At 47.0% G+C, this 72,089-nt stretch overlaps 1 protein-coding gene and 1 long non-coding RNA gene across 2 annotated transcripts; both read left to right on the forward strand.

Annotated features, from left to right (window-relative positions):
• The first annotated feature begins 29,301 nt into the window (after positions 1-29,301).
• LOC123117250 (uncharacterized) lies at positions 29,302-30,282 on the forward strand. Its single transcript, XM_044538050.1, has 2 exons — positions 29,302-29,668; positions 29,800-30,282. Exons 1-2 carry the CDS (start codon positions 29,429-29,431, stop codon positions 29,893-29,895), a joined length of 336 nt encoding a protein of 111 aa, XP_044393985.1. The 5' UTR covers positions 29,302-29,428; the 3' UTR covers positions 29,896-30,282.
• A 923-nt stretch (positions 30,283-31,205) lies between these two features.
• Positions 31,206-33,675, forward strand: LOC123117263 (uncharacterized). The gene is made up of 4 exons (XR_006457332.1): positions 31,206-31,288; positions 31,392-31,499; positions 33,184-33,243; positions 33,369-33,675. It is a non-coding gene; the product is annotated as an uncharacterized lncRNA (long non-coding RNA).
• Positions 33,676-72,089: the final 38,414 nt, after the last annotated feature.

Below are 72,089 nucleotides of genomic sequence, written 5' to 3' on the forward strand. Positions count from 1 at the left end.
CGCAAAGAGTGCTACGGAGTACTAGTACTACGTGCGTGGGTGCGTGCACCTCTTCTCTTCGAGCATGGTTACTAAAATTATAGCCCATTACTCTACCATGCAGTTATTATATGGGCAAAGAGTATAGGCAGTAATAATGACTAATAAGCCGTCAAATCACGAGGCCCACCGTTCTCTATGTTTGACCAAGAAGCAGCCGTCATTTCACTCCTTGTTGAATATCCATCCGCTGCTACCTTCGCAAATAAACAAAAATCCGCTTCTACCTCTGCAGCATGGTTAATAATATAGCATGTCAATCACAACGTAGAAATATCATTCACTGATACAATAGGGCTGGCTCTAAGGCTGGTGATTTTTTTACTTTGTCTCTTTCTCTTTTTATCTCATTTACTCATTTTACATAGGAGCACGTGTAGAGGATGACTATTCCTTTCGATGGGACTTCTTCATGGGGTTTAAGACTAAGCAGGTCCGAATTATTCCCGCTGCCCACCACTCTGAATCGTGCCATCTATGATAGTACTCCCATTCCAACAATCAGGTCCACTAGGTCTAGCACGTCCTGTAAGAAGATACTGTCATGCAAAACATACATCTTGTTGCCTTCTTCCTCATATAGTATGTACCATCGGTATGTACTACTAGTACTACTACTATTCGTTCTCCTATAAACCTTGCGCTTGGCAACTAAAATATATTAACCTTATGCTTGGCTCTTCACCTCTTGGGGAAGTCGAGCAATAATGGTACTACATTATATTGTTCTGGCTATCAGAGACCAAATGAATTGTTGCACGTCCACCACGTAGGTGAGGGTCAAGGGGCGAGGGAGAGTGCGTACTAGTACGTTCGTTTCAATATGGACTACATACGGAGCAAAATGAGTGAATCTACACTCTGAAATACGTCTATATACATCAGTGTTTGGAGTAGTATATACTAGTAGTTCATATTGAAATCTACTACTCCCTCCGCCCCATAATACTAGTGTAAAAACGTTCTTATATCATGGGATAGAGGGAGTAAAACTAGATACATCCGTATCTAGACAAATTTAAGACAAGAATTTTGGGATGGAGGTAGTATATTTCAAACAATATGATAATCTCTCTAACCAAGGTAGGGACGAGGAGTAATGGAGGGAGTAGTAAAATATTCTCCTCGTCCTATGAGGCACCGCGCGCGTGCGCGAGGGAGCGGGCGTAGGCGTAGTAAAGCAAGCTTCTCCTCGTCCTGCGACTCTATGACCCAGCGCACCCGTGGGCGGGGGAGACGCCGTACTAAGCAAGCTTCTCCTCGTTCTGTGAGTTGACGGGACACATCAAAAGTAATATGTATAGAGCATCTCCACTGTATAGAGCCTTGCCTCTAAGGTAGGCCCCACATGGTTTGCCTCTTTTTTAACATAACGCGTCAAGTGGCAATTTGTTTGTTCACCCGTGGTACACGATCCTCCATCAAGTGGACAACCAGTTCACGTGTCAAATTACCACGTGGGCTGCCTTTTCGTACAGAAATGAGCTCCACCGTGTACCCGCATAGGTGTGGTTGGGAAAGAGATGGGAGTAGGTGCGCATGCAGTGCGTGCACCTCTTCTCTTCGTGCACGTCCCCACCTACATGGGTGTGTGTGAGAGAGATACAAACCTAGACAGATGGCGTGCCTTCTTGAGTGTTTTTTGTTGGGGGGGTGATTTCGTGAATGTATTTGTGGGAATATGTGGCGATGATATCTCAAACAAAAATTTGACACATGCAATGTATGTGAAATAGAGGCCTATCTATATCATATATAGAGGGGGCGTTCCACGAGAAGAGAGGGAGGGGTCATAGATATCGATAGAGTCGAAGATAGGATCAAGTGGGTGGGTGCGAGATCGATGAAGAGAGTCATCAAAATTGTGTGTGTGCAAGTCAAAGATATAGGGCGACTGACCTATGGGAACATCAGATTGCACAGGGCAAGTTTGTGTGTGGTAGGGAGACATGACTAGAGCGCTTGATGTATCGATGTGTGTGTGGGGGGAGGGGGAGGCAGAGACCTAACTAGAGAGGTAGATCGACTCATATATGTGTTGAGATGGAGAGACCCAGGTATGTCATGAGGGAGATCGGTCGACATCCATACATAAGTGAACGACGGGAAATAGGTTGGACAAAGAGAGAGAGAGAGAGAGAGAGAGAGAGAGAGAGGAAGAGGGGTAGAGTGCTGGATGGGTGGTGGAGTTACTTCTAAAAGATGCTGGGAGAAGCCTAATAGACAAACTGAGGGTAGAACTACAATATTATCAATAAGAGTGAGGATGTGTATCTGTGTGTGCGTGTGGATGGTAGATGTGTCGGGAGGCATGCATGGATGATGAAGGGGGGCCATGTGTTTGGTAACCAGACCTAACTAGATCGATAGATCAATTATTGTGTGTCGGATGAAGGGAGGTACATAACGAATGGGGTAGATCGATCGGCGCTTGGGGAAAACGAGTTATAACGACGTAGGTAGCTATATGTATAGCGGGAGATCGGTCGGTGTACATCCATTTGTTAGAGGCAAATAAGGCCCAGCAAGATGGATAGACAGAGATAATGGAGCTAGGAGGTGGCGCGAGAGGCCTACTAGCTAGACGGGGGAGGAGTGTGCGATTGTGAGATCGATGAAAAGAGGGGCGAGAGTTTACACGTGTCTGGGACCATATGAGAGACATGAGGCATGGACACATAAGGGAGGAGATGGAAGGTGCGTGTGTATGTGGTAGGCAGACATCGCTAGAGAGGTTTATCAGTCGTTGTGTGTCGAAAAGGAGTTGTGGAGACCGTGGGAGAACGAACTAAAGAAAAAAATGAATATGCGCGATGGATAGAATGCTGAGGGAGGGGGAGGGCGAGAAGGGCGTGTGCATGCACGAGAAAAAGTTAGTGCTAGCTACAATGGTTAGAGGATTGTGTGGGCGTAAGAGACTAACAAAGATCATAATTCAATATGAAAGTGGATTCATATATTTGAATAGGAGATCATAGTGTTATAAACATATGCAGGCATGAATATAGCGGTGATACGCATGGTGTGGTTTTGGACATGTTATACCATAATGTGATAATACATGGCGTTGGCAACTCATAGCTAAATATCGAACAATCTAAACCATACTATACATCGAACAATCCCACATTTTATTTGAATTTATGATAATGTGTGGCGTTTGCAGCTCACAATTAAATATTGAACAATCTAAACCATACTATATATCGAACAATCTCACATTTTATTTGAATTTGTGATAATGTGTGGCGTTTGCACCTCACAAGTAAATATCGAACAATCTAAACCATACTATATATTGAACAATCTCACATTTTATTTGAATTTGTGATAATGGGTGGCGTTTGCACCTCACATCTAAATACTTGTAGGCGTAGGGGGCGGGGCACCATACATTATGTGATAAACACATTATGCATACGAGACATGGTTTAGATTATGAAGATCTAGCTAGAGCTTGAAATGTACTGTGATTTGAAATCAACATAAAGTGGATTCAAAAAATCGAGTTCGAGTTCATATAGTACACATAGTTCATATCTAACTCGACAATAATCATGTGGTGTGCTGTGAAGATAATGACAATAATGATGATTATAGGTCTTATTAAAATAGAGAAATGAATTCAAATGGTTTAACCTGACATCAGTCATGATTGTAGATCTTATTCAAATAGAGAAACAAATTCAAATTTAGTTCATATTGAAGCGGTAGTATATACGTTTGGAATGCACTAAAACTTTCATTTGAGTAGCAGGTTGCATGCATTATACACGTAGTGTGAATTGATTTGGTTCAGTACACGGGACTAGTCTCCCTTGTGTGGTGCGAATTGATTTCTTTTTGTTTTTTCATCGAGGGAAGTGCGAATTGATTTGGTATAGTACACGTTAGGCTTGTCTGGAAATTTCAACCTGCGTCTTGTTACCCCGAAATATTTAAGATATAACTTTGTCTCGTTGTGCTTCGAAAACTCCCTCCATCTCAACCTGCGCCTTGCTATCCCAAAATTACAATGCGCGCGAAAACTCCCACCTCCTACGAAATCCCGACACGTGAAATGCCCGTGATACCCCTGAACCGAAAGAACCGCCTAGCTCAAATTGGTGGGGGTACTTTCGTAACTTACCCCATATTTCGGACAAGCACGTCCCTAAGCCATGGTTACCCCCTCCCATCCCATCCGCCGACCCATTCATACACGGAGGCCGCGAAAACCCATGAAGCCCAACACCCTCCTCCGTCCGCCACCCAGTCGGAGCCTCTTCCCCGACGACATCGTCCACAACAACATCTTGACGTCCCTCATCCACCCCACTGGATGAGGATCCATCGTCGATCTCGTCCTCCCACCGGTTTAGCCACCCCGTCCTCCACCTCCAAGGAGCTGCCCCGATGTTCCCCTCGTCTTGCATGCCACCTCCATTCCCACACTGCCATCTTCACCTCCACCATCGGAAGAGCAACATCATCACCGTTTCCTCGGATGAAGCTGAGGCCTAATCGGCGCCACCAAAGAGGTTCTACACTAATCGCCGCATTTTCTTCTTGATTCGATCTCACGATGCTGGCGGCGCCTGAGCCCCTGCAACTGCTACCCAAGATGCTGCTACATGACCAACTGCCCTGGCTCTCGCACGCACTGCTTCTCCTGGCGCTGCTGCTGCTACTGCTTTTCTGCTACTGGTGCGTTCAGTTTCGACAGCAAAATTCAGTTTCGACAGTTAAATTCAGTTTCGACAGTTAAATTTAGTTTCGGTAGTTAAGTTCAGAGATGAGCGGCTGATCTATTTTACATCTAGCATTTTGTGGTTATGTATTTTACGTCATCTATTGGAGATGCTATTAGAATTCCACTCAGGTTAACGTTGTCTCTCTTGTCCTGCTTCAGCCTCGCAGTCGTACAACTCACCAGAGCTGCTCCAATGACGAAACCCTCCATCACAGCGGAGCAGTACCTTGAGGTCCATCTCCAGACGCCTAAGATCTTTCCCCCCTCCTCCAACAGCCAAATCAGCCGGAGCATCCTCACAGACCAACCCAATCACGCTAAGATCGACATGGCTTCACCAAAGAGGTTGTACACTTGCTGCATCGCTTTTTTACTCTACATGTTATATACATTGTCCACTGAGCACAAGTAGTAATGTGAAATACGATTAGCTTCTCCTACTACATGAAAAGCAGTGAGGTACTAGGCAACTTAGCTATCCGTGATGGACTCTCTTGAATGCCATCATTATTTATCTCTACGCGTTTGAGCTATGCATTTGTAGATGGGCCTGGGAGTTGAGCTAGTAGGACAGTGGCCTGGGTCCAAAGTAGTAGAAGTAGCACAAAAACATTTTTTGAGTGTAGGCTTTTCCTTGCTCAAGCCTGCCTACTAGAATCGCCATTGCTTGAAAGGAAAAGTGAAGTAGAAACATAGGAATTGGAAAGTTTCATATGGTACTACTATTCATGCGTTTGGTTCAAAGGAATGGAGCAAAGGAAAACTACAGGATTTGTTCCTTTAGTGTCTCCTTGAAAGAAAAACCAGAGGAATTTTAATATCCACTTGTCCTCCTTTTCAAATTCCTATTCATGAAGCACAAGACTAAGAGATAGTAGCATAATATCATTATAACAATACATTTTCTTGTGGTTTGACTTAATCTCACCATGCTTCTTTGCATCCTGTGATCTTCCAATTCATGTGAACCAAACACCCAGATTGGCAGGAATCCTGTGTTTTTAAATTCTCTGTTTTGCACGTGCATTCCTATCCTATTCCTATGTATTTCCAATCCCTGCATTGTTAGAATCCTCAAATTTAAACAAGCCCTTACCCAATTACTTCTGTTACAGATATGTGTCAAAGAAAACCTTGTGTGGTTTGTCCCGCTCCTGCTGCGCTGTGTTCCACCCTAGCTCAGCTGCTCCAATGACGGAAGGGTTCACCACAGCAGAGTTCCGCCCTCCAGACTGTCTTTAGCTACCTCAGATCTTCCTCCATGCCACCGACAGCCATGACAACTGCATTACCATCATTAATCGAGCAGACGACCTCGAGGACTACACGGGTTCGCAAGAGAGATCTCACTCTTTCGTGTCTGCTTACGTTATGCATCGCTTAATATTACATGTTACTTTATCGTCCTGTTCACCGATTAGACTCTGAGTCAGCTCCAAACTAATGCTCAAGCTTGAGTTTTTAAATGGTTGTGGGGTACATATCGGGGCTGCAATCAATAGTATCTATCTACTATCCTGGTTAATCTTTGGTGTCTATTATGAGTTTCATGTTGGGTGGAAAACAAACAGTAAAGAAGCCATTATCTGTATTTTTTAACTGAAGCCATCATCTGCCTACTATCATTGGTTTTGGGTCTATCCCCAAGTTGCTACCATCACTCTGGATTTCTGCATGCACTCCTTACATAATCTCACTATGTTTTATTCCTATGCATGTCAGTTATTGTACACAATGGAACATAACATGTAGATGAAAAGAGACGAGCCTTTCGTGGCAATAAAATTTCATGCAGATGTCGCTCCATGGTGGGCGCAAAGGCAGCCCTCCTCCATCCATTTCGGATTGTAATCAAGAGGAAAACAACTGTTCTAAGGGGGATTCAGAAGGATAAGACCACTCCTATTTACCCCCTGAGGTCTTTGCTCTAACTTGGCATGATGATGTTGGTAATATCTTGAACATGGTGCCTTGCATTGCTTACTTTATACATCAAATATGCCATCTGCTTAGTTTAGACATGCTTTGTGTGAATGCCATCTGTTTAGTTTCTTTATCGTATATGTGAATTATGCAACGCCATCTTGTTTAGCGAGGCATCATATATGTGAATTTTGCAATGTCATCCTGCTTTGCCAGTAATCTCATATGTGAATTATATCATGCCATCCTTTTTTAACTACGTATTACATTTGTCAACAATGTTAGTACATTCAACTACTCTTCGTGTGCATCAGCCATTTGACACGGTGATGGAAAATTCTTGAGTGAAAACAAGGTCTTCAGAGCAGACTATGCTATCTGACAAAGCACATATCTCGCTGGTTACGGATAGCTCCTCAGAGGAGGATTTAGAGACAGATGACCAATCCTATCCCCCCCGAGGTGTATGCTCTAACTTGGCAGAGTTATGTTGCTCATATCGTGCGTATGGTGTCTTGCATTGCTATGTCATTTGCTTAGTTTAGACATGCTTTGTGTGAATGCCACCTATTTAGTGTCTAATTACCATATATGTGAATTATGCAATGCCATCTTATTGCAAGACATTATATATGTGAATTATGCAATGCTATCTTGTTACAAGGCATTATGTATGTGAATTATGCAATGCCATGTTGTTTAGCCATTCATCATATATGTGAATTATATCACGCTATACTTTTTTTGTATTACGTGTTCCATTTGTTGACAACATTTGTATATTCAACTACTCTTCCTGTTCATCAGCAATTTGAAGCAGTGATGGAAGTATTTGGAGTGAAAACAAGGTATTCAGAGAAGACAATGCTACCTGCTGAAGGTAACATCTTGCTGGTTACAGATAGCTCCTCGGAGGAGGACTCATAGACAAATGACCAGTCCTATTTCCCCCCTGAGGTCTATGCTCAAACTTGGCAGGGTAATATTACTCATGTCATGCATGTTGTCTTGCATTGCTTAGGTTTTACATCATATATGCGATTGTCATCTTCTTACTTACTTATTATATAAATCATATATTTGAATTATATCATGCCATCATGTTTACATAGAGAGCATCTATCTGAATTTTGGCATGCGAACCCATTTGATAAAGACATCATATAGGCGGCATGTATGTGAATTATGCATGGCATGCCAACCTATTTAATAAATACATTCTATAGTTATATCATGTCATCCTGTGTACATAGTCATCATATTTTGAACTATGTCTTTCCATCCCTTTTAGTTAGCCATCATATATGTGAAATTGTGTCATGCTATCCTGTTTAGTTAGCCATCATAAATGTGAAATTGTCTCATGCTATCCTTTTTGGTTAGACAACATAAATGTGAATTATTTCATGCCCTCTTTTATTCCCCACTATCCATTGCACCTTTCTATCATACAATGTATGTACATTCAATTACTTTTCTTGTTTATCAGCCATTTGAATTGGAGAGGGTGATGGCAGTATCTAAGGGAGTAACAACACGTTCTTCACAAAATATAGTGCTACCAGTTTATGCAGATAGAACCATGTTTGTACTTTCCCAAGAACTAGCCCCACCACACATAACCCAGACTCTCGTAGATTGTTCCCCTACCCAGTTGGACAGAGAACCAGCTACACCCCTTCTAACCCCAACACCAGCAAATAGTAACCCAGTTCCACTTGACACAACACTGTCTCCACCACAGAGCACCCTAACACGAGCAGTTAGTATGGGAACTGCAGTGCCCAAAGCACGAGGACCACCACTCCGAATCCCAACTCTACGCTTTAAGCAGAAGAATAATTGTTCTCGGGTTAGGTTCTATAGCGATGGTTCATACTCCTTTGCTCTTGCATCACTGTATTTACTCATACCAACTATTTTCAAATTTCAAGGATGGAATTGAAACTCCAATGGTGCAACAGGTATGTTTTAAACCTGTTTCTTTACCTGGTTTGTTGTTGTAACTTTCTCTATGTTGATTTCAGTTTCAATTGAATAAACAATTATCTTCTCATGTCATGCACATTACAAGTGTTGTTATTGCTATGTAGTTTCCCACACTTATATTCTATCTATTCTGCTTTGTCTTAAACATATATTATTTGAATTGTGTCTCTATCTTGATTTGGCAACAAAAACTAGAATGATATAGACCATAAAGTGACCATGGTACATAGATATATGTTTGTTCCATGTTGTTATCCTGTCCACTTTACTACTGAACCGGTTGACAAAAATGAGTTTCATATACAACATGGTAAACCTGTGATGTGTCTGCTTGTTTCTTTTTAGAATGCGGACGAAATATTGGAGAAGAGTACCCCGCTATGCAATGGTAAAGAAAGTAATGCAGATAAGATTCAAGTTAGTGAGACATCCCTGTTGGTCTCCAAGAAAGCTGATAAAACTATCTTGACGACAGTGAGACAACCCAAAAGTCATGTCTTGATGTAGTATTCGAGTTACTGGCCACTACCGCTGGCACAAACTCTTCGAACTCGCAGCCTGAATCACTTCGGCTTCTTCAGTCTCAGCTACAAGCTGAAAAGCATCAGTCAGCTATGCTGCGGCAAGAAGCCAAAGGACTAAGGAAGTCCCTGCAGAATTCAGATGCATACTTTCTGGTGCAACAGCAAGCACTGGAGGATTTAAGCACCAAACAAGAGAAACTTAATAAGCTTGCTAAGAATCTTTCCATCATTATGGGTACCCAACATATTGTTTATTGATCTCTTCTGAAGTGGTTTCAGTTCTGGACTTGTTTTGCTGCGGAGTGTATTTGCACTGGTCGCCAACTTTGACAACCAGTGTATGTGATATGCTGCTTTGTTCCCTATATTTGCACTGGTGGCGGACTTTGATGTGATAGGCAACCAGTGTATGTAATATGTGATAGGCAACCAGTGTATGTAATATGTGTAATAGCCGTGATAGCATAGCATAAGTTGCTTGCTTATTTATTTCCTTGTTGTCTTCTTTATTTGTTTGCTTGTAGTCAGTGCAGTTCTTTTTCCGTGGTTTGCTAGTGGCCGCAATAACCTATTTTTTAAAACTAGGCCACAATAACCATGGGCTACATATTTACTGTAGTGACCATGGGCCTCCTACGGGCTATACAAACAATGGGCCTTCTATGGGCCGTAGAAATAATAGGCCCTCTACGGGCCATAGAAACAATGGGCCCTCTATGAGTCGTAGCATCAATGGGCCTTCTATGAGCCGTATGATCGATTGGCCAAACATGGGCCAATAATAGACAGCATCATGGGCCGTAAACGGGCTAGAGTTGGAATCGTCCGTTCGTGGGCCAACCATAATGGGTCGTCATTATTTGGCCGTATTTGATGACGCTATGAAAATGGCCCAATGGATTAACAAGCCACAAACGGGCTGACTGTAACCATGGGCTGAATTTGTCCCACAAAGCAGAAAAGGCCAGTAGCGGGCCGTAAGTAACCGAATGCTAGAAATGAGCCCAAGAATAAATGGGCCCTGTGAAGGCCGAAAGATAACACGGGCTCGAAACGGCCCAACAGAGTAATGGGCCATTAATGGGTATAAAGCGATACACTGTTCATTACGGGCCAGGTTCACCATGGGCTGTTAATGGACCAAGACTTACAAAGGGCGTCATATGGGCCGAAAGACGTCATGTGCCATACATGGGCCGAAAGTTACAACGGGCTGGAATCATATTGAACGGCCCAGATGATGCTACTGGGCCTAATCCAGATAGGCCATAATGGGCCATGACTTCGGCGAACAGACCGTTAATAGGCTTTCCATGGGCCTGCCCGCTACCTTTTGACCAAGTCAAATGGGCCAGCCTTTTCATAGAAATGGGCCTCTGTTGGGCCATGCCATGTGTCGACGTATCATAGGTGCCTTCTGTCCAATGAGTGGATGACATCTGTCCCGACGGTGAGAAGACACGTGGTTCCTCTTGCCAATGAGAAATTTACACATGGAAAATCCCCATTGGTCGTGGCTGTTAGCGGGTTATCGGATCCAAAACCGGCCCCGATAGCTTAACGGCGACCCGTTACGGTGGATGCCACATGTTGGTAACCCTTGACGAAAGCACTTCCATGACGCGTGATTTATCATCATGGAAGTGGACACTTCCGTGATGATAATTTTGGTAATGTCATGGAACACTTCTATGACAACACAGGTATGACTATCTTGACTCTGTCATAAAATCGTCATGGGTGTACATGCATGACAGAAAAAGTGACCTACTGTGACAAAGACGTATCATCATGGAAGTGTATTTTTGTAGTGATGCCTTAAGTAAGATGACATGATGTAGGGGGGTAAACTCAAGCAATATCATGAAAATCCCATCTTTTTACCCTTTATGGCAACAATACAATACGTGCCTCGCTACCCCTACTTTGTGACTAAGTGAGGATACCACAAGATTGAACCCAAAACTAAGCACCTCTCCCATTGCAAGAATAACCAATCTAGTTGGCCAAACCAAACCGATAGTTTGAAGAGAAATACAAAGATATCAAATCATGCATATAAGAATTCAAAGAAGACTCAAATAATATTCAAAGATAATCTGATCATAAATCCACAATTCATCGGATCTCGACAAACACACCGCAAAAGAATATTACATCAGTTAGATCTCCAAGAACATCGAGGAGAACATTGTATTGAAGATCAAAGAGAGAGAAGAAACATCTAGCTACTAGCGATGGACCTATAGGTCTGTGGTAAACTACTCACGCTTCATCGGAAGGGCAACAGAGTTGATGTAGAAGTCCTCCGTGATTGAATCCCCCTCCGGTAGGATGCCGGAAATGGCCTCAAGATGGGATCTCATGGGTACAGAAGGTTGCGGCGGCGGAAAAGTATTTTGGTGGACGCTTCTGGTCATTTGGGAGTATTTGTGAATTTGTAGGCCAAGGATTAGGGTTGGAGGAGCTCCGAGGGGCCCACAAGCCCTTAGGGTGCGCCCCCCTAGGGCGTGCCCCTGAGGCTTGTGGCCTCCTCGGGACTCCGGAGACTTCATCTCCAATTCCTACCTGTGTCTTCTGGTCCAAGAAAATCATCGTGAAAGTTTTATTCCGTTTGGACTCCGTTTGGTATCCTTTTTTGTAAAACACAAAAACAAGGGAAAAATAGAAACTGGTACTTGGCTCTAGGTTAATAAGTTGGTCCCAAAAATAATATAAAATAGCATATTAATGCATATAAAATATCCAAAATAGATAATATAATAGCATGGAACAATAAAAAATTATAGATACGTTGGAGACATATCAATCATCCCCAAGCTTAATTCCTGCTCGTCCTTGAGTAGGTAAATGATAAAAACAGAGTTTTTGATGTGGAATGCTACCTAACATATTTATCCATTCAATTTTCTTTATTGTGGCATGAATATTCATATTCAAAACAAAAGTTTCATATTGACATAAAAACAATAATACTTCAAGCATACTAATAAAGCAATCATGTCTTCTCAAAATAACATTGCCAAAGAAACTCATCCCTACAAAATCGTAGAGTCTGGCTATGCTTCATCTTCATCACACAAAGTATAAAATCATGCACAACCCCAATGACAAGCCAAGCAATTTTTTCATACTTTTGATGTTCTGAAATTTTTCAAACCTTCATGCAATACATGAGCATGAGCCATGGATATATCACTATAGGTGGAATAGAATATGGTGGTTGTGGAGAAGACAAAAAGAAGGAGAAAGTCTCACATCAACTAGGCGCATTAATGGGCTATGGATATGCCCATCAATAGATATCAATGTGAGTGTGTAGGGATTGCCATGCAACGGATGCACTAGAGCTATATGTGTATGAAAGCTCAAAAAAGAAACTAAGTGGGTGTGCATCCAACTCGCTTGCTCACGAAGACCTAGGGCAGTTTGAGGAAGCCCATTGTTGGAATATGCAAGCCAAGTTCTGTAATGAAAAATTCCCACTAGTATATGAAAATGACAACATAGGAGACTCTCTATAATGAAGATCATGGTGCTACTTTGAAGCACAAGTGTGGTAAAAGGATAGTAGCATTACCCCTTCTCTCTTTTCTCTCATTTTTTATTTGGGCTTCTTTTGGCCTCTTTTATATTATCAAAGTCCGGAGACTCATCCCAACTTGTGAGGAAATCATAGCTTCCATCATCCTTTCCTCACATGGGACAATGCTCTAATAATGATGATCATCACACTTTTATTTACTTACAACTCAAGAATTACAACTCGATTCTAGAACAAAATATGACTCTATGTGAATGCCTCCGGTGGTGTATCGTGATGTGCAATGATCAAGAGTGATATGTATAAAGAATATGAACGGTGGCCTTGCCACAAATACTATGTCAACTACATGATCATGCAAAGCAATATGACAATGATGGAGTGTCATAATAAACGGAACGGTGGAAGTTGCATGGCAATATATCTCGGAATGGCTATGGAAATGCCATAATAGGTGGTATGGTGGCTGTTTTGAGGAAGATATATGGTGGGTTTAATGCACCTGCGAAAGTTGCGTGGTACTAGAGAGGCTAGCAATGGTGGAAGGGTGAGAGTGCGTATAATCCATGGACTCAACATTAGTCATAAAGAACTCACGTACTTATTTCAAAAGTCTATTAGCTATCGAAAAAAGTACTACACGCATGCTCCTAGGGGGATAGATTGGTAGGAAAAGACCATCGCTCGTCCCCGACCGCCACTCATAAGGAAGACAATAAATAAATAAATCATGCTCCCACTTCATCACATAAGGGTTCACCATACGTGCGTGCTACAGGTATCACAACCTTTAACACAAGTATTTCTACCAATCCACAATTACTCACTAGCATGACTCTAATATCAACATTTTTATATCTCAAAACAAATGCAAGGAATCAAACTTCTCATAGTACTCAATGCTCTTTATATGAAAGTTTTTATGATATCCCTCTTGGAAGCCCATCATATTAGGACTAAATTCACAACCTAAGCAAATTGCCATGTTGTTTAGAGACTCTAAAGATAATATAAGTGAAGCATGAGAGTTCAACAATTTCTATAAAATAAAGCCACCTCCGTGCTCTGAAAAGATATAAGTGAAGCACTAGAGCAAATTGCCTAGCTCAAAAAAATAAGTGAAGCACATATGGTATTCTAATAAATTCACGATTCGTGCATGTCCCTCTCAAAAGGTCTGTACAGCAAGGATGATTGTGGCAAACTAAAAAGAAAAGACTCATATCTTACAAGACGCTCTGTCCATGTAAAAAACCCTGGGTCTTTTGCCCAGACTGTGGCACCAGGCCATGCCAGGGTATAGGAGACAAAGACTTTCGAAGGACGAACATGCATATCAAGAGAACCAAGGTCAAGCCAGAGAAGCAAGATACCACCAGGAGAAAAACCTCCCTTGCTGGGCAGACGAGCTCGGCGAGGGCGCGGTCGCCCCTCGAAGAGAACGTCCTAGACGTCTCTGCAGGGCCTGTCGGGACTCACAAAGGCAAAACCACGTCACGCAACCACTCCGCCATGACCCACGCCGTCGATCAGTGCGGTGTCAAGCCGCAAAGTGATTAAGTGGCAGCCATTCACCACATGGCAGCCTCTTTCTACAGGAAATACCTACAGACGACACCCGTCCTATGATGTGTCAAGCAAGCAGGCATGAAGCTGGCAAAATAGCACGTCAAGGCTTCCCGGGCAAACAATGATGTGACATTGAGCGGCACATTTAATGCGCCCTGACATCCTGCAGAGTTAGGTATGATAGCACTATTTTCTATCTTATAAGTGCATAATGAATGATTTGCCATTGTGGTGACCGCTTAACCTGTAAAAGGAGGCCTGTGGCAATCGTAAAGGAGGTTAGAAGGTTGGAGACCCACACATTCATACGCATGTAGCCACTGTCACCCATAGGCAACCCTGTCGGGCAAGTGTAGTGCACTCCACCACCATTCTTCCACCATCAATACACCAAGGCAGGAGTAGGGTTTTACGCCTCACAGTGGCCCGAACCTGGGTAAAATTGCCCGTGTGATCTCCGCCGTGCTGCCCCATGCTCTTCGGCTCTTTGTGCAACGTGACACCCCCTGCTGAACTAGCAAGGGACCCTTTGTCCCATAGGTGGCCGTGGTTTCCATCGACATATTTAGTGCGCCAGGTAAGGGGATCACTTGCACGAACCTGAAAGTGTGTGCAGCGCGTCATCTTCATCGCCATCTTTGTCTTTGACTGCGCCATCAACCATGGTGCCCAAGAAGAAATCCAGCGCTTCAGCTCACCCGTCCACCTCAAAGGCTCCTCCGCCCACAGCCACCAATGCTACGGGAGGTGCAAAGGCGTGCAAGGATGTGGTGTTGGAAATATGCCCTAGAGGCAATAAAAAATTAGTTATTATTATATTTCCTTGTTCATGATAATCGTTTATTATCCATGCTATAATTGTATTGATAGGAAACTCAGATACATGTGTGGATACATAGACAACACCATGTCCCTAGTAAGCCTCTGATTGACTAGCTCGTTGATCAATAGATGGTTACGGTTTCCTGACCATGGACATTGGATGTCATTGATAACGGGATCACATCATTAGGAGAATGATGTGATGGACAAGACCCAATCCTAAGCCTAGCACAAGGATCGTGTAGTTCGTATGCTAAAGCTTTTCTAATGTCAAGTATCATTTCCTTAGACCATGAGATTGTGCAACTCCCGGATACCGTAGGAATGCTTTGGGTGTACCAAACGTCACAACGTAACTGGGTGGCTATAAAGGTGCACTACAGGTATCTCCGAAAGTGTCTGTTGGGTTGGCACGAATCGAGACTGGGATTTGTCACTCCGTGTAAACGGAGAGGTATCTCTGGGCCCACTCGGTAGGACATCATCATAATGTGCACAATGTGACCAAGGGGTTGATCACGGGATGATGTGTTACGGAACGAGTAAAGAGACTTGCCGGTAACGAGATTGAACAAGGTATCGGGATACCGACGATCGAATCTCGGGCAAGTACAATACCGCTAGACAAAGGGAATTGTATACGGGATCGATTGAGTCCTTGACATCGTGGTTCATCCGATGAGATCATCGTGGAACATGTGGGAGCCAACATGGGTATCCAGATCCCGCTGTTGGTTATTGACCGGAGAACGTCTCGGTCATGTCTGCATGGTTCCCGAACCCGTAGGGTCTACACACTTAAGGTTCGATGACGCTAGGGTTATAAAGGAAGTTTGTATGTGGTTACCGAATGTTGTTCGGAGTCCCGGATGAGATCCCGGACGTCACGAGGAGTTCCGGAATGGTCCGGAGGTAAAGATTTATATATGGGAAGTCTTATTTTGGTCGCCGGAAAAGTTTCGCACTTTATCGGTATTGTACCGGGAGTGCCGAAAGGGGTCCGGGGGTCCACCGGGGGGTCCACCTGCCCCGGGGGGGCCACATGGGCTGTAGGGGGTGCGCCTTGGCCTATATGGGCCAAGGGCACCAGCCCCAAGAGGCCCATGCGCCAAGGAGACTTGGGGAGGGGAGAGTCCTAAAAGGGGAAGGCACCTCCGAGGTGCCTTGGGGAGGATGGACTCCTCCCCCCTTTGGCCGCACCCCTTCCTTGGAGGAAGGGGCAAGGCTGCGCCCTCCCCCTCTCCCTTGCCCCTATATATAGTGGAGGGGAGGGAGGGCAGCCGCACCTGAAGCCCTGGCGCCTCCCTCCCTCCCGTGACACCTCCTCCTCTCCCGCAGGTGCTTGGCGAAGCCCTGCAGGATTGCCACGCTCCTCCACCACCACCACGCCGTTGTGCTGCTGCTGGATGGAGTCTTCCTCAACCTCTCCCTCTCTCCTTGCTGGATCAAGGCATGGGAGACGTCACCGGGCTGTACGTGTGTTGAACGCGGAGGTGCCGTCCGTTCGGCACTAGGATCTCCGGTGATTTGGATCACGACGAGTACGACTCCTTCAACCCCGTTCTCTTGAACGCTTCCGCTTAGCGATCTACAAGGGTATGTAGATGCACTCCCCTCTCTCTCGTTGCTAGTTTCTCCATAGATAGATCTTGGTGATTCGTAGGAAAATTTTGAATTTCTGCTACGTTCCCCAACAGTGGCATCATGAGCTAGGTCTATTGCGTAGATTCTTTGCACGAGTAGAACACAAAGTAGTTGTGGGCGTTGATCTTGTTCAATATGCTTACCGTTACTAGTCCAATCTTGTTTCGACGGTATTGTGGGATGAAGCGGCCCGGACCGACCTTACACGTACACTTACGTGAGACAGGTTCCACCGACTGACATGCACTTGGTGCATAAGGTGGCTAGCGGGTGCCAGTCTCTCCCACTTTAGTCGGAACGGATTCGATGAAAAGGGTCCTTATGAAGGGTAAATAGCAATTGACATATCACGTTGTGGTTTTTGCGTAGGTAAGAAACGTTCTTGCTAGAAACCCATAGCAGCCACGTAAAACATGCAAACAACAATTAGAGGACGTCTAACTTGTTTTTGCAGGGTATGCTATGTGATGTGATATGGCCAAGAAGAATGTGATGAATATATGTGATGTATGAGATTGATCATGTTCTTGTAATAGGAATCACGACTTGCATGTCGATGAGTATGACAACCGGCAGGAGCCATAGGAGTTGTCTTTATTTATTGTATGACCTGCGTGTCATTGAACAACGCCATGTAATTACTTTACTTTATTGCTAACCGGTAGCCATAGTAGTAGAAGTAATAAGTTGGCGAGACAACTTCATGGAGACACGATGATGGAGATCATGATGATGGAGATCATGGTGTCATGCCGGTGACGATGATGATCATGGAGCCCCGAAGATGGAGATCAAAAGGAGCAAAATGATATTGGCCATATCATGTCACTTTTTGATTGCATGTGATGTTTATCATGTTTATACATCTTATTTGCTTAGAACGACGGTAGTAAATAAGATGATCCCTCATTAAAATTTCAAGAAAGTGTTCCCCCTAACTGTGCACCGTTGCGAAAGTTCGTCGTTTCTAAGCACCACGTGATGATCGGGTGTGATGGATTCTTACGTTCACATACAACGGGTGTAAGACAGATTTACACACGCGAAACACTTAGGTTGACTTGACGAGCCTAGCATGTACAGACATGGCCTCGGAACACAAGAGACCGAAAGGTCGAGCATGAGTCGTATAGTAGATACGATCAACATGAAGATGTTCACCGATGATGACTAGTCCGTCTCACGTGATGATCGGACACGGCCTAGTTGACTCGGATCATGTAATCACTTAGATGACTAGAGGGATGTCTATCTGAGTGGGAGTTCATTAGATGAACTTAATTATCCTGAACATAGTCAAAAGATCTTTGCAAATTATGTCGTAAGCTCGCGCTTTAGTTCCACTGTTTAGATATGTTCCTAGAGAAAATATAGTTGAAAGTTGACAGTAGCGATTATGCGGACAGTAGAAAGCTAATGTCCTTAATGCACCGCTTAGTGTGCTGAACCCCAAATGTCGTCTGTGGATGTTGCGAACATCGGACATACACGTTTTGATAACTACGTGATAGTTCAGTTAAATGGTTTAGAGTAGAGGCACCAAAGACGTTTTCGAAACGTCGCGGAACATATGAGATGTTTCGAGGTCTGAAATTGGGATTTCAGGCTCGTGCCCACGTCAAGAGGTATGAGACCTCCGACGATTTTCTTAGCCTGCAAACTAAGGGAGAAAGCTCAATCGATGAGCTTGTGCTCAGATTGTCTGAGTGCAACAATCACTTGAATCGAGTGGGAGTTGATCTTCCAGATGAGATAGTGATGTTTCTCCAAAGTCATTGCCACCAAGCTGCTAGAGCTTCGTGATGAACTATAACATATCAGGGATACATATGATGATCCTTGAGGTATTCGCGATGTTTGACACCGCGAAAGTAGAAATCAAGAAGGAGCATCAATTGTTGATGGTTGGTGAAACCACTAGTTTCAAGAAGGGCAAGGGCAAGAAGGGATACTTCATGAAACGGCAAATCAGCTGCTGCTCCAGTGAAGAAACCCAATGTTGAACCCAAAACCCGAGACTAAGTGCTTCTGTAATAAGGGGAACAGCCACTGGAGCAGAATTACCCTAGATACTTGGTAGATAAGATGGCTGGCAAGGTCGATAGAAGTATATTGGATATACATTATGTTAATGTGTACTTTACTAGTACTCCTAGTAGCACCAGGGTATTAGATACCGGTTCGGTTGCTAAGTGTTAGTAACTCGAAATAAAAGCTACGGAATAAACGGAGACTAGCTAAAGGTGAGCTGACGATACGTGTTGGAAGTGTTTCCAAGGTTGATGTGATCAAGCATCGCTCGCTCCCTCTACCATCGAGATTGGTGTTAAACCTAAATAATTGTTATTTGGTGTTTGCGTTGAGCATAGACATGATTGGATTATGTCTGTCGCAATACGGTTATTCATTTAAGGAGAATAATGGTTACTCTGTTTATTTGAATAATACCTTCAATGGTCTAGCACCTAAAAGGAATGGTTTATTGAATCTCGATCGTAGTGATACACATTTTCATGCCAAAAAGGATATAAGATAGTAATGATAGTACCACTTACTTGTGGCACTGCCATGTAAGTCATATTGGTGTAAAACGCATGATGAAGCTCCATGTTGATGGATCTTTGGACTCACTCGTTTTTGAAAAGTTTGAGACATGCGAACCATGTCTATTGGTGTATACGCATGAAGAAACTCCATGCAAATGGATCGTTTAGACTCACTTGATTTTGAATCACTTGAGATATGCAAATCATACCACATGGGCAAGATGACTGAAAAGCCTCGTTTCAGTGAGATGGAACAAGATAGCAACTTGTTGGAAGTAACACATTGTGATGTGTGCAGTCCAATGAGTGCTGAGGCATGCAGTGAATATCGTTATGTTCTTACTTCACAGATGATTCGAGTAGATGTTGAGTATATTTACTTGATGAAACACAAGTCTGAATTACTGAATGGTTCAAGTAATTTCAGAGTGAAGTTGAAGATCATTGTGACAAGAGGATAAAATGTCTATGATATGATCATAGAGATGAGTATCTGAGTTACGAGCTTTGGCACGCAATTAAGACATTGTGGAAATTGTTTCACAATTAATACCGCCTGGAACACCATAGTGTGATGGTGTGTCCGAACATCATAGTTGCACCCTATTGGATATGGTGCGTAGCATGATGTCTCTTATCGAATTACCACTATCGTTCATGGGTTAGGCATTAGAGACAACCGCACTCACTTTAAATAGGGCACCACGTAATTCCATTGAGATGACACCGTATGAACTATGGTTCAGAGAAACCTAAGCTGTCATTTCTTAAAGGTTTGGGGCTGCAACGCTTATGTGAAAAAGTTTCAGGTTGATAAGCTCAAACCCAAAGCGGATAAAATGTATCTTCATAGGACACCCAAAACAGTTGGGTATACCTCCTAATTCAGATCCGAAAGCAATAGGGATTGTTTCTTGAATCGGGTCCTTTCTCGAGGAAAAGTTTGTCTCGAAAAGTTGAGTGGGAGGATGGTGGAGACTTGATATGGTTATTGAACCGTCACTACAACTAGTGTGTAGCAGGGCACAGGAAGTTGTTCCTGTGGCACCTACACCAATTGAAGTGGAAGCTTATGATAGTGATCATGAAACTTCGGATCAAGTCACTACCGTACCTCGTAGGGTGACAAGGATGCGTACTGCTTCAGAGTGGTACAGTAATCCTGTCTTGAAGGTCATGTTGCTAGACAACAATGAACCTACGAGCTATGGAGAAGCGATGGTGGGCCCAAATTCCGACAAATGGTTAGAAGCCATGAAATCCGAGATAGGATCCATGTATCAAAACAAAGCATGGACTTTGGTGGACTTGCCCGATGATCGGCAAGCCATTGAGATAAATGGATCTTTAAGAAGAAGACGGACGTGGACGGTAATGTCACCGTCTATGAAGCTCGACTTGTGGCGAAGAGTTTTTCACAAGTTCAAGGAGTTGACTACGATGAGATTTTCTCATCCGTAGCGATGCTTAAGTCCGTCGGAATCATGTTAGCATTAGCTGCATTTATGAAATCTGGCAGATGGATGTCAAAACGAGTTTCCTTACCAGTTTTCGTAAGGAAAGGTTGTATGTGATACAATCAGAAAGGTTTTGTCGATCCTAAGGATGCTAAAAGGTATGCTAGCTCCAGCGATCCTTCCATGGACTGGAGTACGCATCTCGGAGTTGGAATGTACACTTTGATAAGATGATCAAAGATTTTGGGTTTATACAAAGTTTATGAGAAACTTGTATTTCCAAAGAAGTGAGTGGGAGCACTATAGAATTTCTGATGAGTATATGTTATTGACATATTATTGATCAGAAATGATGTAGAATTTCTGGAATGCATATAGGGTTATTTGAAAAGTGTTTTTCAAGTGAAAACCTGGATTAAGCTACTTGAACATTGAGCATCAAGATCTATGAGGATGGATCAAAACGCTTAATGGTACTTTCAAATGAGCACATACCTTGACGTGATCTTGAAGGAGTTCAAGATGGATCAGTCAAAGAAGGAGTTCTTGCCTGAGTTGTAAGGTATGAAGTTAAGAGTTAAAGCTCGACCACGGCAGAAAAGAGAGAAAGGACGAAGGACGTCCCCTATGCTTCAGACATAGGCTCTATAGTATGCTATGCTATGTACCGCACCTGATGTGTGCCTTGCCACATGTCTGGCAAGAGGGTACAAAGGTGATCAAGGAGTGGATCACCAGATAGCGGTCAAAATTGTCCTTGGAGTAATAAGGATTTATTTCTCAATTATGGAGGTGATAAAGAGTTCGGCGTAAAGGGTTACGACGATGCAAGCTTTAACACCTATCCGAATGACTCTGAGTAGCAAACCGGATACGTATAGTGGAGCAACCATTTGGAATAGCTTCAAGTGGAGCGTGGAAGCAGCATTTACAATATGACATAGAGAATTGCGAAATACATACAGATCTGATTGTTGAAGACCCGTTGACTAAAACCTCTCTCACAAGCAAAACATGATCAAACCCCAGAACTCATTGAGTCTTAATCACATGATGATGTGAACTAGTTTAATGACACTAGTAAACTCTTTGGATGTTGGTCACATGGCGATGTGACCTGTGAGTGTTAATCACATGGCGATGTGAACTAGATTATTGACTCTAGTGCAAGTGGGAGACTGTTGGAAATATGCCCTAGAGGCAATAATAAATTAGTTATTATTATATTTCCTTGTTCATGATAATCGTTTATTATCCATGCTATAATTGTATTGATAGGAAACTCAGATACATGTGTGGATACATAGACAACACCATGTCCCTAGTAAGCCTCTGATTGACTAGCTCGTTGATCAATAGATGGTTACGGTTTCCTGACCATGGACATTGGATGTCATTGATAACGGGATCACATCATTAGGAGAATGATGTGATGGACAAGACCCAATCCTAAGCCTAGCACAAGGATCGTGTAGTTCGTATGCTAAAGCTTTTCTAATGTCAAGTATCATTTCCTTAGACCATGAGATTGTGCAACTCCCGGATACCGTAGGAATGCTTTGGGTGTACCAAACGTCACAACGTAACTGGGTGGCTATAAAGGTGCACTACAGGTATCTCTGAAAGTGTCTGTTGGGTTGGCACGAATCGAGACTGGGATTTGTCACTCCGTGTAAACGGAGAGGTATCTCTGGGCCCACTCGGTAGGACATCATCATAATGTGCACAATGTGACCAAGGGGTTGATCACGGGATGATGTGTTACGGAACGAGTAAAGAGACTTGCCGGTAACGAGATTGAACAAGGTATCGGGATACCGACGATCGAATCTCGGGCAAGTACAATACCGCTAGACAAAGGGAATTGTATACGGGATCGATTGAGTCCTTGACATCGTGGTTCATCCGATGAGATCATCGTGGAACATGTGGGAGCCAACATGGGTATCCAGATCCCGCTGTTGGTTATTGACCGGAGAACGTCTCGGTCATGTCTGCATGGTTCCCGAACCCGTAGGGTCTACACACTTAAGGTTCGATGACGCTAGGGTTATAAAGGAAGTTTGTATGTGGTTACCGAATGTTGTTCGGAGTCCCGGATGAGATCCCGGACGTCACGAGGAGTTCCGGAATGGTCCGGAGGTAAAGATTTATATATGGGAAGTCTTATTTTGGTCGCCGGAAAAGTTTCGCACTTTATCGGTATTGTACCGGGAGTGCCGAAAGGGGTCCGGGGGTCCACCGGGGGGGTCCACCTGCCCCGGGGGGCCACATGGGCTGTAGGGGGTGCGCCTTGGCCTATATGGGCCAAGGGCACCAGCCCCAAGAGGCCCATGCGCCAAGGAGACTTGGGGAGGGGAGAGTCCTAAAAGGGGAAGGCACCTCCGAGGTGCCTTGGGGAGGATGGACTCCTCCCCCCTTTGGCCGCACCCCTTCCTTGGAGGAAGGGGCAAGGCTGCGCCCTCCCCCTCTCCCTTGCCCCTATATATAGTGGAGGGGAGGGAGGGCAGCCGCACCTGAAGCCCTGGCGCCTCCCTCCCTCCCGTGACACCTCCTCCTCTCCCGCAGGTGCTTGGCGAAGCCCTGCAGGATTGCCACGCTCCTCCACCACCACCACGCCGTTGTGCTGCTGCTGGATAGAGTCTTCCTCAACCCCTCCCTCTCTCCTTGCTGGATCAAGGCATGGGAGACGTCACCGGGCTGTACGTGTGTTGAACGCGGAGGTGCCGTCCGTTCGGCACTAGGATCTCTGGTGATTTGGATCACAACGAGTACGACTCCTTCAACCCCATTCTCTTGAACGCTTCCGCTTAGCGATCTACAAGGGTATGTAGATGCACTCCCCTCTCTCTCGTTGCTAGTTTCTCCATAGATAGATCTTGGTGATTCGTAGGAAAATTTTGAATTTCTGCTACGTTCCCCAACATGTGGACGCTGCTGGGGATGTGGTTGGAGCAGGTGACATCGTCACCACTTCCCCTGCAGCCGAAGCAGGAGCGAGAGACACCGGAGGAGAGCAACATCAGCAACACCCCGATGGCCATGCTCAATGAGGTACGGGTGAAGGGGTTACTCCGTCCACACTCCTTCCTCTCGCCGATGGGCACAACCGCAGTGATGGCGCTCAGTCTGGGGCGAATCGCCGCCCTCCGGCCGCCCCCATCACGGGAGCGACCGCAGCGCGTGCACCTCCCCCGGGGTGAGTCGACCAAGTCGTTGCGCCCGACAGAGTTGCTGGCCCTCAAGCGCCTTCGCCATGCCACCATGCCATCCTGGTGGCCGCCACGTAACAACGGGGATGTGGTACTATCGCTGCTGACACCGTCAGGAGCCGAGTGATGGTACGATATGCATCGTCATCACCCATGCCGAGTACGACTATGGAGGTCATGGCGCAGGCTCAGCTGTTAGTAAGGTTCCCGCTAGTGGCCGAGTAGATGGACGAGTGGTGTGCCACCATCCAGAGTCTGCTCGGTTTTGCCGAGGCTGGGGGCTCGCAGCAAGCTGGCCCGCCACGGCCTCACCAAGCGACGATGACGGCTCATGCTGCTGGTCGTAGAGAAGGGGCCACCCCCACAGTATAGTCCCCGCCACGGCGGCCAGCGTGAGCGCAGCAGAACCAAGAACCGTACGATGTCTCGATGGCCTCTTTTGACCCTCGAGCGCATCTAGACCGGTGGCGAGCCCCGGAGGATAGGCGAAGGGGAGACACGCGTGTTGTCATTGAGCGACGTCGCGACAACCACCACCGGACCAATGGGTGTGATGGTCCTGACGTCGATGAGCCTGCGCTCGATATTGGCGGATGCCTACCTTTCGAGGTTGGGTGCCTTGCCTTTACTCGTGAGCTGCGGCAAGTCCGTTGGCTGTCTGTCCACACGTTCAAGCCAGATATACCCAAGAAGTATGATGGGAGGCTAAACTCGGCAGAGTTTCTGAGCATCTACACCATCGCTTGTTGGCGTTCAAGATATGGGGGTACCCAGACTTGCCTGCCTGCGGCCCACTGCGCGGCTCCATCGGCGGCCTGGTACGGCCCAACTTCAGCATCAACAGCTTAAGACCCTCGCGAGGGGCCAAGCCTCGCGACGTGGACAATGCCAAGACCCCCGAGGGATCGGCCTCCTCAGGCTGGCTTCCGAGGTGCAGAGAGTTCTATGCAAGGTGCACCTCACGAGGCTCAGCTGACGTGAGCCATGACGACCAAGGCCAGGTGGGCGCCAGCGGGCGCAGGGCGCCAGTTTATACCTTGGTGCAAAGGAGGCAAGCGGAAGGTGTGGAGACCCGAGGAATCAGCCAAAAGTTTCCATTCTGGTGCAACAAGACCAAGACCGCCAGGACGACATGACGGAGGTCATAACCGAGCCCACCGTAGCGTCACGACCAGAGGCTTTTCCCAGACAAAAACCACTTTAGTCAGGATAGGATTTACTACTTGTCCCCCTTCAAATCTGGCCGTTGTGGGATCCCTTCCCGCCAACATTTGGGAAGAGGACCAAGGCCACTATAAATAGGACTTAGCCATCACTAAGGAGGGGGAGCTTAGATCCCTTCTCATCCAGCCACCTCACTAGCTCTCTTGAGCTCAAGAACACCTCACCTCCTGAGGCCAGTTCATCCACTATAGTAGTTCATCCCCAGCCTTTCGAGGCAATCCACCAAAACGCTGGAGTAGGGTATTACTCCGCAAGGTGGCCTGAACCAGGATAAACTGTTGTGTCTCTTTGCCCCTTTGAGCTTGACGCGCTTGGCTTAGGAGGATCGCAAGTAGGCAGGCTGGGTAGGTTGAGATCTCCACTCGCACCCCAGAGTTCGAACCTATCAAGGGTTTGAGGAACCCAAAATCCGACATTTGGTGCGTCAGGTAGGGGTGCATCGGATCCTCACTTCCGTCGATCAATCCACTGCTGTTCCGACAATTCCATGGCTGATGCACGTCGGGCGCGCCTGAGCGCTGGGCCGTGCTTGCTGCTCGCGTCGCTTAGTGATACGTCTCCAACGTATCTACTTTTCCAAACACTTTTGCCCTTGTTTTGGACTCTAACTTGCATAATTTGAATGAAACTAACCCGGACTGACGCTGTTTTCAGCAGAACTGCCATGATGTTGTTTTATATGTAGAAAAGAAAAGTTCTCGGAATGCCCTGAAAATCCACGGAGGCACTTTTCAGAAAATATAAAAAATACTGGTGAAAGAATCAAGACCAGGGGCCCCACACCCTGTCCATGAGGGTGGGCGGCGCGCCCCCTATCTCGTGGACCCCCTGGACCTCCACCGACCTCAACTCCAATTCCATATATTCACGTTCGGGGAGAAAAAAATCAGGGAGAAAATTTCATCGCGTTTTATGACATGGAGCCGCCGCCAAGCCCTAATCTCTCTCGGGAGGGCTGATCTGGAGTTCGTTCGGGGCTCCGGAGAGGGGGATTCGTCGCTGTTGTCATCATCAACCATCCTCCATCATCAATTTCATGATGCTCATCGCCGTGCGTGAGTAATTCCATCGTAGGCTTGCTGGACAGTGATGGGTTGGATGAGATTTACCATGTAATCAAGTTAGTTTTGTTAGGGTTTGATGCCTAGTATCCACTATGTTCTGAGATTGATGTTGCTATGACTTTGCTATGCTTAATGCTTGTCACTAGGGCCCGAGTGTCATGATTTCAGATCTGAACCTATTATGTTTTCATGAATATATGTGTGTTCTTGATCCTATCTTGCAAGTCTATAGTCACCTATTATGTGTTATGATCCGACAACCCCGAAGTGACAACAATCGGGATACTTCTCGGTGATGACCATAGTTTGAGGAGTTCATGTATTCACTATGTGTTAATGCTTTGTTCCGGTTCTTTATTAAAAGGAGGCCTTAATATCCCTTAGTTTCCATTAGGACTCTGCTGCCACGGGAGGGTAGGACAAAAGATGTCATGCAAGTTCTTTTCCATAAGCACGTATGACTATTTACGGAATACATGCCTACATTACATTGATGAACTGGAGCTAGTTCTATGTCACCCTATGTTATAGCTATTACATGAGGATTCGCATCCGGCATAATTATCCATCACTGATCCATTGCCTACGAGCTTTTCACATATTGTTCTTCGCTTTTTTACTTTTCCGTTGCTATTGTTACAACTACTACAAAACCCCAAAACATTATTTTTGCTACTGTTACCTTTATTATCATACCACTTTTACTACTAAATACTTTGCTACAAATACTAAGTTATCCAGGTGTGGTTGAATTGACAACTCAACTGCTAATACTCAAGAATATTCTTTGGCTCCCCTTGTGTCGAATCAATAAATTTGGGTTGAATACTTTAATCTCGAAAGCTGTTGCGATCCCCTACACTTGTGGGTTAGCAAGACTAATTTATGGCGCCGTTGCCGGGGAGCATAGCTCTATTCTCTAAGTCACTTGGGATTTATATCTGTTAATCACTATGAAGAACTTGAAAGACGACAGAACTACGATTTTTCCCTCAACTACGAGGGGAGGTAAGGAACTGCCATCTAGCTCTGCACTAGATTCTCCTTCTGTTTTGAGTAAACTTGCGACACCTAAACCTGCTACTGCTATGAACTCTGATATGTTGTATGTTTTTGATGATGCCACTTCTGTTATGCATGATACTTATGATAAAACTACTTCTGTGCGTGATACCACTTTGCCATTAGGTGATTTTCTTGATGAACAACTTGCTAGAGTTAGGGGGAATGAAATTATTGTAGATGCTATTATTGATGATAGTGATGATGAAAATTCTCCCAATGATTATGAATTGCCTGTTGTTACTTAGGGTTATGTTATGAATGAAGAAGCTGCTAGAGCTATCTTTGCTTGCAATGATAGATATGATCTTAAAAAATTATTAGCTAAATGGAAGCAGCAGTCTCTTAATGCTAGAATGAAACATGACCTTGCTTTTGCTACTTCACCTATCTGTGTTACTGATAAGGATTATGAGTTCTCTGTTGATCCCAAAATTATTACTTTAGTTGAATCCGATCCTTTTTATGGCCTTGAATCTGAAACTGTTGTGGCACATCTTACCAAGTTGAATGATATAGCCACCCTGTTTACTCATGATGAGAAGTCTCGCTATTTTTATATCCTTAAGATATTTCCGTTCTCATTAAAGGGTGATGCTAAGACTTGGTATAATTCTCTTGCTCCTGGTTGTGTGCGTAGTTCCCAGGATATGATTTATTACTTCTCTGCTAAATATTTCCTTACTCATAAGAAACAAGCTGCCTTGCGGGGAATATATAATTTGTGCAAATCAAAGAAGAGAGTCTCCCACGAGCTTGGGGGAGGCTTCTCCGGTTACTTAATGTTTGCCTGACCATCCTCTCAAGAAAAATGAAATACTTGATATCTTTTATAATGGACTAACCGATGCTTCCAAGGACTACTTAGATAGTTGTGCTGGTTGTATTTTCAAGGAAAGAACAGTCGACGAAGTTGAATTACTATTGAATAATATGTTGACTAATGAAAATAGTTGGACTCTTCCTGAGCCAATTCCTGAGGCAATACCTGAACCAATTGAGCCAACTCCTGAGCCTATTCCTAAACCCACTCCGAAGAAGAGAGGTGTTTTATTCTCAATCCTGAAGATATGCAAGAGGCGAAGAAATCAGTGAAAGAAAAAGGTATTAAAGCTGAAGATGTTAAGAATTTACCTTCTATTGAAGGAATACATGGTCTTTATATACCTCCTGTTGAAGAACCACATTGTCTTGATAACCCGACACAGGTAGTAAAGGTAAATTCTCTCTATAGATATGATAAAGTTGAAATCCCCTCTACTAAAATTCATAGCCCGTGCTTAGATGAATTTGATGACATTATGGCTAGGCAAGAAAGTTTTAATGCTTATTTTAACATATAATGAGGCTAGGCATCTGCTTCCATCTGGGTCGTTGGATGTTGGTAAAACAGTTGATTTTTTGCTGGTGCTCGTTGGATCGTCGCTGAAAATCTACCGTTGCCCTTTTGACCGCACGATGAGTTTTGGATGGGGGATGACCTGTGGGCTCGGGCAAAACCTCATTGGCTGGGTCGCCGTTTTTTGGTGCGCTAGCGGCCTCTCCTGCCGCGCCGCGTGCACTCGTCATGGGCATTGCCTTTGTTTCTGTTTTCCGCTCGCCCCTCTGGTTCACCAGTTGGTGCGGCTGCCAGTGGGCCTGCCTGCTCTTTGGCCCCACACATCCATCTAATGGCTGTGGCTTTTTTGTGTGAGTGTTGCCTCCCGCATCACGTCGTGTCGTGGGTCAAATGCGTCTGGGGGACCGCTCCTCGCGCGCTGCCCGCGTCGTGCGGTATGGGGAGCAGTTGCGCAGGGATAGGCCGATGCGTATGTACACCGCTTATGCACCCGCGTCCGTCCTGTAGCGATGACAAGTGGGCCAACACTGCTCCTGGCCCCGTTCGTCGGTGGCACCGGTTGCACATCTCATCGCGGTCGAGATTCGCCAATACCATTCGCCCGCGCGCCGCGCTCGTCCCGCGGAACGTGCAAAAGGGTCAAAGCCCTAGCCGCCAACCTTCCTTGTCAAGCCCGCGGCCCCTCCGCCTCATCTCCTCCCCGTCCCTCCTCTCCAATGCCGCCGCCCTCGATGCGCCATGAGGGCACCGTCGACACGTCAGGGATACACCGTGATGGAGCTCAGCCCAAGCCCAGCAGAAGCCACTCCTAACCATGTTCGCTCGATTGACAAGAGCAGGGCGGAAGATTGGATCGAGGGCGCCCGCATGGCCTCGCCGCCGCTGTCACCTGGATTCGCTAGCCGCCTCCTTGAGTCACACCCGTCGCCGCCGCGAGTAAGCTCCACCGTTGCTGCCAGGAATCTCGTCCCCGGCAAGGTAATTTCCTCTGAATCCCTGCTCTCCCTAACTCCCTTATCCTGCTGCCCTACTTGCTGCGTGTGTGCTGTGTGCTGTGTGCGTTTAGCCATGATCTCCGCGAGAAAGCTCAAGTCCCTCGACTTTTACAGGTACCATCCGCCTCCCTTCCGATCTTCAGATCTCCATATGTGGTGAATGTGGTGTTTTGGTTTTTCGTCGGATTACTATCTGTATTCGGGGATTAGCTATGAATTGATGTTTTTTACTTCGAGCGTGGATATTCGACAGTAGTGATTTAGGTCTTTTTGTAGAACAGAATGATTAACTTGGTCTATTTATGGAAAACTGGTAGATGATATATGTATGAACGATCGTAACACTGAAAATGCAAAATTTACAATATGGTGTAATGATGGTTGGTGGGGTGTGACTTTTTTGCTGGCATTGTCCAGTGCAGTTTTTAGATTTCTACTGAGTAGGACCGTGTTTTGGGATTTGTTTTTGTGTTGATGTTTGCAGGAAAATTCCTAGGGATTTTATTGACGGAGGCATCACTATCTGCTGCTGGATTATCCATTTTTGTAGCACTAGCAATGCTAGGCCGCTCATGCCAAGCATCGTTTCACATTCAGGCAAGGCTCTTTGCTTGCAACCACTGCTGCACTCACTATACATGGGGTTTGATCAAAATGTATCAGAAAGATGGTCTCCTTGAGAAACATTTGGTAGATAAATTTTTTGACCTGGGTAGATAACTTTTATTATTCAAGATGCAACATTTTGTTTTTATGTATTTTGTCATCGATATTCCTCTAAATGTTTTGTGTACTTTAAGCAAAATGTTGGGTTTGTGTTTATTTTTACATAGTTAGGCAATCTGCATACATTTTCCATACATCAACATATCTGTTGAAAAACAGAGAATTGCTTCTAGGCATCCACATATACTCACTAAAGAAATAGAGAATATTAATTGCTCCTCAACTGTCTGCATGCATCCACATGCACTCATTAGAAAAACAGTGAGTACAAATTACCCCTCTACCGTCTACGGAACCTAAGAAACAGATAACACAAATTCTGTAATAAAAATTATCTATACAATTGACCATGCAATACCATATCCAATGAGAATAGCTACCGAACTTGCAAAGAGAACCAATAATGTTGGATCGCCAATTGATAGCAAGCTTAAACAAGAAAGGCACTTGAACATTTATAACATAGTGTTCATTATAAACAAAAAAGGTCGGGTGATAATAGTTCAAAGCTTAATGTAACAATTTTCATGCTTTAAGTTCATTATTGCGCATATCATAACTGCAAGGGTGATATTCTTTCTTAAATTTCAGAATGATGGTAGTTGACTATTTGAAACCTTGTTGAGCAATTAACAAGAAATGGATCTTATTTACTTTGCCACTATTATGGCTTTAGCTGTACTTGGCATGTCAAGAGCTGGTGTTAGGTTCTACCGGATTGATTTTTAGCTCCTTTTTCTTAGGTTCTACTGACTCGTGTTCTTATTTTATCCTCATTTTTTCCTTTCCAATTTTGCAGGGAGGTTTACTCTCCCTCGAGGTAAGCGTCGATGCAATGGATATTGATTTTGGCTTCGGTGCAAATTGAGTACAGACGGTGAGACTTATTCCATTTGTTTATCCTTTTGGCCTCTTAATCAAGAACAACGCTCAAAGCTTACATGGTTGTCAATCTTGGGTGCCTTGTGCGGACTTTCCAGTTTCGGCATCATTTTAAAATTGTTTGGTGTCCATGAATTTGCCGATGAGCTTGGCGTGCACCAGCTGCCTCATGTAGGATTTTGGCGCTCGTGATCTTCCTTGCTTAGGTGACCTGCCCCAATCCTTATTCCCCTCCCCTCTGATCTCTCTCTCTCTTTCTCTCTCTCTCTCTCTCTCTCTCTCTCAGGTTTGACGTGTGTTCTGATTTAAGCTTAACATGATTTTTTGATAAAAATTCCATGGAGGACAATGGTTTTCTGTAAAACAAGCCATTCAAAGGAAAATAACTATACTTGAGTTCATTGTATTTTGTGTGATTTGCACCATGATTGGATTTTTGGACAAATGGGCATTGTTGCTTCACTGCTATATGTGGTTGATGCTTGGTTCAGAAACTCGGTTCGAGTTAAATTGCTTTAGGCCATCCTTCGTATTTTTTCAGGATGTGTATGGAAGCACAAAAGTAGTATCAAGTATCAACAATACAAAGGGTCACTTCACATTTTTATCAAAACTGTGTATATATGCATTTAAGAGCTTAGCAAGAGAATAGCCTCTCTGTTCCAGGAGAAGAATTAATGCTCTGTTTTTTGCATATGCATGCAGCAGCAACTCTTTTGTATTCTGGTTCAAGAAAATATTTACTATGTGAAGTGAGGAGTAGAATTGAAAAAAATGCAACTTTCGATATGTAATATGTAATGCATATAATTTTTTTAGGTAGTCTGCATCGCTAGAAAGCTCCTGTTTAGATACAGTCATCTGCACTAAGCTTCATGATTCATAGAAAGAAAAGGACTCCATAAAGGTTCAGATTCTTGTTATGTTGTGATTTTGCAAGATTTCTGTAGTTATAAAGCTCTTGTTTAGATACTGTCATAGAAATAAAAGGACTCCATAAAGGTTCAAATTCTTTTTATGTTGTGATTTTGCGAGATTTCTGTAGTTATTTATTTTAATACCTACTCCCTCCGTTCCAAAATAGATGACCCAACTTTGGGTCATCTATTTTGGAACGGAGGGTGAATTTAAGAATTGGGATCATCTTGAAAATTACGCTTCCACCTGCTGATTTATGTTGCCTTAGCACTCCTGCTATTTCCTGAAAAAATGTTGTGCACAGGCTGGCTGTGACCGATTGTATAGAGCCCTATGCTATGAATGTGAATATCGAACAAATTAAATATCGCTCTAGGTGATTCTAACGATAACAAATCATTATCCTTTACCACGATATGATAGTGGCGGTGTCAGATTATGATACATGGTGCAAATCTTATCGTTTCTCTCACGTAATATCTTCTTATTGTTCAATACTATGATCCACAATGTGATACTGAAAACGTTGATTAACATTGTGTTACAGTTTGGTGCAGTTCTATTTTTCCTTGTGATTGTGTTTATAACATATATTATATTTTCAGCTATTAGAATAAAGTGTCTATATCTTGGTTCAAGTTGCCCGCAAAACCATTTTTTATAAGTTTGCGTGCTATTAGAATATAGTGTGTGTACCTTGGTTTGAGTTATCTTCAAAACTGTTTTTTAGAAGCTTGCACATTTCTATTTAGGAATGAGATTTCTCTACTGAATATGTGATCCTCACTTCTGAGTGGTAAATTCTTTGATCTTTTTGTCATCTACTTCTACTTGCTGACATCTACATATCTAAGGAGCGGGAGGTGAAAGTGCAAATCAAAATTTCTATTTTGGAATGCGATGTTCTCTACTAATGTGATTATCAATTTTGTGTGGTAATTAATTTCTGAGCCTATAAATTCTTTGATGCAGCAAACTACTATGGTTGCTGATCCATCACAATATTGACCATGAACTTTGTGCATCTCTGAGGTTAGTATTCCAGAATTCGAGTGGCACAGACTGCGGCAGAGAGTAAAAGGTCTCTTCCTAATGCTCTCTACGACACTAACTCATGATTAATGTTTATCCCTGCCTTTGTCTCTGTTTTGTGTCAGGTTCTTTTGCATGAGGAAACGGAAGGATATCTTCGTCCTCAGCACATCGGTGTCTAAGGCTGCTTCCTGTGTCACTGCGCCGGCAGAGTGCAAGAACAAACATTAATGTATCAGTGTAGATAATTGTATCTTTCTTTTTTCATTGATTTAAGATACTCACATATATATGGTTACCAATGCTCTACCGTACCTAATTGTTGGTTCTAATTGGCTTCTCTATCAGAGAGTCAAGCCACAACTTTGACAAATCTGCTATCATGTTCAGTAAAAATACCAAGAATGATGTTCGAAAAGCTATGCTGCACCATCTGGGACCGGGTTGTGATACTTGGAATGGGATACATGGGACTCTCAGTGTATGTGGGACAGTGAAAGATCTTTGCGTATCTGAAGGATAGAATTTGGCAACGTATACAAGGCAGGGAAGGAGGTTTTGATAAATGCATGTGCCCAGTCCATACCCACTTTTTCCATGTCAGTTTTTGACCTTACAAAGGGGCTATATGAAAATGCGTGTTTTTTTATATGTAAGGATTTAGCGTTCGTGTTGGCCCAGACATAAGATTATTAAAAAGATACACATATTTTTATTAGCATGATTTTGAATGTTAATTTGTGCTATCAAATTAGAATGTGTTTGTTTTAAATAGAGCCCTATGCTACAAATTTTAAATGTGTATGTACATCGTATTGTAGAGAAAGACCCCCATTTTTTTAATTAACAACTAAATCATGAATTTCTTTTCATCGCTAACATGGAATCAAACGGGTCTCTGCGCCATTTGGTGCAACGGGTCCACTAGTGTTGGTAGAGAGTTAAAGAATAATGCTTTCAAAATAGGACGCGTAAGCGATAATATGGCTAGAGTTAAAGGTGAACTTAAATGCATTAGCAAATATACTTCTATGGTTGCTACCCAAGCTGAGCAAGTACTTAAAGCTCAAAATGATTTGCTTGATGAATTAAATAATAAAAATGACTTTGCTATTAGAGTGGCTACTAGAACTGGTAGAATGACTCAGGAACCTTTGTATCCTGAAGGACACCCTAAGAGAATCGAGCAAGATTCTCAGAGAAACAATTTAGAGGCACCTAGTTCTTCTAAAAAGAAGAAAAAGAAAAACAATAGGACTTTGCATGCTTCTAGGGAACCTGTTGTAGACACACCTGAGAATCCCAATGATATTTCTATTTCTGATGCTGAAACACAATCAGGTGATGAACATGAACCTAGTGATAATGTTAATGATAATGTTCATGTTGGTGCTCAACCTAGCAAAAACAATGATGTAGAGATTGAACCTGCTGTTGATCTTGATAACCCACAATCAAAGAATCAACATTATGATAAGAGAGATTTTGTTGCTAGGAAGCACGGTAAAGAAAGAGAACCATGGGTTCAGAAACCCATGCCCTTTCCTCCTAAACCATCCAAGTCAAAGGATGATGAGGATTTTGAGCGCTTTGCTGAAATGATTGGATCTATTTTCTTACGTATGCGTTTAACTGATATGCTTAAAGTAAATCCTTATGCTAAGTATATGAAGGATATCATTACAAATAAAAGAAAGATACCGGAAGCTAAAATTTCCACCATGCTTGCTAATTACACTTTTAAGGGTGGAATACCAAAGAAACTTGGAGATCCCGGGGAACCAACTATACCATGCTCCATTAAAGAAATTATTTTAGAACTGCTTTATGTGATCTTGGAGCCGGTGTTAGTGTTATGCCTCTCTCTCTTTATATCGTAGACTTGAATTGAATAAGTTGACACCTACTGAAATATCCTTGCAAATGACTGATAAATCAACTGCTATACCTGTCGGTATTTGTGAGGATGCTGCTGTTGTGGTTGCAAATGTCACTATCTTAACGGACTTTGTTATTCTTGATATTCCCGAGGACGATAGTATGTCGATTATCCTTGGTAGACCTTTTCTTAATACTACAGGGGCTGTTATTGATTGCAACAAAGACAATGTCACTTTTCATGTTAATGGTAATGAGCATACGGTACACTTTCCGAGGAAACAATCTCAAGTTCATAGCATCAATTCTACTGGAAAAGTTCCAACTATCATTATTGGAGGTTTTGAATTTCCTCTTCCTACTATCAAGAAAAAATATGATATTCTTATTATTGGGGATTTTCATATCCCCGTTGAGGTAACTTAGTGTTATTCGAAATTTCTCCGGTTCCGTGTTATTCGGAATGAGTTTGTTAACAAGACTTGATCAACCTTGTTAGTTGATTCATTTTGATGATCACGAGATGGATGAAACTAGAAGGCACAACCTTCTGTACCCTCTTTTTAATTTTTGTTATTTAGAATAAATAAAGCAAAAATAGTATTTTCTGTCTGTTTTCTGAATTATCCCTGCAATAAAAAATTATCCTGAAAATAAAAGTGCTCCAAATGCCCTGCAAATTTAGTATGATTTTTATGAAATATTTGAGGATTTTAGACACTGAAATCACTGCAAGAGGGGCAAGCACCAGGCCACAAGAGTGGAGGGTGCGCCCACCCCACCTGGGCGCATCTCCTATCTCGTGGGCCCCTAGTGGCCCCCTCCACTTATGCCAGCACCCACACACTTCATCTTCTACCCAAAAAAAATCCCCATCAAGCTCAAGCACGAGTTCTAGCTCATTTTGCTGCGATTTTCGATCTCCTTGCTCAAAGCTCCATTCACAAAACTGCTTTGGGAGATTGTTGCTTGGTATGTGACTCCTCCATTGGTCCAATTAGCTTTTGTTCTAGTACTTTATTCATTGCAAATTTTTGCTGCATAGGTGACCATGTTCTTGAGCTTGCATGTTAAATTTATGAGGTCCCAAGCAATTCTAATGCATGATATAGGCTCTAGGCACTTGTAGGAGTAGTTGCTATCAATCTTGTCTAGTTTTATTTACTTTTATTTTGAAGTTACTAAAATTTCAGAAATTTTTCAGAAAAAGAATTATGTCTAAGAGAATGTACCAAGGTGGTTCCTCGGTGAAGAAAGGGCCTAGGATTGCTATACGCGAGCAAGATGTTGAATTGCCAAGGGACGCGGATGTATGAGCTTGTGAGTGGCCCTCCAATGCTTTTATGGTCGAAGCAGGCTTCAAGGAGGAATTTGACGCGTATGTGCGTAATGCTGAGCTGGAGGACTTCTTACAAGATAAGTGTCCTCAGTACTATCAATTGACTGATTCCTTTGTGCGGCGGTTCAAATATAACTGTACGCGTAATTCTCCTAGTGTCATATTTGATATTTATGATACATCTTATACCATGGACTTAGAGGATTTTACAACTGCTTGCAAACTTCCGCAGTGGGGCAATAGTAATGATCCTCACAAATCTGAATTTAGAGATTTCCTTGCTAGTATTATGGGAGAATCTAGGGACATAGCACAAGCTATCACAGGGAGCATTCATTTTTCTGCTATACATTTTTTTGCTCTCTTCATTGGTAGATGCATTAACGATAAACATGAAGCATGTCACATGTGTGTCCCTGATCTGAGTGTCCTCAAGAGTGTCGTGTTAGGCTATAAAGGTTATAACTTGGGGGCAATAGTTGCACATAGGTTGCAGAATAATAGTAGAAAGGGAAATTATTTGGAGGAATTTATGCAACCCGTGTGGCTAATTATCTTGGTATAGCCCCACGAGAGGGAGATATGTTGATACCTCCTGTTTATTTGGATTATGAAGCTATGGTCAATCATCAATTTCTTAGGAGGAATGAACAATTCCTCCAATATCGACTAATCTATGACAGACGCAACGTCGTCCATGTTACTCTTCCTGCCCCCTACCTTTTTGATTATCAGGCAAAAGGAAGATATGTTGTCACCAGGGAGGAAGCAGCTGAACACGAGGGGAGAGCCGAGGCAGCTCGCCAACACGCCGTAGCTCAGGAGACGGTTGCCGCTGCATCTTAGTACGACCCCAGTTTCACTTACGGATATCAGCCAGGCGGTCCTTGGTACTAGACCAACTTAGGCCAAAAGCCTAAGCTTGGGGAAGTACGTATTTCTCACCGACTTTACATTCATGTTCACACACTAGTCATCGGTGCTCATACTCTTTCATTATATTATCCATGCTAGTTTAAATTTCTTTTTTCTAGTTTTCTTCTTGTGTGTTTGATAAACCTTAAGAAAACCAAAAAAAATTAGTTAGTTTAATTTCCATGCTTGTAGTAGAATTAAAATGAAAACCCAAAAAGATTTCTAGTTCTTCTTCTTACTTGTTGGGAGCTTTCCCGTGTAAATAGTTTTCTTTTATTTTCTTTCCTTTGGGGGTCGAGAAGACCATATTGAAAATGCTTAGTGGCTCTCATATGCATGATTGTTTATTTAACCTAGAGCCCCTATTACTTGTCTTCTCTTTTGAGTTGAATGCTTGCAGATTCCAGCTTAGTCCAATGCACGTGCACTCTTATTATTGTACACATCGTTCGGTCGTGCAAGTGAAAGGCAATAATGACGATATATGATGGACTTACTGGGATGAGAAAAGCTGGTATGAACTCAACCTCTCTTATTTTTGTAAATATGATGAGTTCATCGTTTCTGATTCAGCTTATTATGAAGTAAACATATTTGCAATTACATTTAGAGATTATAGTTACTTGTGCCATGCTTGATTAGCTATGAGTTATAATGGTTTACCTTGCGTGCCAACATGCTATTAGAATGATTATGATGTGGTATGATGGGATGGTATACTCCTTTGAATGACTTGAGTGACTCGACTTGGCACATGTTCACGCATGTAGTTGAAACAAATCAACATAGCCTTCATGATATTTATGTTCATGGTAGATTATATCCTACTCATGCTTGTACACGGTGTGAATTAATTTTAATGCATCGTTATGACTGTTGTCGCTCTCTCAGTTGGTCGCTTCCCAGTCTTTTGCCAGCCTTCACCTGTACTAAGCGGAAATACTGCTTGTGCATCCAAACTCCTTAAACCCCAAAGTTGTTCCATATGAGTCCACTATACCTTCCTATATGCGGTATTTACCTGCCGTTCCAAGTAAATTTGTATGTGCCAAACTCCAAACCTTCAAATGAAATTCTGTTTTGTATGCTCGAGCAGCTCATGTTACAACTAGGGCTGCCTAAATCTTCCATGCTAGGTGGGTTATTCTCAAGAGGAGTGGACTCCGCTCCTCATTCACGAGAAAGGGCCGGTAACCGGGATGCCCAGTCCCATGATCCAAAAAGATCAAAGCAAATCAAAATAATTAAACAAAACTCTCCCAGGGTTGTTGTTAGTTGGAGGCACTCATTGGATTGATGCTTGTTGGTGGTTGGGAGAGTATAAACCTTTACCATTCTATTTGGGAACTGCCTATAATGCATGTAGTATGGAAGGTACAACAATCTCATAGTTCTTGCGTTGACAGCGAAAGTATGCCGCTCAAAATGTCATTCAATCTCTATTTTAAAATCGAGCTCTGGCACCTCTACAAATCCCTGCTTCCCTCTACAAAGGGCCTATCTATTTACTTTTATGTTGAGTCATCACCCTTCTTATTAAAAGCACCCGCTGGAGAGCACACTGTCATTTGCATTCATTGCTATTGGTTTATATTGGGTATGACTTGACTGGATCTCTTTTACCATGAATTACAATGTTTAGTCAGTCCTTGATCTTTAAAGGTGCTCTGCATTTATGTTTTGCGGTCTCAGAAAGGGCTAGCGAGATACCATTTTGTTATATCATGTTATGATTCTTTTGAGAAAGTGTTGTCATCCGAGTTTTATTATTATGGCTCGCTAGCTGATTATGCTATTGATATGAGTAATTGTGAGACCTAAGTGTTATTATGAGTATAATTAGTTCATAATATTTGCTGAAACTTGAATGATGGCTTTGCATGTTTACAACAACAAGAGCAAACAGAGTTTGTAAAAGTTTTTCTTTATCACTTTCAGTTTATCAACTGAATTGCTTGAGGACAAGCAAAGGTTTAAGCTTGGGGGAGTTGATACGTCTCCAACGTATCTACTTTTCCAAACACTTTTGCCCTTGTTTTGGACTCTAACTTGCATGATTTGAATGAAACTAACCCGGACTGACGCTGTTTTCAGCAGAACTGCCATGATGTTGTTTTATGTGTAGAAAAGAAAAGTTCTCGGAATGTCCTGAAAATCCACGGAGGCACTTTTCAGAAAATATAAAAAATACTGGCAAAAGAATCAAGACCAGGGGCCCCACACCTTGTCCACAAGGGTGGGGGGCACGCCCCCCTATCTCGTGGGCCCCCTGGACCTCCACCGACCTCAACTCCAACTCCATATATTCACGTTCGGGGAGAAAAAAAATCAGGGAGAAAGTTTCATCGCGTTTTATGACACGGAGCCGCCGCCAAGCCCTAATCTCTCTCGGGAGGGCTAATCTGGAGTCCGTTCGGGGCTCCGGAGAGGGGGATTTGTCGCTGTCGTCATCATCAACCATCCTCCATCACCAATTTCATGATGCTCACCGCCGTGCATGAGTAATTCCATCGTAGGCTTGCTGGACAGTGATGGGTTGGATGAGATTTAACATGTAATCAAGTTAGTTTTGTTAGGGTTTGATCCCTAGTATCCACTATGTTCTGAGATTGATGTTGCTATGACTTTGCTATGCTTAATGCTTGTCACTAGGGCCCGAGTGCCATGATTTCAGATCTGAACCTATTATGTTTTCATGAATATATGTGTGTTGTTGATCCTATCTTGGAAGTCTATAGTCACCTATTATGTGTTATGATCCGACAACCCCAAAGTGACAATAATCGGGATACTTCTCGGTAATGACCGTAGTTTGAGGAGTTCATATGTTCACTATGTGTTAATGCTTTGTTCCGGTTCTTTATTAAAAGGAGGCCTTAATATCCCTTAGTTTCCATTATGACTCTGCTGCCACGGGAGTGTAGGACAAAAGATGTCATGCAAGTTCTTTTCCGTAAGCATGTATGACTATTTACGGAATACATGCCTACATTACATTGATGAACTCGAGCTAGTTCTATGTCACCCTATGTTATAACTATTACATGAGGAATCACATCCGGCATAATTATCCATCATTGATCCATTGCCTACGAGCTTCTCACATATTTTTCTTCGTTTATTTACTTTTCCGTTGCTATTGTTACAACTACTACAAAACCCAAAAACATTACTTTTGCTACTGTTACCTTTATTATCATACCACTTTTGCTACTAAATACTTTGCTGCAGATACTAAGTTATCCAGGTGTGGTTGAATTGACAACTCAACTGCTAATACTCAAGAATATTCTTTGGCTCCCCTTGTGTCGAATCAATAAATTTGGGTTGAATACTTTACCCTCGAAAGCTGTTGCCATCCCCTACACTTGTGGGTTATCACTCAGACAGCTCTGGCGGGCAATGGCTGTCCCCGTCGTCCTCCGTCACCGGCAGCCAACACTGCCACGGGCCCTGCTAGCCACGAGAAGCAAGCTTCATCGTTGCACCCCTCGGTGCACCATGACAGGCGCACTGCCACTCCATCGCAGACCCCGGCTGCTTCGTCCTCCCATGCACGTCGCGGTCCGGCGAACGCGTAAGCTGCTCTGCTCATGGCGCGGGAGCTCCTCCGCTACCGCCCAATCGACGACCTCTACGAGGAGTGGCTCGAGCGCATCGCCGAGCTCGACAGCGCCGTCGGAGACTCTACTGCACCGGCCCGCTTGCTACCCCAACAACTGCCTGCCGCGGGCGACGTGGCTCATGGGGCAACCCCGCCACCTCCAGCCCAGGGCGCCATCGTCGAACCAAGGCGGGTGGCACCGCGGCGCGACCCTTCGCGCCAGGCGCCTGCGCACGAAGAGGTGAGCTGCCAAGTGGTGTAGCGGCCCCAAGAAGATGCCCGTGTGCTTCCAGCACCCCCATGCCAGGACCGTGTGCCACCTGTGATGATGGTGGCGCCCAGGCACAAAGACCAGGCTTCACCTGCTCGACGGGGTCCTGTGACCACCGTAGGGTGCCGCGCATTCACCCCGGAGCTTCGCAATGTCGTCTGGCCGGGCAAGTTCAAGCCTGACCTGGCCCCACGCTACGATGGCACTACAGACCCTGCTGGGTTCCTTCAGCTCTATGAGCTGAGCATCAAGGCGGCCAGTGGCGACGAGAAGATCATGGCGAACTGGTTTCCCATTGCCCTCAAGGATGGAGCGCGCTCCTCGCTCCTGAACCTCCCCATGGGATCCGTCTCTTCCTAGGATGAGATACGCGACCGCTTCATCGCCATCTTTCAGGGCACATGCGACCACCCGCCGGTCGCAGGTGACCTACGACGCATCTAGCATCAGCTAGGAGAGACCCTGCAGAAGTACATCAAGCGCTTCAACAACGTCTGCCTCAAGATCGCCAAGGTGTCAGACGAGGCCATCATCTCGGCGTTCACTGATGGCGTCCGCGACGTCAAGGTGAAGGAGGAGCTCGCAAGTCACGAGGACCTCTGCACAACCTTGGAGATGTTCAACATGGCGAACAAGTGCGCGAGGGCTGAGGAGGGGCGCCTCTCCCTCCTCGAGCTCCCTGATGCTGACCCAAAAGACAAGAAAGCCAAGGCCAAGGATGTGAAGCGCAAGGGACCAGCTGTGCTTGCAGTCGAGCCAGAGATGAAGCGCGGCTATGACCACCCTGAGTCATCCAAGAGCAACCAACTGTTATGTGTCTTCCATAACATTCATAGCCACAACACGAACGACTGCTAGGAGCTAAGGGCCCTCTGCGCTGGGTGCCTCGGTCGACGCCCCAAGCGCAACAATGGAGGCTACGGTCCTGGAGGTGGCCGAGGTGGAGGACGCTCAGACGGCCGCGACCATCGCCAGGAGTGGCGTGACCTGCCTCGGAAGGATTGCTGGCTGGGCCAGCCTCGCGAGGGCACCTGGAGGGACCAGCCTCGCGAGGACCGGCCTCAGGGCAACACTGCTCTTCCTCCACTTCCTCCACCATCGAGGAGGAACGAAGATCATCACCAAGACGAGGGGGCTGGGGGCTTCCATGATCCTCGATCCATCGCTTGCATCCTGGGCGGCTCTCAGGCCCCAGCCTCTCACCGCATCTTCAAGCAGTTCGCGCGCGAGGTGAACGCCGCGCTCCCCAAGCCCGAAGCAACTCGCCCGCTCAGGTGGTCCAAATACGCCATCACCTTCAACTCCTCCGACCATATCAAGTGCGCGGCAATTGCCGACGCTCTCCTAATGCTCTGCTCGCCCGTCATCAGCAACATGGTCGTCACCAAGACTCTCATCGATGGTGGAGCAGGGCTCAACGTTCTGTCTCTTCAGACGTTCAACAGACTCCAAGTGCCATATCACCAGCTTCAGCCTACCAAGCCGTTCTCAGGAGTGACCGACGGTTCCTCGCATCCAATAGGGCAGATCCGTCTCCCTGTCACCTTCGGCGAGCGCGACAACTACCACACCGAGCTCATCAAATTTGACGTCGCCAACAACCATCTGCCATACAATGCCATCCTCGGGTACCCAGCACTAGCCAAGTTCATGGTAGAAGCGCACCACGGCTACAACGTCCTCAAGATGCCAGGGAGCGGTGACATCATCACGGTCGCTTGCAAGGAGAAGGACGCGGTGTGCTCCCTCGAGCGTGCCTACCAGGCGGTTGCAGTTGAGAACCTTGAAGACGAGGGCGGTGTCCTCCCTCCTGAGGTCGCCCCCAAGACGAAGAAGCTGCAGTTGGGCCAGGGAGCTCACGAGAAAGCATCACCCGACAGCGCCGCGCTGAGCCTCGCGTCCCTGGATGGAGCGCCTTCACCTATCACATAGGAAAGTGCGCTCAGCGCCCCTCTCAGGCTGGGCTCGGGGGCTCTCCTTTGGAGGGCCTCAAACCTAGCCCGCATCACGAGGGAGGCGCTCGGGCACCACGTGGAGGCATGCTTCAGCGCATGCTTCCCAAGAGAAGGCGCAGAGCGTAAGGTGTTAGGCGCTCACGAGTTCATAAGAAAGGCAGTCCAGGAGATTTAGGAGGTAAGGGTTCTGCAGGGCGATCGCCGCCCACCATGGGGCGCGGTTCATTGCCCTGAAGAGGGTAAGGAATTCCACGTCTGCATCGACATCCCAGGGCTCAACAGGGCCGCATCTCGGTAGATCTTCTGGCCGTCTCGTGTCGGCCGATGCGAGGGTCCGCCTCACAACTACGTTCGCATGCCCTTCGGTCTGCCGAGTGCGGCTCTGGTGTTCCAGCACCGCATGCGGGACATCCTGGAGGCTCGGGAGGCTAGGCAACGGGCGATCCTGGCAGAGATGGAGTTGCACCTTCAGGAGCCCCCCAGGCCCCCGGAGCCTCCCGAGGCTCAGGGCCAAGGCGGCTCATGAAGGACGACCTCTGCGGCGCACACCTTCTGCTACCCCGACATCTCTTCAGCAACTGTGCTAGGTGACATGTTTTAGTTCGTTCAGTTTGGGGGCGTCCCTCGGGCTGCACAATCCGCAAGTCGCGTGGGTCCGTTGAGGGAGTCCAGGATTAGGGGGTCCTCGGACAGCCGGACTATATACTTTGGCCGGACTGTTGGACTATGAAGATACAAGATTGAAGACTTCGTCCCGTGTCCAGATGGGACTCTCCTTTGCATGGAAGGCAAGCTTGGCACTTTGAATATGTAGATCTCCTTCTTTGTAACCGCCTCTGTGTAACCCTAGCCCCCTCCAGTGTCTACATAAACCGGAGGGTTTAGTCTGTTGGACAACAACAATCATAATCATAGGCTAGCTTCTAGGGTTTAGCCTCTACGATCTCGTGGTAGATCAACTCTTGTAATACTCATATCATCAAGATCAATCAAGCAGGAAGTAGGGTTTTACCCCCATCGAGAGGGCCCAAACCTGGGTGAACATTGTGCCCCCCGCCTCCTGTTACCATTAGCCTTAGATGCATAGTTCGGGACCCCCTACCCGAGATCCGCCGGTTTTGACACCGACATTGGTGCTTTCACTGAGAGTTCCACTATGCTGCCACGATAAGGCTTGATGGCTCGCCTTGTTGTCAAGGACAACATCACCTCTGGGGGAGCCATGGCTGTAGGCCAGACTCTCCGGCTGGGCGGCTTCATCATGACCGCCCGTTCGACCGCCTTGCCGATGATGACTTCCAGGTCATCAAGAACCGCCTCCACGTCAGCTCGGAATTCCCTGAGCAGATGGATCCAATGGAGCTCTCATCCCTGAACGAGCTCTTGGATCACATCGCTGCCCTGGGAGTTGCTATGGACTATGATCAGATCGGGCTTAAACCCAACCAAAGGGAGATTAACTCTCCGCCGGTCACCCATCAGATAGCGGTGGTGGAGGAACAATGCAGCGATTCCAGCTCTATTTTAAGGACGAACTATGTCCGGATTCCCGAGCTCTCCGAGCTGGATACCCGTCTTCGGGAGGACATGGCCTAGGCTCCGAACCTAGAATCGGATGGTAGGCCAGGAAAATTGGGCAGCATTCGAGAGTCCGAGTCGTCAAGCTCGGAAGATCCTCTGCCCCTGGGTCTCAGATCGGGTCAGGGTTCGGATTTAAATCTACCCACCCACCCTGACACAAGTGATCTTTCGCACATTAGAAAAGAGCCCCAAGAGACAATACATCACTTCCGGGCCAGATTCCTCCTTGTAATGAGCAAGGTTAAGGACTGTCGTGAGGAAGACGCAATCTCATTCTTTTGCAAAAATTGCATGGACAAGGGAATTCTCAATGCCATAAGTCACCGTCACATAGCACACTTCACTGACTTGGCGGCCATAGTATAGAAGTACTGTGCGATGGAAAGCGCATGGAAAACCCAAACAAAATTTTAGGATCCTCCAGCTCTCACTAAACCCCTCATCCGAACAAAAAGGGTGCACACTCACAAGTCACCCGATCCAATTACAAAGAAACCAAAGCCCACCACAGGGCGTGGAACTGTATCAGAGGGATGGCTCAATGGGCCATGCAAAATTCACAGCACACCGGATATCATACCAACACACAGCCTTAGAGCGTGTTGGATACTCCAGCAGGTGGCCAAGAGCGGCGAGGATCTCCTCATCAACAATGCCGCAGAGCACCATCCCGCGGAGAATAATAATACAGTACTGACAGTCTTCGAGACTTTTGCCTCAAACAATAGGCGTAAGCGAGCACTCCGCACCCTTGCCGAAGTCTGCTACGTTGCAGCAATAAATCCATGGAACGACACGGCCATAACCTTCAATGCCAGTGACGAACCTCAATTCGGAACAGTTCGAGCACCGGCCGCTTTGGTCCTTAGTCCAATTGTGGATGGCTTTCGGCTTACTAAAGTGCTCATGGACGGTGGCAGCGGATTAAACCTCATCTACGAGGAAACTCTTAACAAAATGGAGATATACAAGAGCCGCATTGAGCAAAGCAGCACGACCTTCAGAGGAATCATCCCTAGTCGGGAGGCAGGATGTGCGGGAAAAATCACACTAGATGTGGTATTCAGCACGCCGGAGAATTATAGGTCCAAAGAAATCACATTCCATGTGGCCCCGTTCAGTAGTGGATACCACGCCCTTTTAGGGCGGGACACATTCACAAGCTTCCAAGCTATACCCCATTACGGGTACATGAAGCTCAAGATGCCTGGGCCCAATGGAATCATCAATCTAGCTAGTGATCCGGACATAGCACTCCGCATCGAAAATAAAACCGCCGCACTAGCCCTGGAGGCATTATCCGAAGCTCTCGTGGTCGAAGAATTAACTGCGCTACGCTCCACAGTGGACAGGGATGACGTGATACTCGACAAACGACCCAAGTCCACCTCTTTCAAACCAGCGGACGAAATAGTCAAATTCCAGGTCCACCCAATGGACCCTGCAAAAACAGCATCCATCAAGGCACAGTTGAACCCCACAATAGACGCCACACTGCGAGAGTTCTTACGCGATAATTGGGACATCTTCGCCTGGCATCCTTCAGACATGCCAGGTATCCCAAGTAGGCTGGCCGAGCATAGCCTAAACATACTAAAGGGATACAAGCCGGTCAAGCAGACTCTTCAACGCTTTTCAGAACCTAAGCGACAAGCCATGGGAGAAGAGCTAGCCAAGCTACTCGAGGCCGGATTCATCAGAGAAATAAAACATCTGGACTGGCTAGCAAACCTGGTGATGGTACCAGAGAAGGACAAATCCTGGCGCCTATGTGTCGATTTCAAGGACCTCAATAAAGCTTGCCCTAAGGATCCCTCCCCCCCTCCCCCGCATCGATCAAATCATCGACGCTGCTGCAGGACACGACTCATTGTGTTTCCTCGACGCATACTCCGGATACCACCAAATCAAGATGGAGGAGTCCGATCAAGCCACATTCATCACCCATACGGCCCCTTCTGTTTCAACACCATGCCTTTCGGGATCAAAAACACCGGTGCAACCTATCAACACGTGATTCAGACATGCCTGGAAACACAAATCGGCAAAGCAGTGGAGGCATACGTAGACGATGTGGTCATCAAAACCAGACACGTCGAATCCTTAATAGACGACTTGAGGCTTACGTCCGACAATCTCTGAACATATGACATCAAGCTCAATCCGGAAAAATGCATCTTCGGCATACCTGCCGGAAAGCTCCTGGGCTTCATCGTTTCCAATCGAGGAATTGAAGCAAATCTGGCTAAAATCCGAGCTCTGTCACAGTTGGCTACCTATTGTAGGGTTAAACCCTAGGAAGGATCTTTTCACTCCTGGAGGGGGAAAAAGGAGGAAAAACTCAAGAACACCAAGAACACCAAGAACAAGATCTCTCAAACAAACCAAGTATCACATCTACTAGAGTGGCACACATAAGATCCACATGATTAAAAGATTAATACAAGGAGAGTAGCACTTGGCAAAATTCTTCCCACTATGTGAGGTCTTGATGATCTTCTCCAAGAGGAGGCCTTGATAATCCTATGGATTCTTCCCAAGGTGGGGGCTTGAGCTCCTAGGAGGAGGGGATACAATGAGCAAAGGCTCAAAATGTGTAGTCTAATCTTTGCTAACCCAACAAATGACCTAGGGGATCCACTTATATAGTCTAGGGACGAAACATTAGGGAGAGGGGAAACAAATGACCAAAAAGTCCTCTAAAACGTGTCCACGGAGGAAGGGTCCGGGCACCCGGGGTTAAACCGGCCGGGCACCCGGACCGGTCAGGGGATCCGGCTGGCAGCAGACCGGGCACCCGGGGTCCAAAGCCCGGGCACCCGGGGCGGTGGCAGGAAGCTGGGCGGGGCCGGCCGGGCACCCGGGGTGATGGCCCGGGCACCCGGGGTGTGGGCTGGACGTGGCCCAGACCAGGCCGGGCACCCGGGGCCGGCTGGGGCGCCTCCCAGGCTGTGGCCGGGCACCCGGGGCCTTGGCAGCCGGGCACCCGGGAAGTCCAGGGGCTGCAGCCTCTTCTTCTCCCCGGTCTTCTCCTTCTCGTACTCTTCTTCCTTCTCTTCCTTCCCTTGCCTTGAGGTCACTTGAGTCTCCGTCTTCTCCTCCTCACCATTGTCTTCTTGGTACCTAAGCATGCACAATGTTTCCAATGACGGTAGAATCCAACTCTCATGTGAAACCGAGCGAAACTCGAAGAGGAGAGAATCAACCTCGTTCCGATGGTGCGTGCACGTGCTCGTGTCATTGGTCCACTTGGAGCTTGCGTTGGTGATGGAGTGTCGGTGCGAGTAGTCGAAGGATGCTCCGCATCATCTTCCCCCCCTTGGGAGAGATCTGTCCACGGATCGTGCTCTTCATCACCATGGTACTTGGCCAAGTCTTTGACGTTGAAGATGTCACTCACATTGTACTTGTCGCGTGGGATGTCGACCTTGTAGGCATTGTCGTTGTAGCGTGCGATCACCTTGAATGGGCCGTCGGCTCGTGGTAGTAGCTTGGACTTGTGTTCGTTGGGGAAGCGGTCTTTGCGGAGATGTATCCATACTTGATCACCCGGTTGGAACACCATCGGAGACTTGTTGATGTTGAGCTTGGCGGGGAGGCGTTGCACTTGGCGCTCGATGGTGGAACATGTTTCTTCATGCATCTTCTTGAGGTAGGCGGCTCTTGTACTTGCGTCCATGTTTGCTCGTTCTTGAAGCGGTAGAGGAAGGATGTCCAATGGCGACAAAGGGTTGAAACTGTAGACGACCTCGAAGGGGGACTTGCCGGTTGTGGAGTGTCTTGCATGATTGTAGGCGTACTCGGCGATTGGTAGGCACTACTCCCACTCCTTGATGTTCTTCTTGATCAACACACGTAGGAGAGTCGCAAGCGTCCAGTTGGTGACTTCCGTTTGGCCATCGGATTGAGGATGATATGCCGTGGAGAATAGTAGCTTGATCCCGAGCTTGGCACATAGTGTCTTCCAAAAGTAGCTTAAGAACTTGACGTCTCGGTCCGACACAATTGTCTTTGGCACGCCGTGCAACCTCAAGATTTCCCTACAAAAGAGATTGGCAACATGTGAAGCATCGTCTATCTTATTGCATGGGATGAAATGAGCCATTTTAGAGAAACGGTCCACAACAACAAAAACCGAATCCTTGCCATTTTGAGTTCTAGGTAATCCAAGCACAAAATCCATGCTAATGACTTCCCAAGGTTGATGTGGGATAGGTAAAGGCATATGTAAACCATGGGATTGAGAGTGTGACTTAGCTTTGCAACATGTAGAGCATTGGTTGGTGAAGCGGGCAACATCGCGAAACATCTTGGGCTAATAATAGTTCTTGGAGAGCGTGGCAAAAGTCTTGTCGCATCCAAAGTGTCCCATGAGTCCACCTCCATGAGCCTCTTGCAAAAGGAGCAAACGAAAAGAGGACTTGGGAATGCATAGTTTGTTAGCTCTCATAAGGTAACCATCTTTGATATAATAGTGTTCCCAAGAAGTATGCGTCACACACTTAGCGTAAGGAGTAGCAAAAGTCACATCACCCTCATACAAATCTTTGATATGATCAAATCCTATGACATTCAATTCAAGTTGAGTAAGTAACATGCATTTGCGGGAAAGGGCATCCGCCACCATGTTTTCTTTGCCCTTAATGTACTTGATCACATAGGGAAAATATTCAATGAATTCACTCCATTTAGCATGCCGTTTATTCAACTTGGTTTGACCTTTGAGGTATTTAAGTGTTTCATGATCGGTATGTATGACAAACTCAAGCGGTCTAAGGTAATGCTCCCACACATGTAACACACGCACTAAAGCAAACAATTCTTTGTCATAGATGGGATAGTTAAGTTGAGCACCGGAAAGTTTTTCACTAAAATAAGCAATAGCTCGTTTTTCTTGCATCAAAACTCCACCAATTCCGGTAGCACTTGCATCGCACTAAACCTCAAAAGTTTTTTCAAAGTTGGGTAAAGCAAGAATCGGAGCATGTGTAAGCAAAGATTTGAGCTCATCAAAAGCGGTTGATTGCAAAGGTCCCCAAACAAAAGGAGCATTCTTCTTGCTCAAAGCGTGCAAAGGAGCGGCGATAGTGCTAAAATCTTTCACAAAGCAACGATAAAAACCCGCAAGACCAAGAAAACTTCGCACTTGTTGCAAATTGGTGGGTTGGGGCCAATTTTTAATTGCTTCAATTTTAGTTTCATCAACATGGACACCCTTGGAAGAGACAACAAAACCCAAAAAACCACTTTGTCAACACCAAATGTGCACTTTTTCATGTTGGCATAAAGACTTTCCTTGCGAAGTGTTTGCAAAACAGCCCTAACATGATTAAGATGCTCTTTCATGGTTTTGCTAAACACAAGAATATCATCGAAGTAAACCACAACAAAGACTCCAATATAAGGGCGAAGTACATGATGCATGAGACGCACGAAAGTACCGGGAGCTTCCGATAAACCCATAGGCATGACTAACCATTCATATAAGCCAAATTTGGTTTTGAAAGCAGTTTTCCATTCATCACCCTCTTGTATGCGGATTTGATAATAGCCACTTTTAAGATCAATTTTTGAGAAAAAGTTGGCTCCACTAAGTTCATCAAGCATGTCATCTAAGCGAGGAATGGGATGCCTATAGCGAACGGTAATAGCATTTATGGGTCTACAATCAGAACACAAGCGAAAACTACCATCTTGCTTGGGCACAAGTATAACGGGAACGACACAAGGGCTTAAGCTTTCACGTACATGACCGTTGTCGATTAGTTGTTGTACTTGCCGTTGAATCTCCTTTGTCTCTTCGGGGTTGACGCGGTAGGGAGCCTTGTTTGGAAGAGGAGCTCCGGGGATGAGGTCGATTCGATGCTCAATGCCTCGAAGAGGAGGGAGACCTGGAGGTAGCTCATCGGGGAAAACATCTTGAAATTCCTGCAAAAGAGATTGAAACACCAAAGGTAGCTCGTGAGCGGTGTTAGTTTTTGGTTCTCCATCCTTGCACACAAGGACAAAGTGCATCACACTCGATGGGTTCTCACACACTTCTCTCATCTCACGTTTTGTGGCAAATAGTGTGAGGTTTTTTCTCTAGGCGAAGAGGCGCTCAGGTTTGGCTTGTGGCTCTCACTCACGTTTGGGTGGCTCACTTTCTCACTCTTCTCTCCATGGTGGGTGGCTTGCTTGTCGGCTATCACTTGACTAGGAGACATAGGTCGTAGCACATATTCCTTCCCTTTCATCTTGAAGCTATAGTGATTGGTACACCCATTGTGGATAACACCATGGTCGAATTGCCATGGTCGACCAAGAAGGAGGTGGCAAACGGTCATTGGGACCACATCGCACTCCAAAGTGTCCTCACATGCACCAATTTTGAAGGAGACTTGGACCGTATGCTCAACTCGGATAGTGCCGGAGTCACTTAGCCATTGAACCTTGTAAGGGTGCGGATGCTTCCTCTTGACCAATTGAAGCTTGGAGCATAGTTCTTCACTCGCCAAATTGTGGCAACTACCTCCATCGATGATGACCTTGACGGACCTTCCATTGATGCCGGCCTTGGTGTGGAAGATGTGGCACCGTTGGTCTTCTTCTTGGTGGTGTTGGAGCGTCAAGACCTTGGAGACCACGAGAGAGGGACTTGAATCATTGTCACAAAAGACTTGGTCATCTTCATCTTCATTCACGCGCCGGTGCATGGCCACGTGCTCAATGGCTTCCATTTCTTCTTCACTCATTGAGTCATATGTGCCGTCATCGTTGAAGATCATCGTTCGCTTGTTGGTGCATTGGAAGGACTTGTGGCCTCGGCCGCCACATGTGAAGCACTTGATTGAACTTGTCTTGACGGGATCATCGGGAGGCGCCGAAGATGAAGGAGTCTTGGATTTGTAGGTGCTTGCCGGAGGACGAGTCGAGGAAGGTGCCACTTGCTTGGAACTTGACTTGTCGCCGGTACTTGGTGATGCTCGAGTTGATGTAGGAGGTGCCAAAGTCGCGGGAGCTTGAGAGTAGGAGCCGTAGGTCTTGGACGAGTACTTGGCGTATTTGAAGTCATCTTGCACTTGTCGCTCGGCCTTGGTCGCTTGATGAACTAGCTCAAGAAGGTTGGAGTATGGTTGGAAGTCGGCGATCCGCTTGATTGGGTGGTTGAGGCCATTCAAGAAGCGTGCCATTGTTTGCTCGTCATCTTCCTTGACATTGGCTCGTATCATGGCAATCTCCATTTCTTGGTAGTATTCTTCCACCGTCTTGGTGCCTTGCTTGAGGAGTTGCAACTTCTTGAAAAGATCTCGAGTGTAGTGAGTAGGCACAAAGCGGGCTCTCATGACTTCCTTCATAGCTTCCCAAGTTGTAATTGGTGGTTCGCCTCTTGTTTGTCGTCGCTCGATCACTTGTTCCCACCAAATGAGGACGTAGTCTTGGAACTCGAGGGAGGCCATGGCTATCTTCTTTTCTTCATCGTAGTTGTGGAGGCGAAAAATCTTGTCCACCTTCAATGCCCAAGAGAGACATTCTTCAGGATCATTGCTTCCAGAGAACTTTGGCATGGTGAACTTGAGCTTGTCGTAGTGGAGTTCTTCATCTTGATAGCGGTTGTGATATGCTCGTTCCTCATGATGTCGCTCTTGGCGTGGAGGAGGGTCTTGAAGCACTTGTTCCACTTAGTGTCGCTCTTGTCTTGGAGGAGGGCGAGGAATGTGCGCTTGGTTGCACCTTTCTTGTTGTTCTTCGCGTCGGGCGGCTTCCTCTTGTATCTCACGACGAAGAGCTTCCTCTTTTTCTCGCACTTGGTGGTTGTGGACTTCAACGGCTCTAGTGGCCTCGCGTAGAGCTTGTTGTGCTTCAAGTGCTTGAGCTTCACGGTCGAGGGCTTGTGCTTCACGTTGTTCTTGTGCTTGTCTAAGTGCATCACCGTCTTGAGGGGCTTGAAGTGGCACTTGTGGAGGTATTTGCTCTTGCTCCATTGCTTCATGAGGGACTTGGTGTCGCATCCGTTCACGTGCTCGAACTCGGTCTTGTAATCCATTGCCATGGAATGGATTTTCTTGAGCTTGGTGAGATTGATGATGATCACGTCGAGGAGGGCGAGCTCGTGGTGGACTTGCATCATAAGAGGAGTAGCCCGAAGATTGCCGACTTGTACGGTGACTTGAGTGGCACCGTCTTGAAGAAGCCGATGAGGAAGACGGGTGTCAAACAATCATGTTGCGGAGCTCTTCCATTTGTGTGTTGAATTTGTCGTCGAGGTTTTGACGAAGGTCGGAGGCGAGTTGTTCGAAGCGTTGACCCAATGCGACGTTTTCTTGATGAAGCGCTCGTTGCGCGATGAAGAAGTGGTTCTTGGAGACATATCCAGAATCATCACCTTTCCCCTCGAAAAGTGGGTTCGACGACGCGCTTGGCCTATCCATCAACCAAGTGGGGTGAGTAGGAAAGTGAGAGAACAATACCAAAGTTACCTTCTCCTAGGATTGAAGATGTAACAAGTGTAACTCAATGTAATGCCACAATAGGAGAATTGGAACCGGGTTTGTTTCTCACACCTACAAGTAAGAGGCTTATGGAGTAGCTCGGTTAGGATGGTGGCAAAAATTTCAAGCAAATGTTAGTCAAGATATCGATAAGGTTGAGAAGGTTCACAAAAATGCAAGTAAAGCAAATAGATCAAACCCAACGGTATCACTAGGTACACACGCATGGAAGATAGATGGGATCCGCACAACCAAGGGGTGAGCTCGAAATGTGCAACCACGAGAAATGCTCTTGTTGTGCGAATGCTCGAGAGACACTAGCTCGATTGCTCAAATGGGCAAGATACGCTTGTGCACCTACCTATGAGAGAACCGTGCCGTCTTCAATCCCAACTATGGTATGTATGCGATGACCAAGATGATATAGGTATGCAAATGGCTCACTCTATTGCTTACAAGCTCTTTGTTGCTCCTCTTTTGCTTAAAAGCTTTTCTTCTTCTTTTTTGTATGCTTGATGCTCGAGCCGAGTAAGATATGAGACAAGTATGTATGATATGCACGGGAGAGACTTATGGCACTAAGATGATAACACGATCACTACGGTGCACAATAGCGTGGCCCGGCAATTCTCAACTTGCTAGTCTCAATGGGTAAGCGACGCAAAGTGGCTCGGGCTATCAATGCAAAAGCAAGGTAAGGAGTAACTGTCGTCGAGGTTACCGTCCTTTCTTACGGTTAGCGATGAAGATGACTCCGAGTCAAAGATGGTGACAAAGATGTCACACGCTCTTAAGTAGCCGAAACACCTTAGGAAACGCAAAAGGCAACACAAAATCGGTCAAATGCGGAAGGTGGGTGTATTTGTGATGATTTTTTGGATGGGGGTTAATGGTGGTGGTAGTGGGATGAGTGGATGGGGGATGTCAAGGGCTTCTAAACGAGCTAAAGAACACGAAAAACGGGCTTGGGAGATGGAAGTTATGGCCAAAATGGTGTTGGTAGTGGGCTGATTTCGGGGGGTGCGGGCACCCGGGGGTGTGAGGTGCGGGTGCCCGAGGGTAGCTGGGCGCGGTGCGGGTGCCTGGTGGTTCCAGGTGCGGGCACCCGGTGGTGGCCGATTTGGGCAGAAATTTTGGGGGAAATGCCAAATTCGGTGGATTTCATGGCGGGAAGGGTGGGGATTGTTGGGGAGGGGCTAGATCCACTTGCCAAACATCAAATCCATGGACCAAAACAACCAAATCTCACAAGATCCAACAAATTGCAAGAAAAATTTTTGGGGCTATTTTTGTGGGGATTTTCGGATTTGGACGAAAAACAACAAAATCAAGCTAGCAAATGGGGGGATGGGACTCCAAGATGTGAATAAACCTTGCTCATGATACCAAGATGTTGTAGGGTCAAACCCTAGGAAGGATCTTTTCACTCTTGGAGGGGGAAAAGGAGGAAAAACTCAAGAACACCAAGAACACCAAGAACAAGATCTCTCAAACAAACCAAGTATCACATCTACTAGAGTGGCACACATAAGATCCACATGATTACAAGATCAATACAAGGAGAGTAGCACTTGGTAAAATTCTTCCCACTATGTGAGGTCTTGATGATCTTCTCCAAGAGGAGGCCTTGATAATCCTATGGATTCTTCCCAAGGTGGGGGCTTGAGCTCCTAGGAGGAGGGGATACAATGAGCAAAGGCTCAAAATGTGTAGTCTAATCTTTGCTAACCCAACAAATGACCTAGGGGATCCATTTATATAGTCTAGGGACGAAACATTAGGGAGAGGGGAAACAAAGGACCAAAAAGTCCTCTAAAACGTGTCCACGGAGGAAGGGTCCGGGCACCCGGGGTTAAACCGGCCGGGCACCCGGACCGGTCCGGGGAGCCGGCTGGCAGCAGCCCGGGCACCCGGGGTCCAAAGCCCGGGCACCCGGGGCGGTGGCAGGAAGCTGGGCGGGGCCGACCGGGCACCCGGGGTGATGGCCCGGGCACCCGGGGTGATGGCCCGGGCACCCGGGGTGTGGGTTGGACGCGGCCCAGGCCAGGCCGGGCACCCGGGGTGGGCTGGCGAGGCCCTGGAGGAAGTCCGGGCACCCAGGGCCTTGGGGCCGGGCACCCGGGGCCGGTTGGGGCGCCTCCCAGGCTGTGGCCGGGCACCCGGGGCCTTGGCAGCCGGGCACCCGGGAAGTCCAGGGGCTGCAGCCTCTTCTTCTCCTTGGTCTTCTCCTTCTCATACTATTCTTCCTTCTCTTCCTTCCCTTGCCTCGAGGTCACTTGAGTCTCCGTCTTCTCCTCTCACCATTGTCTTCTTGGTACCTAAGCATGCACAATGTTTCCGATGACGGTAGAATCCAACTCTCATGTGAAACCAAGCGAATCTCGAAGAGGAGAGAATCAACCTCATTCTCGATGGCGCGTGCACGTGCTTGTGTCATTGGTCCACTTGGAGCCTGCATTGGTGATGGAGTGTCGGTGCGAGTAGTCGAAGGATGCTCCGCATCACTACCCCAACAGACCTGAAGCAAATCCAGAAATTAACTGGATGCGTGGCTGCCCTAAGCCGCTTTATCTCCCGATTAGGAGAAAAGGCACTACCTCTCTATCGCCTTCTTCGACGCTCCGAACACTTCGAGTGGATGGATGCGGCAACGGACGGACTGGAAGAAATAAAGGCCCTCTTGGCCAGCAATCCAATCCTGGCCATGCCAAATAGCGGCAAACCCATGCTGTTATATATAGCTGCAACACACCAGGTTGTAAGCGCAGTGCTCGTTGTTGAACGAGAGATGGACGGACATAAGTTCCCACTTCAAAATCCGGTATACTACGTATCCACCATCCTCACTCCATGCAAATCACGGTACCCACATTATCAAAAAATAGCATACACGGTCTTCATGGCATCCCGAAAACTACGACACTACTTTCAAGAGTGTTCAGTCACGGTGGCCTCTGAAGTACCACCCAACGATATAATAAATAACCGCAATGCCATGGGCCGAATTTCTAAATGGGATATCGAGCTCCTCCCATTCGACATAACATACAAACCACGGCGAGCCATTAAGTCGCAAGTACTGGCTGACTTCATCGCCGAATGGACAGAAGACGAACTCCCTAAAGAGTACGGCGCGTACTCCAATTGGATCATGCACTTTGACGGCTCTAAGATGCTGGCTGTTCTGGGGGCAGGTGTTGTCCTGACATCCCCCACTGGAGATACAGTCCAATACGTACTCCAAATACTATACACCGATTCCAACAATGCAGCCAAATATGAGGCTCTGTTGCATGGTCTTCGGATGGCAGTCTCTATGGGCATTCAATGACTAGAAGTGCGCAGGGATTCGAACCTCCCAATATCTCAAATAAATGGAGACTTTGACGCCAAGGACCCAAAAATGGCGGCTTACTGCAATGCCGTCCTCAAAATGTCAGCTCGGTTCAAGGGGCTCGAATTCCACCATGTGGTCCGAGAAAACAATCAAGCGGCGGATGTTCTCGCCCGCATCGGTGCTAAGCGCGACCCCATACCACCTAACATCTTCTTGGAAAGGCTGTTCAAGCCATCCGTGGTGTGGGAAGGGGAGACCGGCAATACCAGCCCGGATCCAAACACAACCACAGATCCCGAACACTCTAACGTAATCGGAGGCTCCGCCACCGAAATAACACCTTTGGCCCACGCGATTATGGCTGTCATCGCCCCGTGGACGGAACCCTTCTTAGCCTACCTAAATAGGCAAGAACTCTGTGAGGACCAAAATGAGGCACGTTGCATTGTGCGGCGTTCTAAAGCCTACAAGGTCCACGAGGGAGAGCTTTATAAGAAAAGCATGACTGGAGTGCTCCAAAGGTGCATCTCCGAAGAGGAAGGACAACAGCCTTTGGCAGAAATTCATGCTGGACTCGGCGGCCATCACGCCGCAGCTCGAGCCCTTGTAAGCAAGGCCTTCCGTACAAGTTTCTACTGGCCAACTGCCCGAGCAGACGCACATGACCTCGTCCAACATTGCGTTGGTTGCCAGCTTTTTGCAAATCAAAGCCATATGCCACCTACCGCTCTCCAAATAGTCCCCATAACTTGGCCCTTTGCGGTCTGGGGGCTCGATATGGTTGGACCCCTTAAAGGAGGAAGCCATAAGAAAAAATACTTGTTGGTCATGGTAGATAAATTCACCAAATGGATAGAGGCCAAACCAGTTAAAATGGCCAAATCCGGACCAGTGATAGACTTTATATCCGGGTCGTCCACCGTTACGGTGTCCCCCACAACATCATCACTGATAACGGCTCCAACTTCATAGCCGTCGAGGTGAAAACTTGCTGCGGCAAAATGGGCATTAAGCTCGATTATGCCTTTGTCTATCACCCCCCAAACAAACGGTCAAGTCGAACGAGCAAATGGTCTTATTATGAGCGGCATCAAACCTAGACTAGTGCGATCCTTGAAGGAATCAGATACACACTGGGTCGAGGAGCTCGACTCCATACTATGGGGGCTGCGGACCACGCCAAATCACACCACCGGATACACATCATTTTTTATGGTGTACGACGCAGATGCAGTACTACCCTGCGATATCATTCATGACTCACCTCGAGTGCGCATGTACGAAGAGAGAGAAGCCGAGCTAGATTGGCATGACAGTTTAGATGCCCTGGAGGAGGAGCGTGACGTTGCAAAGTCCCATTCCGCATTCTATCAGCAGCAGGCTCGAAGGTACCAAAGCAGATAAGTACAGGCCAAAACTTATAACGTTGGCGAACTCGTTCTACGCCTACTGGAGAAGAAAAAGGACAGCTCAAGCCCAAGTGGGAGGGTCCCTTCATCATTGATAAAGTTCTCACCGGAGGAGCGTACCATCTGCGTGATGCATCAGATAATCGACTCGAGCCGAACCCATGGAACGCGTCCAAACTCTGAAGATTTTACGCCTAGTGCTGAACTCTGTGTTCGTCTCCTTACCTCCACCTTTTTAAGTTATATTCTCTCTCTCTCTCTCTCTCTTTCTTTTTATATATATCCTTAAAACTTTAAGTGCGCTCCGATCGCACACTCCGGCCGCGCTATGCGTGCTCAATATACCCGGGGCTTCTTATACAGAAGCTTAATATAATTATCTTCTGGGCTTTATGCCCACCACATATGCGTCACTTCTCCATATGTGCCTTTTTTCGCCATTATATGCATCGATATGACTTAAGTTTTGGGCAAGCTGGGTTGCCTGGCTCTTGTGTTTATGCCCTACGTTCCCGTTAATTTGGCTAGGGCATAAGGGGAGCACCTCTACGATTGTTACTGCCGGGTCAGCCAGATGTGTACCTCAGACTGGGTGAAGCCGAAAGCTAGCGTTCTTAAGGGAATATTCGATCGGTGAACAAAAGATGTTTCTTACTTATTTCAATACATGCCCCAGATATTTATATCCTGTCTTGCTTTTCGCAGTTCGGACATGCACATTAATGCATGCGTACCCAGGGAAAGGAACCCTTAACGGAACTATTCTCCCTGGAAGATGTTTCTTACTATCCATGTAATATAACATAGCTATTTAAATGCTTGATAAAATCAGAAGAAGATGCTTGTGGATCAAAAAAACTGAGCAAGGTACAAATGCAACTCTCTTGCTGCCTAGGGTATGGTGTGTAGACCAAAAAACAAAGTGGCCTTGGTGTTCCCAATTTGCAGGTCCAAAATGAAGCTTTGCTACTCAAGTTTTTGAACAAGTTCTATAACAAGATGGACATCCCCTGGGTCCAATTAACTTGGGACTCATATTACACCGAGAAGATACCTCATGCTTCTAACCCAATTGGCTCCTTTTGGTGGCGTGACATCCTCAAACTCTCTCCCAAGTTTAGGGGATCTCAAGCATTAACATTGTCTGTGGCACCACTGCCTTATTTTGGAAAGATCTCTGGGCTGATCAGATTCTAGTGGACTCTCACCCACAGGCTTTCTCTTACGCCTTAAACGAGGATGCCTCAGTCAAGGATTTCTTGGGCATCACGTCACTGCATGAAGCATTCCACCTCCCGTTGTCACCTCAAGCGCATGATGAAGTCAGACAACTTCAGGCGGTTGCTACCGAGCTCCATCCATCAACGACAACCTCGGATGTGTGGCACTATGTGTGGGCAAAACAAACTTCAAGTCAACTGACTACTATCGCTTTTTCTTCAAGGATCTCCACTCCCATCCAATCTTCGGCTGGATATGGAAATCAAAATGCACCATGAAACTTAAGGTGTTTGCCTGGCTGCCGTTCCAAGATCGACTTAACATGCGTAATATGCTTAATCGAAGGCATTACAACATCGGGGATGATCACAACTGCTTGCTCTATGCTCATGGCATTGAAGAAACGGTTGAACACATGATTTTCACTTGTGTTTTCAGCAAATGGTGCTGGAGTAAGCTTGACATCCTTTGGGGCCCGTTCCTTGGCAGGCTCCAAGCTATTCAAGACCAGAAGAATAAACAACCATCACCTTTGTTCCTGGAAATATTCATTGTGGCGGCTTGGAGCATCTGGAAGGAGAGGAACAACCACCATTTCAGAGCTATACCACCCTCCTTTCAGTCTTAGCTTGGGAGATTCAAGAGAGATTTTGGGCTTTTGCAATACAGGGTGAAAGAGGCACATAAGCCTTTAGTGCTTAATATTGTAAACTCTCTTTGATAGCACTTTTAAAGTAGACTTTTCTTCTCTTGCCACAAAGTGGCTAAGACCTACCCCATGTAAATATCCATTGTACAGTTTCCCCCACCCATTTATTAATATGCTAACACAGTAGGAGTCTTTCCTACTGTTCACGGTCGAAAAAAAACATAGGTAGTTGGGTACTTGTCTATTCAAGCACTTATGACCCCTACGTCTGGTTTCCATGCATACCCCGGTTTTCACATAACTGAGTGGGTATTAGGATACACTCTGGACTGTCGAGTCCGGAGGTCCGCCATGACAAATGATTTACAATCCGGCTAGAGACAAAAAATGACATTTGAAGTACACAGTCACTTAGACTGACTAAATTCTTCTTCTATACCATCCAACAAGCTATCTAGCCTACAATCCTGTAGGAAATACTTTGCGGCTAATGCTACCTGGTCATATACTAGACTAACGGGGATCTCTTTTCCATCTGACCCTACAAGTCCGACCTCGGCCATGTGGTTCGGGTCAGCCTTGGTTTATCACGTCTTTACCATGGCCCAGGCTTCCCTTGCACCTTGTCGGCAGGACGATATCTTCCATAACCAGAAGCGCCGCCGCGCTCCCTTGAGCATGTCCACGAGCTCTCCCATTCCTCCGGGCAGGGAGGCGGACGACCACAAGGCCTGGGCAATACCCTTCATCACCTGCCGAATTTGTCCGTGCAGTTGTGAGAGCTCTTGTAGAAGATCGCCTGCAGATCCGGCCATCTCCTCTTCGGGACAACCCGTCAGCATACCTACAGACATAATTCTGTTAGCCTGCTTCTTCGCCGAACTTTATAAAGGTTCGTTCGAGCACTTACTAAAAATGCCGTGTCGAAGCCTCTTATTCTCCTTCATGGAGTCAACAAGTTGGGCCCGGACATCTTTTAATTCAACATCCAACCGGGTCTTCGCGTCCTGGAGATCATTTTTCTCCCGTATAACCTTTGTAAGCACGCGCTCGCCAGCCTTTAGCTGTCATTGAGCATGTTGCTCATCCTCTGATACGGTCTCTGGATTACCTCCGGGATTGTCTGCAGAATCTACTGTTAGATTTGCATACATGCCGAATACTAACTGGTATATGTCAACGCACTCTTTTCAATCAAGACAAGTATTACCAGATGGGGCCTTCTTAGACTCCTCCATTTCAGCAACTGCGGCCCGCAGCTGGGCTTTACACTCCTCCAGCTCTTTAGACAGTTGGGTATTCTTCTCTGTAAGAACCTATGCGTACAATGATCCTTAAATTAGTTGTGCCAACTATTTCAAGTCTCATGGGCTACTGATATACATACTTATTAGATTTTCTTACCCATATATCCTTTACGTACTGGTCCATGGCTCTGGCGAGGCCATCTTGAGCAGCTCGAATGTATGCGTATCCTAAGTTGAAGGCATTGAATGCCTCTTCAGAGAAATTAGGGTCGCGTAGTGTGGCCCGTCGGCGCCTGTGATTCATGGTGCTCTCCATTTCAGAGTTTGTAGCGGATAATCTATCTGCATGCTCTATAGGAGGACCGTCTGGTGTTGTCCCCGCATGGACCTCCGCCCTTGAGTCCGGCCTTGGAGTCCGGCTGGTGGAGGCGTGGCCGAAAGTCTCTCCGGATACAGTCCGGCGAGTGCTTTTTCTGCCAGGGAACCATGGACTTCATTATACTTCAAAGACAATAATGACGGAGCAGATTTTTAATCATACCTCTGCAATGACGTCTCGGTCCTGACCGCCTTCCTTTTAAGCCTACCCGGCTTCGGTGCCCCTTGTTGACGAGTCACCGCGGGTTCGGCACGGCGCCCCGATTGCCTTCCCTGTAAAACGCAATATATGTGCGGAGGGTAAGGTGCAAAGAGGGGATCCTTCTTGGAAGTTGGGACTCCAGTTTTACTTACCTGTGATGCAGGGAGTAGGCCAGGATAATCAGCTATGATGGCCATCAAGGCACCGTCACAGCTTAACTCATAAAATGTCCTCTCGACGAGTTCCACAAATGTGTCCGCATCTTCTTCAAGTCCGGGGCTGAGGGCCCGGTCGGGGTCCTCTGGGTGTGGAGGCGGGCTGTGGACCTCCCTCATAGCTTTTCACAGTTCCTGCTATGAATTGACAAGGTAAATATTTGTGATGAGGAATGCGGGAAAGACTGAAATAAAAGATAGCAGCTCACCCAGCTTGGGGGGTTGTACATGGAGATTCCATCCCGTGGCTTAATACGGATGAAGTCCTCTTCCTCTCCTTTGTATTTTTGCCAGAGCGGCGGAGGAGTCCAGACCTTTACGGCCGCAGCGGGTGGCGTCGTCTTCTCCATTGAAATGCCACATGGGTTTCCCCCAATATTGAAGTGGCTGCACTCCCCGTCTTATACATATTGACATGACCTCAATTATTGTCAGCCCTGATTTGGACAACGTCTTTATCCCGTCCATCAGGAAAAGGACCTCTCTGTTGTCTTCCTCCTGGGAGCTCTGAGGGCGCCAGCTTTGGTGTTTCTTCAACGGGGCATTTACAAACTCAGGAAGGCCCATCTGAATAGGGTCCTGAAGGGGGGCGTCCTCCATATAAAACCACTCCGAAGGCCAGTCCTCGGATGTCTTCTTTGGAGTACCAGAAAGGTATCCGGTCCCGGCGATGCACCATATTTCGGCTCCGCCCACTTGATATATCGACCCCTCCTGAGTGCGGGGTACGAGGCAGAATAGCCTCTTCCATAGCTCGAAATGAGCTTCGCAGCCCAGAAATAGCTCGCAGAAGGCAACGTAGCCTGCGATGTGCAAAATGGAGGCGGGAGTGAAGTTATGCAGCTGGAGGCCATAGAACTCCAGGAGCCCGCAGAGGAATGGATGGATTGGAAATCCAAGTCCCCTCAGCAAGTAAGGGATAAGGCATACCCGCTCCCCCTTGGACGGGTTGGGCAAACTCTCCGCTTGCGCCCCGCCATTATAAGTGGCTAGTCTGGCTGAGACGGGGACCATGTATGCAGGCGGGAGAAACCCCTTGGTCTGCAACTCTACCAATCGGCTATGGGGGATAGAACACTTCTCCCAATCGCCTGGCTTAGTGCTACGGGAGCGAGAGGAGGAGCTGCGACGACCGGCCATGATGGGATGGTTTCTTCCGGGTGCGCTCTGATGGATACTCGCTGGGGGAGGATGGTGTGATTTGGATTTGAGGATCCCCGTCTCTTTAAATAGACGATTTACTTACATGGTCAGGGTGGCAAATGTAAAAATGCCCCGACTTCTCGCATTCGCTCGACACATGAAGATAGCCATTATTGAAGCACAGAAGCCGAGGAGTGTAATATTGATGGGAAGCCGGACACTGTTTGTTACAACAAATACTCTGGGATTTTGGAGAAGAACCCGCCTTGCAATGCCGAAGACAATCTGCGCGCTGGACTCATTGTCATTGAAGCCTGGTTCGGGGGCTACTAAGGGAGTCCTAGATTAGGCGGTCCTCGGATAGTCGGACTATATACTTTGGCCGGACTGTTGGACTATGAAGATACAAGATTGAAGACTTCGTCCTGTGTCTGGATGGGACTCTCCTTTGCGTGGAAGGCAAGCTTGGCACTTTGGATATGTAGATCTCCTTCTTTGTAACCGCCTCTGTGTAACCCTAGCCCCCTCCGGTGTCTATATAAACCGGAGGGTTTAGTCCCTAGGACAACAACAATCATAATCATAGGCTAGCTTCTAGGGTTTAGCCTCTACGATCTCGTGGTAGATCAACTCTTGTAATACTCACATCAATATCAATCAAGCAGGAAGTAGGGAATTACCTCCATCGAGAGGGCCCGAACCTGGGTAAACATTGTGTCCCCTGCCTCCTATTACCATTAGCCTTAGACGCACAGTTCGGGACCCCCTACCCGAGATCTGCCGGTTTTGACACCGACATCTGACCCTGTGGCATGTATCCTTGTGCATCCGTCGGAGCTGCCTAACTATCTCTCATGAACTTATCTACGACCATTTCGTGCTCACTTCGAATCTTAACCGCCTCGCAGTCTCCTTACACTTGTTGACTTGTCCTTCGCCCATCCTACAGCAGGGGCTACTCACGATGGCACGTCGCTTGTGCTTGGGTCCGTCCCTACAAGGCTGACAAACCCGAGGACTGAGCTCTGGCTCGCAGCCCACCTCGCGCACGCCACCTCATAAGGTCATCGGTGCCTTCGTCTTCCTGTGAAGGGTCTAAGGGCGAGCAGTCTGCCCCGTAAGGAATTGCAACCTCTCTGACCAGCTAACTTGCAGGTCCCTCCGAGCCCAATGTACGGGCAGACCACGGCGGTCACCACCTTACCTCGCGAGTTGCTTGCCCGTTAAAGGGTGGTGGGATCTTGAGCATCGCGCCTCAAGACCTCCTACTGGCTCTCCAGCCCTCATGCCCTGGCCTTGACCATGACATCGTGACCTGGCATACCAGCGGTGACTGAGCTTGCCCGAGGGTCGGGACCCGAGGACGTAGAGCACCAAGGTAGGCAAGGGAAGAAGGTGATCGTCGTGGGCCCCGCCTAGTGACGCTACTGTGGGTGCATAAATGGACACCACTCGGGGAAATCGCGACGAGTCTGCTGAAAGATAAGTCATACACGCCGTGTCATGAGACTCGCAACATGCTCGCCCTAGTCCCGCACTCCCACTTCGGTAGTTTTACTCCCCTTTCCGTTTCTTGGGCAGCTGCTTGAACTCCAAGGGGGACCTCGTGAGCATGGTACCTCTCGAGCTCTCACCGGACCTCGGGCCGCTCACCTCTTATCCTTGACCATGGCATCGCGACCTGGCATACTAGCGACGGCTGAAGCCCGCCTGGGGACTGGGTCCTGCCGGCGTAGAGCGCTATGCTACATAAGGGGAAGAAAGGGGGGAATCATGCCAGATCGGGACACACGATTTCATCATAAAACCAAAAGAGCGACGCTCGAATTAAAACATGTCGATCCTTACATGCCCTGAGGGGTTAATTCTAATTCCACGCAGGGAAACAAAAGGAGCAGGGTTTCTAGTAGGCCAGCGCACGTCATCGACGATGCCAAGCAGCAGCTGCCGCCACGCTCCGACCGTGGTGGGAGTTTGGCGGCACGTAGTTGTCCTCGATGGACTCCGGAGATTCGCTGGGCTTAGGATAATCGCTGGATTTCCAAGAGTCGCCGCTGCTGCTGGAGGAGGTGCTGGCGGGGACGGAATCATGTTTGGTGCCCTCGGTCGTGTTCCATGGGCTGCTTCCCCCGGGGCAGCACTCCAGCTACCGGCCCTCCTCGTCGAAGACCTTGAAGAACAAGGTGGAGGCGCCATCATATTCAAAGTGGTCCCGAGGGCCCCCACTGCCCGGCAGGCTCGGGCGACCTCGCCCCATCCGCGTGTCATGAAGACATCCCAGGGGGCACCACCTCGACCTCAGCTCCTGTGGACAGGCTGCAGCACCCGGCGTGCTGGAGCCACAGCTCAAGCGGCCACCTTGGGGGCAGCTCATCGGCAAAGAACCTCGGGAGCCGGATCCATAAGTCAGGCGGCTCGGAACTCGTGTGAACTACCTTCGGCGTGGGTCCGCGGCTTAGAAGGCAGGACAACGACAACTCAATCTTTGCCGATCGGAATAGCTCGACGGTGCACATCCTCATCCCGGGCGCGGGCGTACAGAGGAAGGGGGAAGTCGGGTGGAGGCCTCGATTTCCAAGGCCTGGTCACCTCTTGTCTCGTGTCGATGTCGTGAGGAAGGCGGAGCCGCTTCTTTGGTGGGAGAGGATCATGCCCCTCCTGAGGGGCATTTCCTTTTTCAGCCGTAGAAAACCTTTGGATCGACGCCATGGAAGCAGGAGCAAGGCGGAGAAGGAGAAGAAATGGGCCGCGATAAGATAGAGGAGAAATGAGCGAGGGGTGCTCTGCCCCTCCCCCTCATTTATAGCCAAAGGGAGGCCAGCCGCCGGCTTCCACGACCTCGCACCATGATGATCTTTTGCATGCAGCATCGACCCGTCAAGTCAAACGGTTGCCGATGCAGCATGGGGAAGTGGAGACGTCTACATCCCATCAATCACCACGCGTTGTTCAAGGCCACAGGTGGTTAGGGCCCGCGGTGTTCCGCACTTGCCCTTTGGCTTCACCTAGAAGCCATGTCCGAGCGTGCCTTGGGACCCGGGGCTACTGTCGGCATTCTGGATACGGGGGTACCAAGACTTGCCTGCTTGTGGCCCACTGCGCGGCTCCATCAACGGCCTGGTACGGCCCAGCTTTACCATCAACAGCTCAAGACCCTCGCGAGGGGCCAAGCCTCGCGAGGCGGACGACACCAAGACCCCTGAGGGATCGGCCTCGTCAGGCTGGCTCCCAAGGGGCGGAGATTTCTATGCAAGGTGCACCTCACGAGGCTCAGCTGACGTGAGCCATGACGACCAAGGCCAGGCGGGCGCCAGCGGGCGCGGGGCGCTAGTTTCCCCTTTTGTGCAAAGGAGGCGAGCGGCAGGTGTGGAGTCCCGAGGAATCAACCAAAGGTTTCCATTCTGGTGCAACAAGACCAAGATCGCCAGGACGACGGGACGGAGGTCACCACCGAGCCCACCGCACCGTCACGACTAGAGGCTTTTCGCAGACGAAGACCACTTTAGTTAGGATAGGATGTACTACTTGTCCCCTTCAAATCTGGCCGTTGTGGGATCCCTTCCCTCCAACATTTGGGAAGAGGACCAAGGCCACTATAAATAGGACTTAGCCATCACCAAGGAGGGGGAGATCAGAGCCCTTCTCATCCAGCCACCTCACTAGCTCTCTTGAGTTCAATAACACCTCACCTCCTAAGGCCAGTTCATCCGTTGTACTAGTTTATCCCCAGCCCTTCAAGGCAATCTACCAAAACGCTGGATTAGGGTATTACACCGCAAGGTGGCCTGAACCAGGATAAACTGTTGTGTCTCTTTGCCCCTTTGAGCTCGACGTGCTAGGCTTAGGAGGTTCGCGAGTAGGCATGCTGGGTAGGTTGAGATCTCCGCACGCACCCCGGATTTGAACCTATCAAGGGTTTGTGGAACCCGAAATCTGACATCACTGTTCAAGCTGCCGGGGGAAGAGATGAGAAGGTGTTCGCCAACTACTTCCCTTTGGCCCTCAAGTCCAATGTGAGGTCCTGGCTGATACACCTGCCGGAGATGTCCATTTCATCACGGGCTGACCTGTGCCATGAGTTCATTGGCGCCTTCACTGGAGGCCATCAAGAGCCAAGTCGGCCTAGCGATTTGCAGCTTCTCCAATAGAAAGAAGGGGAAACTCTCCAGAAGTATTTGCAGAGATTCAACAGAGTCCATAGGAACATCTCGAACATCCATCCGGCAGCTGTGATAGCTGCCATCCAGTCCAATGTGCGCAACCGCAGGATTTGTTCCAAGATGAACATACGGTTGCCCAAGACAGTCAAGGAGCTTTACACCTTGGTGGATAAGTGTGCTCAGATGGAGGAGGGATGGAAGTTACCCGGGGAGGAGGGCAGCATCAATGTTAACTCAGAGGATGATGACGAATCCACCAGTTAGAAGAAGAGCAAGAAGTGCAAGGATAAGGCAGTGATGACTGTTGAAGGATCGAGTACACCTAGTACCGGCAAGACGGCTAGCCGAAGCCCCCGGCAAGGAAGCTGCCATGTGTACTAACTGCCGGGAGGCCATGTCTACCGAGAAGGCCGGGAAGGGCAATGGGCCATATTGCAAGATTCATCGGACCAAGGGCCACGACCTTCAAGAGTGTTATCAGGTTGAGTAGCTCGTCAAGAGGCAAAGAGCAGAGTACGAGAAGCGTGACAAGGAAAAGGGCCAGAATGTCGCTGGCAGTAAGGGTCGAGGCGGTGAAGTAAATCGCCCCGGCAAACCCCTCCTGAACAAAGGAAAACCCGCCAGAGATCAAGATAAGGAAGCATGTGATGATGAGAGTGATGGAGGGGTTGAAGAGAAAACCAGTGAGCAAGAGTTTCAGAAGGCCACTGATGCCCTGTGCATTGATGGGGGCGCATCCCTGCACACCTCTCACCACCAACTCAAACGGTGGGCGCGTGAGGTCAATGCCGCGGAATCAGCACCAGAGGCCCGGAAACCACTCAAATGGTCATGCACGCCCATCATCAATGACGAAGAGGATCATCCTGACCATACCACTGCAGTAGGGTGTTTGCCATTGTTGGTCTCTCCGACAATTCGAACCTCAAGGTCACTAAGATGTTGGTGGACGGCGGGGCCGGTTGAATCTGATTTCCCTATAGGTTATCAGCAAACTTCAGATAGCAAAAGAGGAGTTAAAGGTCACTGGCACTTTTCAAGGAGTTAATCCCAACAGGAGTCATCCTAAGGGAAAGATCATGTTGCCTGTGACATTTGGAGGGGAGTTGAACTATCAGATTGAAAAGATTGTGTTTGATGTGGTCGACCTCCTCTTGACGTACAATGAGATCCTTGGACGACCAGCCCTGGCTAAATTCATGGCGGCATCCCACTATGCCTACAACACCTTGAAGATGCCTGGGCCAGTTGGATTCATTTCCATCCCATCAAATGAGAAGGACGTGATCATTTTCATGGACAAGATGTACCGGGACGCGATCGTGGCAGAGGTAGCGACAGTTCCCTCCAAGGAGAGTAGACCAAATAAGAAGGATAGCAAGGACACTGGCAAGGAATCTGGGAAGCGTACCTCTTCGGAGTACGCTACGCCTGTTGATGACTTTCCTGAGAATTCCAACAGCAAAAATTCCAAGGTTACTGCTCCAGAAGTGAAGAAGGTCCCGACAGGGCTGGCTGACGTTGATGGTATTTTCACGATCAACGCCACCCGCGATGACAAATAGGAAAGCGCGCTCGTTGCCTTCCTATGGGCGAATATTGATGTGTTTGTCTGGCAACCATCCGATATCCCCGGTGTTCCCAGGGAGGTAACCGAGCACCACCTTGCTGTCTGCCCGCATGCTCGACCCGTTAAGCAGAAAGTCCGGAAGTAGACCTTGGAGAGGCATCAGTTTATTGCAGAGGAGATCAAGAAGCTTGAAGCAGTCAGTTTGGTCAGAGGAGTGCTACATCCCACATGGTTAGCAAATCCACTCGTGGTCCGGAAGGCTAATGGGAAATGGAGGCTTTGCATAGATTTCACATATCTCAACAAGGCTTGCCCAAAGGACCCATTTCCCTCACGGCGCATCGATCAGATCGTGTATTCCATTTCGGGCTGCGATTTGCTTTCCTTTCTAGATGCATATTTTGGGCATCACCAGATCTTCATGTCCAAGGAAGACGAAGAGAAGACCTTGTTCATCACCCCATGTGGTACATACTGTTTTATCCGCATGCCATTCAGATTAAAGAGTGTCGGGTCTACTTTTGCAAGGGCAGTCCAGATTGGTTTCGAGCCACAACTGCATAGAAACATTGAAGCTTATATGGATGACATTGTGGTCACGACCAAGGACAACGCATTTCTTATCCAGGATTTGGAGGACACGTTTGCGAATCTGCGCAAGATCAACTTGAAGCTCAACCCAGAGAAGTGTGTGTTTGATGTTCCCTTCGACAAGCTACTTGGGTTCTTTGTGTCCCATCATTGGATCGAAGCCAACCCTGACAAGATTAAAGCCATCGAGCAGATCCAAGCGCCAAGGACAGTCAAGCATATGGGGTGACTGACAGGGTGCGTTGCCGCGCTAAGCAGATTCATTTCCAAGTTCGCCGAGTGCACCCTGCCGTTCTTCAAAATCCTGAAGAAGGCAGGACTGATGAAGTGGACCCCGAAGCAGACGATGCCTTGCAAGAGTCGAAGGACTAATTGTCCTCTGTGCCCACCTTTGTTGCTCCCAAGCCACAAGAGTCATTGCTGCTATACTTAGCAGCGACCAACCAAGTGGTTAGCGCACCCTTGGTGGCGCAGCGGGAAGTGGAAGAAGTAGATAGTGAGCAAGGACCGACAGAGTCACATAGGGATCTGGGAAGAAGTGGGCAGAAGTGAGCACAACAGCGCCTACTACAGGCCTTGGCAGGGTGTCGTTCATGTCCCCTCCCACTAGAATCAAGGCTACGGGCGACCCAGCGACGAGCACACCGGAGTCGCCACCTCTGTCGTTGTTACCGCGCCGCCCGAGAAGCTCTAAACTAAAGCCCGGGGCCTGGTCCCAGGCTCTTTTCTTCAACATAACGAGCAAGTGGTAGAAGACAGGAAGAAGGGATGCATAGATGGATGGCTCAGCCTTCCCTTCGCCCCTCCTTTTATAGGCGGACCGAGGAGGGGATCCGCTCCCTCCATGAGCGACTGCTGTACTCCTCTGCCAATTCAAGAAGGCCTGGCCCTTGCCCTAATGCTCTCCCGCACCACGCACCTCCGTTACCTACCCCGCACGATGCATGCAGCATACGTGGCTGAGGATAAGGGCGTGATGGGAAGAGTGAATTGGTAGTTTCTACCCCGTGCGTTAAAGTCATTCATGGGCCATTACAAGAGTGGCACCACCACCATTGGCTTTACATGACGTGCGGAGAAACCGGGAATTGGCCCAGACTCAAGATTAATGAAGAAGCAAAGAATACCTCAAGGGGCCGATCTCTTCCGCCCCTTGCCTGTGCACTTATGAGTCCCTACCTCGATGACGCTCGGCAGCGCATTTAGGGCAGGCCCGAGGGCTTCTGTTGATGCAACAAACCCTAGGTCTGTTGCCCAGACTGTGCATAGCCATGGGAACAAGATTATGGCACCAGGCCATGCCAGAGTACAGGAGACCAAGACCTTCGAAGGACCAACATGCAGATCAAGAGGACCAAGGTCAAGCCAGAGAAGCAGGATACCACCAGGAGAAAAACCTCCCTTGCCGGGTAGACGAGCTTGGCAAGGGTGGGGTCGCCCCGGAAGAGAACATCCAAGACGTCCCAGCAGGGCCCGCCGGGACTCACGAAGGCAAAAACCACCTCACCCAACCACTCGCCACGACCCACGTCGTCGATCATTGCGGTGTCAAGCCGCAAAGTGATTAAGTGGCAGAGATTCGCTACATGGCAGCCTCTTTCTACAGGAAATACCTATAGACGACACCCGTCCTGCGCCGTGTCAAGCAAGCATGCATGAAGCTGGCAAAATAGCCCGGCAAGGCTTTTCGGGCAAACAAAAATGTGACATTGAGCGACGCATTTAATGCACCCTGACAGCATGCAGAGTTAGGTATGATAGCACCGTTTGCTATCTTATTAGTGCCTAATGACTGATTTGCCATTCTGGTGACCCCTTAACCTACAAAAGGAGGCCCATGGCAACCATAAAGGAGGTTAGAAGGTTGGAGACCCACACATTCATATGAGCATAGCCACTGTGCCCATAGGCAACCCTGCCGGGCAAGTGTACTATGCTCCACCACCATTCTTCCACCATCAATCCACCAAAGCAGGAGTAGAGTTTTACGCCTCACGGGGGCCCGAACCTGGGTAAAATTGCCCGTGTGATTTCTGCCATGCTGCCCCATGCTTTTCTGCTCTTTGTGCGACGTGACATCCCCCCTGCCGAACCAGCAAGGGACCCTTGGTCCCATAGGTGGCTGTGGTTTCCCACGACATGCTCCAAGCAAAACACATATCATGTGGTGAATAAAAATATAGCCTCAAGTAAATTTATCGATGGATTGAAGATGAAAGAGGGGATGCCATCTGTAGCGACCCGACCTCAAACGGTCAAGTCTCTGTGCCCTAGTGTCATCCCTGGATCAGTAATGCTGACACGCACAGTACTCGAAGGATTTATAACAGAGTAACAATCACACACTTATTACAACAAATGTCTCAAAAGAGAGCTTATTACAATAATATGGCTTAAGGCCATCTAATGCGATAACATCGGAAGGCTTGGAAGATAAAGGGAGTCCATCAACTCCAATGACATAGCTGAGCTGCACGACAACGACCTAAAGAACCTTACTCATCGTCTGAAAAGTCTACAACATAATACGTTGCAGCCCGAAAACGGGTCAGCACATGGAATATGCTGGCAATATAACACAGTAGAGCAAGAACAGAATAATGCTATCACTACATGCATATATGGCTGGTGGAAAGCTCTATGGTTATAGTTTTGCGAAAAGCAAATTTTTCCCTACAACAAAGGAATAAATTTTAATTTAACTATCATG

Source organism: Triticum aestivum, chromosome 1B (genome assembly GCF_018294505.1).
Source record: "Triticum aestivum cultivar Chinese Spring chromosome 1B, IWGSC CS RefSeq v2.1, whole genome shotgun sequence".
Lineage (NCBI taxonomy): Eukaryota > Viridiplantae > Streptophyta > Magnoliopsida > Poales > Poaceae > Triticum > Triticum aestivum.

Excerpts from the sequence above, each read along its gene's own strand:
- LOC123117250 (XM_044538050.1), top strand. The coding sequence starts at position 29,429 with ATGAGGGCACCGTCGACACGTCAGGGATACACCGTGATGGAGCTCAGC. Across the intron at positions 29,669-29,799 it reads GGAATCTCGTCCCCGGCAAG|GTACCATCCGCCTCCCTTCC; the intron begins GTAATTTCCTCT and ends CGACTTTTACAG.